Source organism: Eurosta solidaginis, chromosome 2, assembly GCF_040869045.1.
Source record: "Eurosta solidaginis isolate ZX-2024a chromosome 2, ASM4086904v1, whole genome shotgun sequence".
NCBI lineage: Eukaryota > Metazoa > Arthropoda > Insecta > Diptera > Tephritidae > Eurosta > Eurosta solidaginis.
In genome coordinates, this window is record NC_090320.1 from 275,399,174 (window position 1) to 275,471,262 (window position 72,089).

Sequence of the window (72,089 nt, forward strand, 5' to 3'; positions counted from 1 at the left end):
GCTGGCGTGATGTGGTGGTAGCGTGCTGATCTACCATACCGGAGGACCTGGGTGAAAATTTCCAGGAGAAGCAACATCAAAATACTTTAGAAAGTACTCTTCTTAGCCTGGTCGCCCCTCGCCAGTGGTTTGGTAAACCCTCCGAGTAAATTTCGGCAATGAAAAGTTTCTCAGCGAATATTCAAATGCCTAATAGATGTCGTTCAGAGTCGATATAAAACACGTAGTCCCGTCCGTCGATTTGTGTAAAAATTATAGAGGAACAGAATAAAACTTAGCCACGTTTCTTACTCTTGAAGAAAGACTCGAGTTGTCTGTATATCAAAAAGGCAAAGAGAATCAGTCATCACACCAAAGATTACGCACTCCCTGATTATTAGGGAGACGTGACATAAGGTCAGCAAAAAAAAAAACGTCAGTTGACCTTATGGCCACTCCAAAAGGCCACAAAGTCAAATAAAGTTATGCTAATATGAGATGGTCGCAAAGTCAAATTTCAAATGGTTACAATGTCAACGATATTGGCACTATGACCATCCTCGTCTTGCGAAGTGGTAATAAAATGAACTATTTTTCTCTCAGATGGCCTAGTTCTGGTTTTATTTTAGTGGAATATCGGATTCCTTCAAAATAAGAAAACCAAATTCAACTAAATCTCTAACCTATCCTACGGAAGTTTTTTCGCTTTTGTGCTGATCTGAAACTGCTTTATATTTATTGTCTTTTTTTCGAAATGATTACAAGGTCAAGCGGAAATTTCCTAAATGACCATAAAGGGAACTTCTTCATTAAAATTTACAGCGTATGCCAATCGCGTTTCTGTCACGAAGAAGGTCCAGTTTCTGCAAAAAATCATTACTTTGATGGGCATTACTCTCTGGGCATCTCACTTCTGGTAAACTTCCAGCGCGGGCAAGCACATACCTTATTTTGAGGGTAGCTTGAATACAAGCGTATGCCGATGTTAGTATAGCATCATTTAACTTAGAGCGAAAAAAATACATGACTACCTTCTTGAGTTTAAAATAGATCTGAAAGCAACCATAGATATATAGGGGTCGTACAAAAGTACGGAAGCGGCAGAAGATACGACACACACCAATGTTACAAAATCAACGGAAGCGTAGACCAATCAAACTCGTGGATAATGGAAAAAGTAACTAATTCATTACCCTAATAAGAAAAGGCTTGAGACTTCATCCTACCAGGAAATGGTCTTATGGTATCACGTACGTTTAACAGGTCAGGTCGCATATGTATTAAGCGGTTGAGCACGTTTTCTATTATTGTCTCGCTTTCGGAATCAACAGATTTTTGAGCAACATAATTGTCATAGCGGAGTGGGCAGGAACAGTGGCCCAGAGAAGGAAAAGAAGCGACACGCCACACGAAATCGTCAGTCTCCACTCCTTTGGATCGTGGAGCAAACGAACTAATCCAAGACCTGCGTAGTGGTGACCTTTGCGGACGACTTGGCAATACTTGTCTGAGGGAAAAACCAAGACACCTAGGGCGAAATTCTGCAGGGGTACCTGAAAACGGTGATCTGCATTCTTCGGCCATGCTGTTAAGCTCAATAGAATTGAGCTAGCTATATTTACTAGGAGGCACAAAGTCCCTGTACCACTCACCATTGGAGAAGTGTCCCTGATAGGGTTAAGAACCTTGGCGCTATATTTGACAGCAGGAAAGCCTTAGTCGCCCTGTACTGCTGCCATGGATCCATGGGAAAACGCTGGGGACTCTCTCCAAAGGTTGCTCACTGGCTTTACGACATAGTGCTAAAGAGGATCCTCTTTTATGGTGTGTTGGCCTGATGGAACGCCCTGAACAATGCATCCAAATTCACTATTCAGCTACAACAAGAGCGGTCGACTTTTTGAAAAAAAAAAAAAAAAAACTTAGAATCTTACATGCATCTATATCCGGGCTCAGTAGCTATTCGCCAGTAGCAATAATGCTCTCCAATTTCATTTGTATATCATAAAAAATAATTAAAAAAAATAATTTTTAAATTAAACGGTTTAATTGAAAACAATATTTACAAGAAATAATAATAATGCCAAAAGCTTTTATTTAATTTTCTGATCAACGCCCTAGATTGATGAGGAGTATGATGACTAGTATTTAGGACCTACCTAATTATTTTCTAGCATTTAGTATTATTATTACTTCATGTAAGTATTGTTTTCAATAAAACCGTTTAACTTAAAACATTTCTTTTTTTATTATTTTATTTTCAAGTTTTTAGTCTTTATTTAATTGCCTATTATTTCTTGTTGTTGTTGTTGTTGTAGCAATGCTCGCCCCACCTAATAGCCCCGACCGATCACAAATTGTCATCAATATCCTCTAACGGGAGTCCAAGGAAACTTGCCGTTTCAACAGGGGTGGACCATAAGGAAAGGGATGTTAGAGGCGTTGGTTCCACATTACAATTAAAGAGATGGTTGGTGTCATGTGGGGACACATTGCAAGCGGGGCATACATTTTGTATGTCGGGGTTGATTCCGGATAGGTAAGAGTTTAACCTGTTACAGTATCCAGAACGAAGTTGCACAAGAGTGACACGCGTTTCCCTGGGGAGTATGCGTTCCTCTTCCGCGAGTTTTGAATACTTTTCTTTAAGTACTGGATTCACCGGGCAATTCCCGGCATAAAGGTCCGATGCCTGTTTATGGAGTTCACCAAGGACCTGCTTGTGTTTTTGCGCTTCATACGGCTGGGTTCTCAGGTGCCGTATTTCCTCAAAATGCTTACGGAGATGACTCCTTAAGCCCCTAGGCGGTGCTGGTTCATCAATCAGATGTCCGTTGGGATGCCAAGGTTTCTGGGTATTCAACAGGAACTTTTTGGTCAGCATCTCATTTCTCTCCTTGATGGGGAGTATCCTCGCCTCGTTATGCAGATGGTGTTCTGGGGACGGCTGGCTAATTGCTTTGTATATAGTCATGAGCGTTTCTTTATCTTTTCCCCATGTACTGCCAGCGAGGGATTTGAGGATTTTCTTACGGCTTTGAATTCTCGGAACAATTGCGGCTGCGTGCTCACCAAAATGTAGATCCTGATCAAACTTCACACCCAAAATTTTGGGGTGTAGGACAGTCGGTAGCGTAGTGCCATCGACGTGGATGTTCAAAATGGTCGACATTTGGGACGTCCATTTTGTAAATAAGGTCGCGGAGGATTTAGTCGGTGATAATGCCAGGTTTCGCGAATCGAAAAAACTGGAGAGATCAGGGAGGTAGCCGTTTATTTTATTGCACAGCGCATCGATCTTTGGGCCTGGGCCTGTGGCCATTATTGTGCAGTCATCGGGGTAGGAAACGATTGTGACTCCTTCCGGTGGTGAAGGTAGTTTAGATATTATTTCTTATTCTACTTAGTTCATTTAGTGACTCATTATTACAAGGACTATTTCCTGACCATTTGTTATAATCTAAGTCCTCAATACATAATCCTTCCAAAAACTTTACTCGACTCTGCGCCACCTATGCTTGTCCCTCCTCGAACTTCAAAATATTTTGATGTCGCTTCTACCGCACTGTATGTATTATGTGTTCCAAATATGGACCAAGTCGGACCACAAATACGATTTTTTTGAATATCTCGATCCTTGCGCCACCTAGCGGCGATTTTTTTCACTGGTCGCTTTCTATTCTTGTATGTATTATGTGTTCTAAATATTAGCCAAATCGGACCACAAATACGATTTCGTCATAAGTTGTGCTTATTTTTTCTTTCAGCGCGGCTTTGAAACAAAGCTGCGCATGCTCTTTGAGCCACTGCATAACTTTTCGGCGAAAAAATGTACTAACATTTCAAATTCCAACTTTTGTGTTTTACATGTAAAATACGTATAAAGTTCTGACGGCGCTGTAGGTACTCAGTCTTTCCAGTTTGCCGCATAGCAAGACCTCCTAGCGTTTCAAAAAAATAACCGTAGCCGTACACGTCATGTAAACGTCACAATATTTTTTTATGACGTTCTCGATCATTAAAATGACTTTTATTATAGTATTCCTGTAAACGCACACACACACACATACATGCACATTTACGCACACTTACACAAGTGCACGTGCGGGACGGATTTTGAACTTCAAGTGATTGCACGTTCCATACAAATTTGTGTAGGTAGGTGCACATCTGGTACTTGCAATAATTTTACCAGTTTTTTACAGCTACAAATTTTTAGGGACATGCGACACTGCTATAACCAGAGAAGCTATTGTGCATAACTGACATATGTTAAATTAATTTTTAGTCCCATTTTGTTTTTATGTCCATATTTATTCGTGTTTGAGCAATTCACGCAGTTGTACGACTTTAACGTTCCGAAGGCGTTTACATTTTTTATTACAATCTTTTATCTTTGACCATGGAATGCGTGCGTTCGTTCTTCTGGTTTAACGCGTTTAGGCTGTGCTTCTTAGGTAGGCTTATTTCAAGATCTCTTCAGCATAACGGTAGCGAAGTTTATACAGGAAATTGAATTGTATGGGATAATGCAATTAGCATCGATTAGACCCATTGCCATATAAAGCACTTCTAGGCCTCGCTATTCACCACGGCGTGCCCACTCCGTAACTCAACAACATTTTCCGTGCAGGGGCTTGTTCACTGGTGCTTGGGAACCGCCATTTTACTTCGCAAATCCAGTGACAATGACACACAAGCGTCGGCTTCTGACAACCCTTTTTAGCACGACCATTTAAAACGTTTGAAAGCCTACGACTTTAATGTCCGGGCCTTAATAGAGATGGTGCCGTTGTCTCGTTGGTTGGCGTCCTCGTCAAGGCGAAACCTTACATCACCGCCATCGAGAAGATGCGATTAATGAATAATAGAAAACACATCACTAAAAGATAATCCAGTACCACAACACTTTCTTCTGCGCCCATGCTTCGATGAAGGAGAAGAACTTATTCTAAAAGTACGAGTGGTGCCAGCGCTTGGGCATTTCAATACTGGTCATAGAAGGTGTGCCTGCTGGAAATTTCCGTCTTCACGTCAAAACCTCACCTAAAGGTTTTTGGATTTTCTGACTTATCCAGCACAAGGTTTAAGCATAAATTATACATAAAGGCTCTCCGAATGGAGCGTGGTTTTATTTGGCCTGACTTGTGTGATTCCAATCCATGATAAACTGATGAAGAGTCACTTGAGCGCAAACAATTCATTCTGGGTGCCTTCCTTAACATGGAAGTGGCTTCCAAAAATATGCTGACGACTTCTATCGAGATTATTTTAACAGGTTTGTAAGGCTAATCGTTTTTGATTCTATTCATCAACATCTTTTGGACAGCAGGATGGACGGACAGACACCGCCGGGGGTTATCTGTCTCCCCTCCTCTAGTTAGCGGTCGCTAACGAATAAATCCAAGACTTCAAATATAGTGGCTACCAAGACCTTGGCTGCCAAGTGGTAACTTTTGGAATCCTTGGCAGGGGAAATACCTGGACCTTCTGCAGGGAAACCTGATTACAGTGGCTAGCTGGTATGTGTTCTGCGGACTACTCCAATAAAAAGAGCTAGTTATAGTAACTAGGAGGTACAACCCTAGTGGTTTAGGGGGCTTAGAATATACTAGCGGAAGGTATGCCTGTCGTAAGAGGCGACTAAGATACTAAATTAGTTCAGGATTTGTGTAGCGCAACCCTTTCAAGGTATTGCCTGTGCAAAATATAACTTCTCCAACCCAACTGTCAACCTCACCTATCCGTAGGGAATCCTGTTACTTTAACAGCCGAGGCTCTGGCGACCCCAATATCTCCATGGATCTAGGGGGTGGGAGAGCTGGACGGCCTTCAAGGATTCATATGGTCTTACTAATGCTTCATCGAAGGTGCTATATTGGCTATATGATATGGTGACCAATCCGATTGCCTTCAAGGTATTTTTCTGGTGGAAGGACACTGCATCCAATTTGAAAAGGCTATACACCGTACGTAAAGCACAAAGCAGGATAACTAGACATCAAAAGGCAGAAATAGCTCTTAGATCTGCTCTCTGTAAGCACAAGTTAACACAACGGGTCACGTTGAGCTCGAACTCAACAAGATAAGACTGCGAACGCTACCGCAAAACGAAGATGCAAGTCAGGCGTGGTTTCGTAAATTAAATGATAGAGGCAGGGTAGAGTGGAGCCCACCAAAGCATTTGGCAGCTGACAAAAAGTTCCAAGCCCAAGGCAAACTCTTAAAAAAAACAAACGGTTTACTACGGCTACTAGTACAGAGCCTGCTTAGATTTTGCAGAGACGTAGCGATGATGCATCCGCGGCAGATGATTTTGGTTTCGCTGCAAAACACATCAGCTCAGTCCGAAATGTGGAGGACCACTCAAAGTCGTTCGAAACTAAACAAGGTTTCAGGCTTTGGATATGTGATCCCAAATAAGGTTAGAATATCGGAGAAATGCTCGCTTAGAAAACTGTAGAGTTAACTCATTTATTGCATGCAATGCTAGAAGAAAACAAGTAAGGAAGTCTAAGTTCGGGTGAAACCGAACACCACATACCCAGCTGTACAGTTGAAATGCTGCTGTTGTTTTTTTTTTGTGTGCTTAATAGTGTTACAAGGCTGCGCAATAATACATATATATAAGGTTATATTCTGAACTAATTTTTCTTCGAGTTATGGCTCCAGAAACATGGCAAATTGCTTAGTCATAAAAGGGGCGGTGCCACGCCCATTTTTAAAATTTGAAGTTTTTCCTATTTATTGTTATAAATCCACTTGGGAAATGAAATGCCATTGATATAAAGCTCTTTTTTTGCAAATATATAGCTTATTTTATTCATCTACGACCATTTTAAAAATCTTTTATATAAAAGTGGTCGTGCTTCTTAACCGATTTCGTTAATATTTCCTCAAAGCATTCCTTATAGTAAAGGCAAACTCTCTGCCGAATTTTGTTACGATAGGTTTAACGATTTTTGATTTATGATTAATAATATTTGTAAACTTGATTTTATCACAAGTGGCCGGTGCCACGCCCATTTAAAAAAATTTTTTCAAACTTTTATCAAGAGTCTGAATATCAGTCCACACGTCAAATTTCAACATCCTAGGTGTACTATTCACTAAATAATCCGGTTTTTTGTGTTTTCCAAAATGTTATATATATAAAAAGTGGGCTTGGTTATCATCCGATTTCGCTCATTTTCAATACCAATCTATTCTGGGTCCAGATAAGCTTGTGTACCAAATTTGGCGAAGATATCTCAATATTTATTCAAGTGATCGTGTTAGCGGACAGTTGGACCAACGGGCGGACTTGGCTCAATCAAATTTTTGTCGATACTGAAGATTTTGATATATGGAAGTCTATATATATATCGATTCCTTTATACCTGTACAACCAACCGTTATTCAGTCAAAGTTATAATAACCTGTGTACAAGTACAGCTGTGTATAAAGAAGGGCTTGTTTAAGTATGCAACATTTAACTTGACGCACATATGACATAGGAGCCACAGGATCTCATTTAGAAAGTCATAAAAGTACCATACTAGTAGAGTTTGGGGGCGATAAATTTCAAGGGAAACTGATTTGTTTTCAAAGTAACTTCGTCTTTAGCGTTAATTGTTTTTGGATTTTTTTTACAATTTGCCTAAATGTTAAATAGCGAATTTTACGACTTTTAGAAAATCGCGAAAAAGTACAAATGTTGCACAGTAATCCATTTTTCCTACGCTTACATATCCAACCAGACGCATTTTTCGATACCAGACTGGGCTCAGTATAATATATCGTGTTGTGCATCTGTGCTTTCATAACAGTGATTTGACACACCCATAATAGCTGTAAAACAATGAATTTACGAGCAGTTTACAATGTTTTTCAAGTACTCGCATTGATATTGTATTTGTGGACAGTGGCGTAGTTATGTTTTGACTAAGTTTGAAGGCGAAGCAAAGAGGGACACTTTGATTGAATTTAATTTTCCCTTTATGTTAGTTGATCCGAAATCTAAATATTACGAAATTCTCACTTACTTTGGGTTTGGGTTGGAACGATTTTCCATCATCCGTTGTCAAAATTGGTTTGGAGACAAACCGGTTTCGGCGATGCGCCATCATCAGTTTAATTTTTCGTTCTTGAACTCGAAAAATGATACTGATGATGGCACAATTCCGAAACCGGGTTGCCCCCAAAACCGAATTTGACAAGGGATGACGGAAAATCGTTCCAATATGCATCAGTTATCTACTCTGTCGGAAAATCAACATGACAAAACGAATTGGGTCACTAGGTTACCAAAACATATAAATGAAAAGCTTTGTAGAAGCTATGGAATATTTAAAAATACTTTTTTTGTAATGATCAGTGCCATTTCATTAAAAGTGCACTAGGTCCCACATACATATTTAAGAAGGAAGTGAAAGAGTGGCAATTAGTCCCGCACAACTCCATTAAACCCCGATGCTAGAAGTTGTTGTTACTTTAGCAAAAAAATACTCCCGAAAACATTGAACGAAGTTTCCTAAGTAACAGCTTTTTGCGGGATTTTAGGCTCTCTGATATGATTTCATTTGTCCTTGTCAAATATTCTAGGCTGCCTAACTTCTTATGTGAAGAAAAAGTAGAAGATTGATAATGAGATGTAAAGACGTTATATCCGTAGGTCAGTCATTGAGTTTCACGCTTATAAATTTTGCGATTCTCTTCACATTAATAAGCTGCTCTTTTGAAGTCATAAGAAGAGCTAACAAAAGTTTGGCGGTTGGCTTAACTTTCGTAGTCCTTCCTATGCTCGTCCTAATTTGCCACTGCAGGTCCTTTTTTCGCTCTTATTTGGAATCCAAATATATAAAAAAAGTTTTGGTTCTAAAGATGGAGATTCGTGCTATTAGCGAGATTTGGGCATTATTGGTTGTAGTGGTTTTGCTAAGTTTTTTGTTTACCCATATTTTATTAAAATAATTTGTTAGAAATAAACGATTGTGAGCACACAAAGAAATCTATTTGTTCTGTGGCACTATTGTGAATATTTGATTAGAACTAAAACTGCATTACCGGCAGTTGGTAGCATTAGCCAGATGGTAGTGCAAGCGCATGTAAGTTTTTATTGATAGATTATTATTTGATAGAACAGCTGATTTCTATTTGATATGAGACTTTTGTATTTTGTTGCGCACGATGCGCACGGGTCCGGCTGGTATTCTTATATTCTCTATGGACCTTACCTTCGCTAAATCTGGAAGTTAAGGTGTCATTTAGTTTTCCAGTGACATCTATTGAGTGCAGTGCTCCTTCTCAGAAACTTCTTAACTTTTTAGTAAACATCGACCTTTCCATAAAATGGCCCTTCTTCAAACTTCAATTTACATATATCCAATGTTGTAGTTGAAGCCAATATCTACATACTCAACTATCATTTATGAGAACTGCAAGTATATAAACGGCCACAACTACTTACAGGACGCCCCCTCTTCCAACGTCTTAGTTGGAATAATGGGTAGAACTCCCTCCGAATCCATTGATAGTCCGATTTAAAGCCGGCTGTTATAGACCGCATTAATTCTCGCGGGGTGCTAGTCAGAAAAGGGTGGCCCCAAAGAACATTGTTCCCCGGGTGCAACCAAATATCTTTTAAGCTAATACTGTTACTTGAAGTTCAGCTTAAGATAAAAGATGAACCTAAAGCACCGCACAAAACTCTAGCCGAATACCCATTCCATTTCCAGGTTCATATTATAATGATTTTTAGAGCGCAACGGCCAGTCGCAATGCTTACTACAATAAAACTTACCCCAAATAGCTCCCAACAGAGTTGCTGGACTGAATGAAATTCTCTACCATAGAATCATTTGATCTTATAACACTACCATCCACGAGATCCTTCCTGGAAATAGGTGTCAAATATACTTACTATACTACTTCGATTTTACACCTCAATAATAATGAATGCATAGGAGTGTTTCTGATTGCAGGAGGGTTTGCAGTTGTTCAAAGTATGTACTTGGATTAAAAATGATTGAGCTGAGGTAAGTACATGCTGTCGTCAGCCCAACCTCTAGATGCACCAATGCACTCGGGACAAAATAACGTTTGACCAACGCCAAAGACTCGCTCACCTTAGTCCCAAATGTGAATGTGAGTGGACACGCCGTCATCTTAGTAAGGTGGAAAGCCTTTCTAAAACCGCTTTCCGTCTATGCGACTTCACACTCGAGTTTAACATAACTTTCGCATTTGGGTATGAAGCAAAGCGACCACGATGCTCCTAGAAGGTCTTTACATAAATGAGCAGAAACGGAGCAAGCTCCGTGAGCTTATTAGCTTCCATTTATACTTTCACAATTGAAGCTTCTCCCAGTTGAATATCTACGTACTCCGCACCCGCAGCCCAGAAAAATGAAAATATATATAAAAAGAAAGAAATGAGATAGGCCTAAGACTCCCACACACCCTAACCACTTTGACCACCAATTGCCATCCTCAGTTTTTTCTACATGTTAAAACATCCAAAGCATAGTTATTTAATTACTCGACTGACTGACTAGTGGATACATCAAACCCATTTACCCCAGTAATTATTCCAAAGCTACTTACTTCAGTCCCTCACGTCCGAGTATCCCGGACATATGCCCAAAACAGGTAACCTATCTACACACAGCGGTGAATGGGGCAGCAACGGCATACTCAAACATCCTACTATCCTGCACAAAATAGCTCTCTGTATCACCATTAGGTCAAAAAGGGGTTCGCCCGTCAAAACTTGCATCGCATCTGTGGAAACAGTGCAACATAACAGTAAACATGCCAACAACAAACATCTCTGTATAATATGAACAGTCGTTCGTTTAGTTCGATGCAATATGGTGGCTCCATATGTAGATTCCACGATATATTGTATATGTACCTGGAATATCCGAACTCTTTCAGGAGAGCGTATAAATATCAGGCTGTTTTGGTTTGTTTATGTCATCGTGAAAGGAAAGTCAGACATCAGCGATATGCAGAAAGCACGGTGGACTAGGAAAGGTAGAAGGACCATAGAGCCTTGCGACGTTTACTTCAGAGGCCAACTGGACAAGGCGCATTTCGGAGCTAAAGTGTTGGTTTTCTTTGTGGGAAAGAAATTTCGCCGTCTTCTGTAGTTCCAGCATAAATATATATATCAAGTTACTTCGCTGCCTCCTGACCGAATAATTAAATCGATCACGTTGTGTGGGGAGGGACGTGGTTGTTGTTGTAGCTATGCTTCTTCCTATCCAATAAGTGCGACCGATCACAAATTGTCATCAATGACCTCTAACGGGAGTCCAAGGAAACTTGCAGTTTAAACTGGGGTGGACCATAGTTAGATGATGGTGAGATGGTTGGTGTCATGTGGGGACACATTGCAAGCACCACATACATTATGTATGTCGGGGTTGATTAACCTATTACAGTACAAAGATCGAAGTTGAGCAAGAGTAACGCGCGTTTCCCTAGGCAGAGTTCGCTCCTCTTCTGCGAGTTCTGGGTATTTTTCTTCGAGAACTGTATTCGCCGGACAATTCCTGACATCGATATCCGATGCTTGTTTGTGAATATCACTGAGGACCTGCTTGTTCTTTTTTGCTTCATACGGCTGTGTTCTCAGGTGCCGTATTTGCTCATAATGCTTACGGATATGACCCCTTAAGCACGTGGGAGGTGTGGCCTTATTATCAGATGTCTGTTGGGATGCTCAGGTTTCCGGGTATTCAACAGAAACTGTTTGTTCAGCATTTAATTTCTCTTTCTAATGAGCTTCTCGTGGTAGCTTTCTCTTATAAAAGGTGGAGCTCCTCTTGAGTTTCATTTAAGCACATGGCCCTCTTGCTCTCCTTTCCGTATACGACCATGAATGCGAGCAAAATTACATTTGTCTATGGTTTGCGATCAAACTCAATATTGCCATTGAATGAAAAACCCAATGGACAGATTTTAAGATTTATAGCTTAGCTGCCAAAATTAGATGGTCGCTATTTTTATTTGAAAATTTTCAATACAATCACATTACATACGAACTGAAATTGTGTGAAATTTGATCGGCTTATGACGACAATAGAAACATGTAAGACTAACAAAAACAACGATATGAGAAAAGTGACGAAAGTAGTGGCAATAAAATCGAAATGTGATACTGAAATTTTCTTTTCGCTTTGTTTAGCAAAAATCACTGATCACCACAATCTAAACTTAACACCTTTTTTCCCAGCTACCTAACCCAACACAAATGCGATTACATATTCGCTCGAACTCATCTAAAGGCTTTTCTGAAGCACCGAAATGTTGCAACTTTAAATTGCGCAAATGTATGTGTGTGCGTGGTAGGCATTAAATATGAAATGTATTTGTTATTTACAATTGTTTGTAAAATTCATTTGTTTTACATTCGAGTACTTTTATTAGATATCTACAATAATGAAGCCCTCTCGACTCTTTCTCGAGCCTCACAACCCTCATCTTACAACAAAGGCCCTGCCTGCTTGTATTTAAGGCAGCTGGCTGCTTTGATTCGCGCATTCGTATTGGTCTCTTCAATTGAATGATTTTGCGTCAAAGCATTGATAATGGCAATGCCGTGAGCGTTGTACAAAAACGTTTCTACATATTTATTGCATCAGCGCGTAATTCAAGCATCGACCGTCGTTCGATTGACCATCAAAGCTACTTGCTGACTAACAAAGTCATCAAATGACCATAGGGGTTGGCGCACAGGCATTCGGAAATCCGGGAAATGCGTTGGTCATTGTTGATTTTTTGATTTTATATATCACCGAAATGCATGTTGCATGCCGCTTTATGTTGCACGTTGCACACTTCAATGCGCTGCTGGACGTTCAATCAAAATTAGCGTGGTTTCCTTTTCATAAATGTTGGTTATATATACTAACGCCTTTTACGTATATCACTAGATTGTACGTAAGTATGTAATGTAGTAATGCATAAATGTACACACTTATTTGATTGTGGTCTTAATCTGCCTTTGTGTCAATTTGTAATTTGCGTATTTTAATCCAATCCATCTGGGGTTACTTTATTTGACATCATATATACGTTCATACAACCCCTGTATCTAAAGATCAACCGCTTCTTCATATTTTTTTTAACAAAACCGTAAATTCATGTATTAGTGAAGTTTTGTTTTGAACTGTATAAGTACGAGATTTGTATGGACCACTATGCTCCAAAGCCAAATTTTCTAGCGGATACCTAAGGACATGACGAAGCCGAACAATCATCAAAAATTAAAAGCGACTGGTCCTCCAGATTGTTGCGTGTTCCTGCGTGGACCTAACGGATTTCAGAAATTTAAAGATAAATTTTCCGCTGCGCTCGCAACTCAAACAGATTTTCGAAAGAGCGATTGGGAGCTATAAAACTAAGTCGCCTCTTCTTCGGCTCGCTTTCGAATATCGAAAAGGGAAAGAAGCCAGAAAGTGATAACAGGTGTCCTATACATTCGAAACGACCGTCAGGGCCCACATCGTTGAAATCAAAAGACTTGTAAGATAATAAGACATAAACCAAATGGGAAAAGCACCTAAGGAACCGACGCTGCATTGTTAGCGTGGCAAGTTATGGTCAGCTCTGAAGCATATGGCCAAGCCGACTAAACTTAATAACAAGTTGAATTTTATAGTTCTCATTACTTTCTCATCCTCCATCTTATAAGACCAGAAAATTAACAAAAGTTGTGAGATCAGGGCAATGATTATAAACTCAGAAGCAAAGGGAAACGTCAAGAAAGCCAAAGTCTTTAAATATATATAGAACTTTAGCGCAGTACAATGTTGGTGGTAAACACATTGCTTAAGCTAATAATCTCTATCCAAATTTGATAGTCGCTAAATATGCGAAATGGTCTCACCACTAAAACCAGGAAAACTAACTGACAACGGAAACCATAAGCACAGATATTTCTGCTTGTACCAGACCTCCCGCGAAACAATGGCCAGTCACACTCTAGCATGGATTCCGTAAAATGTAGGCAGCGCTATACGTCATGCATGGATCACCGTACACTGAAAAAAATGGTGCTATTAAATCAGCAAATCGGTTCTGTTGTTCTTGACTTAAAGGAGATTTGGTGAAATTGATCGAATTACGGTTAATTCGACCCAGTTCTTTGTCAAGCGAAAAAATTAGTTTAGTCATTTCAACAGAAGAGAAATTGTCGCTTTTAAGTTAACAAAATTCTGTAAAATTGTCAGATTCCTAATCAATCTAACTGAGTTTTCTATTAACGCAACTGATCTCACTGTTTATTTCAACAGCGATAAACAGTCAATACATGAGCAAATTTCAAAGAAAACTTAACCCTTACTGCGCTCTCTAATTTGACCTTATGATGATGGTGCCACTTTTAAAAAAAAACACCAAAATAAGAAAACCACCAAATCTAAAAAACACACAAAATCGGAAAACAACAAAAAACATTTACTGGCATATTGCGACGGTATCATTTCGAAAATCGCCACAAATTCATCGTTAGGCAATTTCGTAATGTTATCAAAGGTTTCACCGAGACTCGAACCGCGAATCACACGGTGACACTGCAGTTGCCTTAACCACTAGGCTATCCTGCTTGTATTTGTCTCTTTGCTTAATTCAGTTTATCTTATTTCCACATTAACAACACAACTGATACATTCTGCCTCTATTAATTTTGTGTGTATGTAGATTTGTTTTTGTAAAGTTTCTTTTTCGTTGCGAATGAGAAGCTTTGTAAACTCGGGCTCAGTTTTACATATTTATGTTTGTTTGTTTTAATGGTGTGTTCAATGTATACTTATTATTACGAACTCATGAGCTTAACACCGGCTTATAATAATTGGATATCCAATTATTATGTTTTTCTAAGAGAAACTGAAAAGAAAGGAAGAAACATTTACTGGCATATTGCGATGGTACCATTTCCAAAATCGGCACAAATTCATCGTCAGGCAATTTCGTAATGTTATCAAAGCTTCCACAGAGATTGGAACTGCGAAAGCAACAAATTTTTTGTTCATTTGACTATTAAAACGGCCAATTACGAATCAACGATTTGTGCGCAGTTGATTCAACATTTTTTACGATGGATTAAAATTGACAGAAATTTCGGTTGAACTGACCCGTATTTCGGTTGATTTTACCAGTAATTTTCTTTCAGTGTATTGACAAGAAACCCTGAAGAGAAACTATTTTATATTGGCACTTGAAATATTAAAGACATTTGAAAGGACAACAATTTCTGGCTTGGACCCAAACAAAAGATTTGCCCGTTTCTGTTATTGCTGTACTAAAAGTACTGCACCCAGCTTACTCAACATATTGTAACGAATCTTAAAGATTATCGACAATTCTGCGTCTTCTGTTAACGTTCAAATTCCTGAACTGTCTAACAAATGAACGCAAATGTTCTTAAAATTAAATGCTCTTTATTAAATGTACTACAATGGGAGTAGATCCTCACAATTTAATATATTCGCGTACTACACTTATAGCGTGTTAAAATCGAGCTGATAAATTTTTTTTAGCTTTCACTGCTTTTATTCTTATAGTTGGCTCGATCGCTTCATTCTCTCAGGGTCTAGACTTTTAGGGAACAACTTCTCGATTAGTTGCTTATTTCCTTCTCTCACTTTTTACTTTTATGTATATGTATGTACATGGCTGAGTAATAACCGCTCTTTCTTGCTGTGCACATGGATGTGCAACTGTTTTCCAATTCAACTGCTTTGCTGTTGTTGTTTTTTAGCATTTATTACTAGCGTTAATTGGTCGGGTAAAACCTCCCTCTAGGCTGGAGCGTATTCATCGATTCATATAACATGACTTTATAGCGAAGCCAATGAACTTTGGTGTTGTTGTTTTTGTAACGATAAAGACACCTTCTGAAGATTTTGGGGAGTTTTATCGGTGTTGATGGTCATGTGCCGGATATAGATCCGGTACGTTCCGGTAATAATTACCATTAATATATGCTGCCAACCATATTGGTAGCGATTTAATATGACCGCACTGAACCTTCTTTGCCATCCCGTTTCCCACCCCTATCTCCATGAGGAACTTGGAGTCGATAGAGCCCCCGCCTGCTAAAGAATCAGGGTTTGTGACGGGTAGGTGAGTTTGAAAATTGGATTGGAGAAGCTATAAACTGCACTAGTATCTCCTTGAGAGGGTTGGGCTACACAACCCCTTGAAGCAATTGGGTGTTTTAGTGGCCTCTTACGACGGGCATATTCATGCGGGTATTTTCTAAGCCACCTAAAACGCTCGTCGCAATGAGTTGTGATTGACATTGTTAGAAATGTTCATCAAATTATAAAAATGAACTCAAAATACTTCTACATAATCAGCCTCCACAATATCCTCTACATTAAAAAAGGAAAGTAAAGAAGAAATTAAGGATTATTGCATTGAAAGCAAACAGAAAAAGATGTCACCCTTATATGACAAAAAAAAAAAAGAAAAAACAAAACTCTGATGTGCCGCACATATGAATTTATATATTGCAATACTTACAACATTAATTTCGAATCTGCCACCAAATCACTATGTAGCCAGATGTGGCCCAACATTCACCAAAGGGTGGAAAAAAGTAATAAAAAAGGACATGCGGCACACAGCATGTTGCAGCGATCGCAGCGTTGATTAGTTACAACAAAAGTAACAAAAATAAACAGTACTGAAGCTGTGAAAACAAAACGCGAGTGACATAAAGTTATAGAGAAAAATATATGCATTGAACAAATTTCAGTTTAACATAACAAAAACAAAACACAACGTTGCAATTGAAATTGGCGTAAAATTTTGGGGGCAACAAAAAGAGTCGACATTTTTTAAACTAGCGGAAACTCCACAAGCCGAGCAATACAGTCAGTGCGTCCGGCTACCACCGACGTAGCACAAATCCCCCACACACCCTCTTCCGCACACACAACCCATGTTATGAATTTTTGTTGCGTGTTGCCAAATAACAATCATTAGTTCTTGCAACATTTCGCCGCTAAACTTCTAAATACAAAACGCAAAAATGCAAACAATAATTGAAAAAGCTAAAAAAAAAAACACAAACAAAGCGGTGAGCGCAAATAAATGTTTTCAGCATAATTGCGCTCGCATGCGGCTTGTGTGGCACGTGACGCACGTTGAAAAATGATGCGGCTGTTGTATGGCCGCTCTGCATTAAAGTGAATGAATGACACGAAGAAAGTAGAGTTTTGTTGCGCGGAAAATATAAAGCCAAAGAGGCTGCACGCTTCCTCAACCTCATCGGTATGCATACATGCACACACACACACACTCTCTATCCACCAACTTGCTCGAGCGAATGCACGAAAAATCGCAAATTAATGTGATGATTTTATCACTTTCGTAAATATAGCGGTGGAAGAAGGAGGGCGACGACTTATTATGTTGACCTCGACGGGGTAGCCATGTAATACAAGTAGATATAAATAGGTATGTGTAGTTGTATATGCCACTGTGCAGCCACCCTGCAAACTCTTGACGCACTCAAATTACAAAATGTTGCATGAATTGGTAGACGCGTTTCAATCGCTTTAGTTAGCATGTTGCACTCTCAACAAGCGTTCTAATGATTTCAACGCTATTGCTGAAGTTACCGCGTTCCACCTACATCAAGTCAAATTAGGATGGGTCAATTTGTTTAACCAGGAAAAAAATTGGCCTTTGTCTTAATGCCTAGCGATTTTTTTTCTCGATTGGGAGACGCTTGTTAATTTGAAATAAAAAAGACGGCCGGTTCTTTAGATAGTGATAGAGGTGGTGGATAAAGTTTCTACTAGGAAGGTATCCTGAGAAAAAGAGAAGAATGAGCGCAGTGAGAGAAGAAGAGGTAGAAATTCTGGGAGGTTCTGGTGCATAAGGCAGACCAACAAGTACAGAAATTAGAAGCAAAAGAAAAAAATGGATGCTGTGATATAAAAGTGTAGAAAAAGCGGATTTTGGAGAATTAAAGGTTGGGATTGGTTTGAGAAGGCGTTTGCATAGGAGCCTCCGCCACTTCTATTTGGAGACGTTTTGACCCTTGTGGATGCCTTCTATGTGTGGGTCCGTCACTTCCTAATAACAGTTCACTAAAGCACTTGTTTCCCATATCGCCATTGTCTAAACAACTATGCAATGGTATGATGGTGCCTCTGTAACTATTCCAAGTACAGATTTGTTTAGTTTGAAAAGAAATCTTGTTCCTTTCCCTTCTAAACTTCAATCAATCCATTCAGCTCTATGCCATTAAATTGGATGTCCATAGTGTCTACATTATGAATAAGCTGACAGTGGATTTGATCGGTTAAAACTCCATATTATGCTAGCTGAATATGAAAAGAAGTATTAATTCCAAAGTGCTCCTTCCATTTTTTTCGTCGAAGATAGAGACTGTTGTCCAGCATATTCTTCTATGCATACTGCAAAAAGTGGAGCCTCAATGGCTGGAGGTGCCCTTTGGAGCGGAAGCAAATGGGAGTTTGGAGTGATTTGCTCAACAGTATTGCCGCTAGTAATAACGGCTTTGCTACAAAAATCTCGTATATTTTTGAACAATGGAACTGGCAGAGGTGCGCAAAGGCGCGCACCGCAGGACGATCAAGGGACTGGTTAGCATAATGCCACAAACTATGTACAGATACATAATCCCATAGGTATCTCTTGGGTCTACGATAGGATTTTTTAAGGAGCACAACTTTCAGCGAGGACACCCTGCAATTCTAATTTCCTACAGATATGTCCTTTCTTTCTTTTTTTATTTCTTTTCTTATACAGGCTTTGGCTGTTCATCACGTCACATGGAATCGGTCATATTTAGCTATCGGTAATAATTTAATTTCAAAATTTTTTCATGAGCTTACCCCCAGAGATTATCATATTTTCGTATCGCTATTTTTTGTGACCCAGTTGATCGAAGCTTTCATGTATTCTGGTAATGCTATCGTGGAAGGAAAATCCGCAACGCAAAGCATTCGACTCTGTCCCACCCTAATGCACATGATTATACCTTAATTTTTATACTCAGCTGAGCAAAGCCGTATAAACTAATCGAGATAAATATAGACTTTAATAAAACAATTTAATCAGGATGAAAAAAATATATATTTAGCCCTGTCCGTCCGCCACTCTGTGAGTATGATAACTTAGTAGATTTAAAGATATCTTGTTGATCAAACATTATCAAAAAGGGGCGTGGCGCCGCCCACTTCCGACAAAAAAAAAATTCAAGTATCCTTAGTCATAAATCAAAACCGGTTTAACTTGTCATCACAAAATTTGGTAAACTAGTTAGACTTACTATATGAAATGAGTCTGGAATAATTAACGTAGTTGGTGAAGGGTCACGCCCACTTTTATATAAAAGATTATACAAACAAGTAAGGAAGGCTAAGTTCGGGTGTAACCGAACATAACATACTCAGTTGAGAGCTATGGAGACAAAATAAGGAAAATCAATCTGGGGTAACCCTGGAATGTGGTTGTATAACATGTGTATCAAATGAAAGGTATTAAAGAGTATTTTAAGAGAGAGTAGGCCATAGTTCTATGGATGATCGCCATTTAGGGATATCGCCATAAAAGTGGACCAGGGCTGACTCTAGAATTTGTTTGTACGATATGGGTATCAAATGAAAGGTGTTACTGAGCATTTTAAGAGGGAGTGGGCCTTAGGTCTATCGGTGGACGCCTTTTCGAGATGTCCCCATTAAGGTGGACCAGGGGTGATTCTATAATGTGTTTGTACGATATGGGTATCAAATGAAAGGTGGTAATGAGTATTTTAAAAGGGAATGGGCTTTAGTTCTATAGGTGAACGCCTTTTCGAGAAATCGCCATAAAGGTGGACCAGGGGTGACTCTAGAATATGTTTGTACGATATGGGTATCAAATGAAAGCTGTTAATGAGTATTATGAAAAGGAGTGATCCTTAGTTCCATAGGTGGACGCCGTTTCGAGATATCGCCATAAAAGTGGACCAGGGGTGTCTCTAGAATGTGTTTGTACGATATGGGAATCAAATGAAAGGTGTTACTGAGCATTTTAAGAGGGAGTGGGCATTAGGTCTATAGGTGGACGCCTTTTCGAGATATCGCCATTAGGGTGGGCCAGGGGTGACTCTAGAATATTTGTACGATATGGGTATCAAACGAAAGGTGTTACTGAGCATTTTAAGAGGGAGTGGGCATGAGGTCTATAGGTGGACGCCTTTTCGAGATATCGTCATTAGGGTGGGCCAGGGGTGACTCTAGAATGTGTTTGTACGATATGTGCATCAAACGAAAGGTGTTACTGAGCATTTTAAGAGGGAGTGGGCATTAGGTCTATAGGTGGACGCCCTTTCGAGATATCGCCATTAGGGTGGGCCAGGGGTGACTCTAGAATGTTTGTACGATATGGGTATCAAACGAAAGGTGTTACTGAGCATTTTAAGAGGGAGTGGGCATTAGGTCTATAGGTGGACGCCTTTTCGAGATATCGCCATTAGGGTGGGCCAGGGGTGACTCTAGAATGTGTTTGTACGATATGGGTATCAAATGAAAGGTGGTAAGGAGTATTTTAAAAGGGAGTAATCCTTAGTTCTATAGGTGGACGCCTTTTCGAGATATCGCCATAAAGGTGGACCAAGGGTGACTCTAGAATGTTTGTACGATATGGGTATCAAACGAAAGGTGTTACTGAGCATTTTAAGAGGGAGTGGGAATTAGGTCTATAGGTGGACGCCTTTTCGAGATATCGCCATTAGGGTGGGCCAGGGTGACTCTAGAATGTGTTTGTACGATATGGGTATCAAATGAAAGGTGGTAATGAGTATTTTAAAAGGGAGTAATCCTTAGTTCTATAGGTGGACGCCTTTTCGAGATATCGCCATAAAGGTGGACCAAGGGTGACTCTAGAATGTTTGTACGGTATGGGTATCAAACGAAAGGTGTTACTGAGCATTTTAAGAGGGAGTGGGCATTAGGTCTATAGGTGGACGCCTTTTCGAGATATCGCCATTAGGGTGGGCCAGGGTGACTCTAGAATGTGTTTGTACGATATGGGTATCAAATGAAAGGTGGTAATGAGTATTTTAAAAGGGAGTAATCCTTAGTTCTATAGGTGGACGCCTTTTCGAGATATCGCCATTAGGGTGGGCCAGGTGTGACTCTAGAATGTTTGAACGATATGGGTATCAAACGAAAGGTGTTACTGAGCATTTTAAGAGGGAGTGGACATTAGGTCTATAGGTGGACGCCTTTTCGAGATATCGCCATTAGGGTGGGCCAGGGGTGACTCTAGAATGTTTGTACGATATGGGTATCAAACGAAGTTGTTACTGAGCATTTTAAGAGGGAGTGGACATTAGGTCTATAGGTGGACGCCTTTTCGAGATATCGCCATTAGGGTGGGCCAGGGTGACTCTAGAATGTGTTTGTACGATATGGGTATCAAATGAAAGGTGGTAATGAGTATTTTAAAAGGGAGTAATCCCTAGTTCTATAGGTGGACGCCTTTTCGAAATATCGCCATTAGGGTGGGCCAGGTGTGACTCTAGAATGTTTGTACGATATGGGTATCAAACGAAAGGTGTTACTGAGCATTTTAAGAGGGAGTGGGCATTAGGTCTATAGGTGGACGCCTTTTCGAGATATCGCCATTAGGATGGGCCAGGGGTGACTCTAGAATGTTTGTACGATATGGGTATCAAACGAAAGGTGTTACTGAGCATTTTAAGAGGGAGTGGACACTAGGTCTATAGGTGGACGCCTTTTCGAGATATCGCCATTAGGGTGGGCCAGGGGTGACTCTAGAATGTTTGTACGATATGGGTATCAAACGAAAGGTGTTACTGAGCATTTTAAGAGGGAGTGGGCATTAGGTCTATAGGTGGACGCCTTTTCGAGATATCGCCATTAGGGTGGGACAGGGGTGACTCTGGTATGTTTTTGTACGATATGGATATCAAATTAAAGGTATTAATGAGGGTTTTAAAAGCGAGTGGCCCTTAGATGTATATGTGAAGGCGTTCTCGCGATATCGACCAAAATGTGGACCAGGTGATCCAGAAAAACATCTATCGGGTACTGCTAATTTATTTATATATGCAATACCACTAACAGTATTCCTGCCAAGATTCCAAGGGCTGTTGATTTCGCCTTGTAGAACTTTTTCATTTTCTTCTACTTAATATGGTAGGTGTCACACCCATTTTACAAAGTTTTTTCCAAAGTTATATTTTGCGTCAATAAACCAATCCAGTTACCAAGTTTCATCCCTTTTTTCGTATTTGGTATAGAATTATAGCATTTTTTTCATTTTTCGTAATTTTCGATATCGATAAAGTGGGCGTGGTTATGGTCAGATTTCGCCCATTTTTTATACCAAGAAAAAGTGAGTTCAGGTAAGTACGTGGGCTAAGTTTAGTAAAGATATATCGGATTTTGCTCAAGTTATTGTGTTAACGGCCGAGCGGATGGACAGACGGTGGACTGTGTATAAAAACTGGGCGTGGCTTCCACCGATTTCGCCCATTTTCACAGAGAACAGTTACCGTCATAGAATCTATGCTCCTACCAAATTTGAGAAGGATTGGTAAATGTTTGTTCGACTTATGGCAATAAAAGTATTCTAGACAAACTAAATGAAAATGGGCGGAGCCACGCCCATTTTGAAATTTTCTTTTATTTTTGTATTTTGTTGCATCATATCATTACTGGAGTTGAATTTTGACTTAATTTACTTATATACAGTAAAGATATTAAATTTTTTGTTAAAATTTGAATTTTAAAAAATTTTTTTTTAAAAAGTGGGCGTGTTCTTCATCCAATTTTGCTAATTTTTATTTAGCGCATATAGAGTAATAGTAGTAACGTTCCTGCCAAATTTCATCATGATATCTTCAACGACTGCCAAATTACAGCTTCCAAAACTTTTAAATTACCTTCTTGTAAAAGTGGGCGTTGCCACGCCCATTGTCCAAAATCTTACTAATTTTCTATTCTGCGTCATAACGTCAACCCATCTACCAAGTTTTGTCGCTTTATCTGTCTTTTGTAATGAATTATCGCACTTTTTCGGTTTTTCGAAATTTTCGATATCGAAAAAGTGGGCGTGGTTATAGTCCGATATCGTTCATTTTAAATAGCGATCTGAGATGAGTGCTCAGGAACCTACATACCAAATTTCATCAAGATACCTCAAAATTTACTCAAGTTATCGTGTTAACGGACGGACGGACGGACGGACGGACGGACGGACGGACGGACGGACGGACGGACATGGCTCAATCAAATTTTTTTTCGATCCTGATTATTTTGATATATGGAAGTCTATATCTATCTCGATTCCTTTATATATGTACAACCAACCGTTATCCAATCAAACTTAATATACTCTGTGAGCTCTGCTCAACTGAGTATAAAAATATTAGGCCGATGTAGTAGGCAATATCTTTACGAAAAAAATTTTTATATCAATTCTATTTTACTTCTAAAGTGTATTTATGTCAATAACATGGAAATGGGTGTGGCACCGCCCCTTTTTGAGCAACCTCTGCTCTACGTATCGGAAGCCATAGGTGGAAAAATAATTTACCTCTAGTGATAAAGAGAAAATTTCTAATAAAAGTGTGCAAAATCGACAAAAACCACCAATACTTTGTGTCAAAAAACTGAAGCTAAATGAGCCAGCTTTCAGCTGAGTATTTAAAGTTCGGTTACACGAGAGCTCAGACACCCTTACTTGCGTGATTTTTGTTTTTGTTGCAGCATGCAACTTTGCGCGTGTGAAGTGTCATTTGACAATTTGCTTTAAGATAACTAGTTAATCAATTTTTAGCAATAGATCAAATTTAGAGGGTGGGGTGCGCTAAAGACACGAGATTAAAAACTCAATTTTGTATTGAACTTCATTTGTAAACTGATATCCTCACATGCTACATATGTATGTAGTTACATGCTTGTATATAGATTGTAAATATTAATCACACACTTCAAGGATATGTCACTTTGGTGTCGAAAATCAAACAAAGTTTCTAGTATCTATTGTAATACAGAAAATTGCTATTCTTTTATTTCAAATAAGGATTACAATAAGAATGAAATAGCATAGTGGAGCTTAACGGTTAATACATTAGTGAGGTTAGAAGGAGCTTAAGAATATGACTTCGCTTTAAAAGACCGCATTAAACGTCGTAGCGAAATGGTCCCGTGCAAGCCGTCTCAAGGTGGGTCCTGCACAGACTAAAATGGTTCTTTTCACCAGACGCCACAAACTACCACCATTTATACTGAAAACAAACGTGGTAACCTCTCACCAGAGGTTAAATACCTCGGAGGTGTTTTAGACAATAAATTGAACTGGAATAAGCACGCTGAGGACAGATGCAGAAAAGTAGTAACTGTCCTCTACACGAGTAAAGCAATTTTGGCAAAACGTGAGATTTAAGGCCTCACATTATTCATTAGTTGTGCAGTAGAGTTAAGCAGTCAGCCGTAATGCTTATATCAGGGGCATTAAAAGCTACAAAGTCTCTAGAGGATATGCACAGCCTCCTGTAGGTGCGTTTTATTGCGGCCAGACCCAATATATACTTGCCCTGGAGCGACGTCAAATTTGAACATACCACTATTCTGGAAACCATTACGAAAAGCTTTGGTCAACTAGACTCTACTACTCCGATCATTCCTCTAGACAACAAACAATATACCCCCGGCAGGTACCCTGCCGTAAGAGGCGACTAAAATACCTAAATGATTCAAGGGGTTGCCAGCGAAATTAATAGCTTCTCCACCCCATTTGTCAACCTCACCTACTCGCGGTGAATCCTGTTTCTTTAGCAGCTTGGACTCTGGCGATCCTATGTTCCTTATGAAACTAGGCGTGGGGCCAGGATGGCGGAGCAGGTTTAATGGGGTCAGGTTAAGTAATTCTCGAGATGCTCGGGCTGTACCTTAATATTGCTTCTTGCCGAAACATACCGAATCTATATCCGTAAAAGACCAACAAAATCGATAACACTACCCAAATTTTCGGGGAGTGTCTTTTTCGCTACAAAAAGAACAACAGGTTGCGCATTGGCTACTAAGAATACCACATCCGTTTCAATTTACTCTAGCAGTCAAACAGCGACAAAGCTCTTCAAAGCATACAGTAGCCTCTAGGTGAACCGCAATGGTGACATGGGTGCTGGGTCACAGTGGTATAGCTGTAAGCTGAGTTGGTTATAAGCTAGCGAGGAACCCCACTAAACAGATCGAGGTTATTCAGCTAAGGCACATCGCTCCTTCTGCCAATGTCAATTGGCCCCTGGAACCCATCTGTGAGGTGTCTCGACAAAACTGACCTCTCATATATGAGATCCGAACTATCAATCTCAATTGCCTTTGGTAAAGTCCATTAATCGGGATATTAAAGGGACACTGTCCAATGGGAGTACACTTCGTATGCATGGGAATTCCAACGAGATATAAAGTGTTGAAAATTTCCTCTGTAGATGCCCGGCTCTAGCCATAACATACATTGAATGTCTGAAGAAGCACTTCATCGGCTGGTTAACGGAGCTTGGCTCAGCTGAAATTGAGAACATCCTGTGCTTTATTAGACGTACAAATTGGTTCAACTTTTTACATACATATATAGAGGGTATTACAGTCTTATCAAAATGGGTCAGCTGGTCTTAGTCGTAAGCCTCTTCGAGAAAGAGTTCACTTAATGCGACATGGATTTAAGAGCATGCATTTCAACTAAAAACTGACTTTAAGTCAATAAAACAAAGCTTCAAAATTTAATAACTTTAGTTCCATATAAAATCAAAAGCATTCCAAATTGATCTTCAATAATGTCAATCGAAATTATAAAATTCCAAACCGCAAACTTCGACCAGCCAAAAAGACTCTTTCGATCTCCTATAAACGCTTATGAATTTTTTATATTCGTTAAAATGTCACTAGAAATTATAATTATGCAAACTATGGTACCGACCGTCGTTTAAACTTTCTTACAACTTCCATCATTGGCTCGCCTCATTTTACATTCGCACAACAGAAACTTTATTCCTTTCATAGCGATATTTTCCGCCAAGGTTATTTATTTATTTGCATGAATGTTACATTTCTGTTAGTGCGCGGCAAATACGAAAAGAGGATTATCGAGCGAAATGGCAGTGTGGAGTTGTGGAGCGTGTGAATTGTTAGTGTAGTGCTGCAATTGCATCTAAATCTAAGCATCTAAGTGTCGCACTAAGCTCTCTCCCAACTTCATTGCCAGTTTCCAGACGGTGCCGTACATATTTCAACTCACGCGTTTTTCGGCTTACTCTGCTGGTTCGCTTCTCTTCATGACGCTTTGCCTCTTAAGCGGAAACTCCATTGCTTTTAGCTTTTCCATATCCTTCTACTATACGTTAAATCGTCATCTATCTCATCATTTTCGTGTTATCACACTTGCAACGTGCAACATTAATGCCGTGCAATGCACATTTTGTGCTAAGTGTTCCGAAAGCTTAGTCAGGCATCAACGAAGCGTTGATGGGCCGATTTGAAGGATTTTGTTTGCCATGTTAGAAATGGATAAATGTTGGTAGTAATTACAGGACCGTTTTAATGTGAGATATGGGTGTTGGGGTACTTGGGGTAATTTTGGAAAAACAGGAAGAAACCGTGATTAATCACACTGACACGCGGTATAAGTGCAGCACTTGCCTGCCTACAAAGAGCATCTCTTGATATCCGGGCTAAGTAAGTGTTTCTCAATGCGCTGAAGGAGATAGGCACGAACTTGTAAATAAATAGAAAACAAGCGATGTGACCAGCAGCACGACACAAGAGAACTACAGACCGTAGAGTATAAAGTAGTGAAGTGACTGGTAAAGTAGCACGTCTTTGTCTAGGACTTCACAGCATAGGCGGAGGAGTGCATGTAAACGATATCGTTGTCATAAAGAATTTGAGGAGTTTGCAGGCTTTTTTCGAGCAATATAGTCCTTAGTCGTCTTAGAAACGATTGGTGAGAACATTCTCAGGCTTACCAAAGTTTTGTAGATGCTACCGACTGTCAATTCATGACTTTTATACTCAGCTGAGCAGAACTCACAGAGTATATTAATTTTGTTCGCATAACGGTACCCCGTAATGGCATAAACTAATGCAGATAGATAAAGACTTCTATATATCAAAATGATCTGGGCGAAAATAAATTAATTTAGCTTTGTCCGTCCGTCTGTCCGTAAACACGATAACTTGAGTAAATTTTGAGGTATCCTTATAGAATTTGGTACGTGAGTTCCTGGGCATTCAACTCAAATCGCTATTTAAAACGAACGAAATCGGACTATAACCACGCCCACTTTTTCGATATCGAAAATTTCGAAAAACCGAAAAAGTGCGATAATTCATTAGCAAAGACGGATAAAGCGATGAAACTTGGTAGGTGGGTTGACCTTGTGACGCAGAATAGAAAATTAGTAAAATTTTGGACAATGGGCGTGGCACCGCCCTCTTTTGAAAGAAGGTAATCTGAAAGTTTTGCAAGCTGTAGTTTGGCAGTTGAGTATGTAATGTTCGGTTACACCCGAGCTTAGCCTTCCTTACTTGGTTCTTTTTTTAAATAGATACAAGTCATGTCAAAATTTATCACGATACCTTCAACTGCTCTCGAGATATCCTCACCTTTTCGATGCAAAGTTTCTTTCAAAGGTATGAGCGGCCTTAGTAAGCATAGCCATTCCCACTTTTCAAATTTGTTAAGTATGTATTTTGAGGCGTAATATAAGCGGCTATCACGGTCGTGGTGGTAGTGTGCTTCGCTGGGTTCAACTTCCAGGCAAAGTAATATGTAAAATTTGGAAAACAGTTTTTCTAAGCGGAGTAGCCCCTCAACAGTTGGCAAACACTCCGAGTGTATTTTTGTCATGAAAGGCTTCTCAGTGCCTTGCAGATTCTGTTCGCAGTCAGTATAAAACATGCAGGTCCCGTCCCGGCAGTTTGTAGGGAAAATTAAAAGGAGTACGACGAAGATTGGAAGAGAACCTCGGCTTAACCCTCCTCGGAGGTTAATCGCGCCAAAATTCGTTTTTAATTGTTCTTACGAAAATATTGTTCTAATATTTTAGTGTTCTAGTTTTATAAGATAGAGATATTTCACTTTATACAAGGGATAACCATTTAGTTGAATAATTGAGCCGTTTATTTTGAAAGTGGCATAAGTCAATTACAACTCATGGTCTTAAATGCATTGTTATGTTTGAACGAATGCATATATAGATGGTTCTACAATTATAAAATAATAATAAGAATATCATCTTTTGGATATTGTACTCTAACAAACTGGAGGCGAGGAGAGATACAGAAAAATTATCACTGAACCTAAACGACATGAAATGGCTTATGCCACTTTCAAAATAAACGGCTCAATTATTGATGCCACTTCACACGTATTATTACTCTTTTTCGTCTTTAGTTGTCGCTGAACAAGCAGAGTAGCAACAACTAAACCACCACCAATAAGATGATTTTAGTTTTACTCACACAGCCACAGTTTCAATTTTGGTTATCCCTGCTTTATACATACATAGGTGTCTATAATACGCGGGATTATATTTTTAAATGAAGGGTGGGCGTGCTTAGCTACCGAGTTTTAAATTTTTTCTGAAGTAGTACTGCTGTAGTGGCTTAATTTAAAAACGCTGATGTTTCTTTCCAAGGGCGGACCGTACGTTGGCAGTATTGCCTGCCTCGAGCCTATTCTCTTGTATAGTGTTCTCATCAAGTGTATAACACAAGATACTTCTTCCACGATCAAAAGGTTGGAAGCGGTGAAGCCTTTGGCGCTGATTGGGGAAGGATCTTTGCAAAATTCCTACAAATGCAATGACGAATCTATAACCGTTCCATATCGTGAGCAGAAGCCTTTTAGACTCTTAATATAAGCTTGTCAATCTTGAGCACTATAGTATTTCGATCGGCTTCGATCTCATCCTCCTATCCCTTCATAAGAGAAATAAATTGTGTTTTTAGGTTGTTTACGGATGGATCCAAGCTAAGTGGCACAGGCAAACGTCGACTGCCCACATTAAGGATGCGGTCGTCTATAGTTTCAAAATATGTCTGTTCATGTTTTAAACCTTTTCCATTTTTTTGAAATTTTTACAGAGTAACCGTATCCTGTTAATATGTGAGTCAACTAGAAACCGATCTCGAAGTATGGTAGCTTAAACCATGGGTTCAGTTCGTAAATTATTCTTCTAGTTCACATTCCTTCATTTCTTCTTCACACTAGTTACTAGCGTTGATCAGATTCTTTTTGTGTTTTAATGTCTCTATTCGGTTCTACTACGATGTTGATTATTCATTATCTTTTCTGAGTAGAAAGATATATCGATATGGTTCCGGCAACAATCAACAGTCAACAGATACGCAGCATCTGATGAGAGCAGTTTGCCATACATGACGTTGGACCCCCTATATTATACTTGAAAGCCGTTTAGCGTGCTCCACAAATGTGCAAGGAAACACCTCCACCCCTCTATTAATGTTGTGTATTTTTGTTAGGATAGCGGTCAGTCAGCGATGACGACTGTCGTAAGGTACATTTCAGAAATCAGAGCCTGTCATACATCTTACCAACTCCTCCCTTTGACCGTGAGTAGATTCGTAAGTTAGTAACTGGGTTTTCAGGTAGGCCCTTACGATTTCGGTCAGATATTGCGAGTGCTGTTCCTGTTCTTCACTTGCTGGTATGCTGCCCTGATTTTCTTGACTGTGTCTGTCTCTGCTGATGTGTCATCTATCAAGGAGTGCCCTCTCCGGAAGGCTCTTTGGGACACATAGTTTAATTGTAAATCTCTATCGATCATGAACTCCACTATTTTTTTTCGCGCCTTTTTCGGTTATTTCTAAAACAGCCCTGTATAAAGGTATGCAGTTTAAAATCACGTTTTAAGATTTGTGCCATACTTAGCGCCAAATGAGGCCATACCACTCTCAAGATTAATCTGCAAATATTCGACGGCTTAGTGAGTGCCGGTAGGTCAACACATTGACAAGTAAACTTTAACCCCCCAACCACTTGTACTTAGTTGGTTGAGAAGAAGCAGCGGCAAATAAACGAAAGAATGAAACGAAAGCTGACAACCAAGCGGCTTCTTTAAAATGCCATCCTTAACGTGGGAGATTTAAATGAGCTTCCTTTTAGCCATTGATGGCACTAATTGGAAAATCCATTGATGTATATCAATCACGCGCTTGTTATGAGCCGCCCGTCAATCACGGAATGTTGCTCGAAGTTCAACTCAATTTAAATGCGCACATGGAATGGGTTGTGTGTGTGTGTGGGTTATGTTTCTGTTTGGCTGGCAAAGTTCTAGCACATCAACCAAGTGGCCAGCTCGGCATTTACTCATAGTTTTGCTTTTGTTTCATCATTTGTAACGTTGTTATCAGGGATTGTGCGCTGCTAAAGTTGATACTGCGTTACTTTTACCTTTGCAAATGATCGCCATCGCTCATTTAATTTTCTCTTGTATTGCTAGTCATTTTGTTCACTGGTGGGGACGATTAAGCGATTTCTGTTCTAACATTCAATTATGGACATTCATAAAATCAATGTTTTAGAATTCGATTTGTAATTATGCGCTTTGTTATTGATTTATGCCATAACTGCATATACCTCATTACTGTGTAACTCTCTTATCACGGCACAGTGGGTTATTTTGATATTAAATTTTTTTTTTTTTAATTTGTACTGCCAAATAGTTTGAATAATAAGCTCCTGGAATAAAATACCAAGCAAGGTATCATCGAAAATTTCGAAAAAAAAAATTTTGCAAGTTTTTCTGAGCTTGGTCGCCGTTCAGAGTCAGCATAAAACATGTTCGACTCAAATTGGAAGAGATGCGCTGCCTAAATCTGCTCGGAAACGAACTTTCGTTTCGACCCAGAGAGGAATCCTACTGTATTTGCACTATATTAAACGATGGCAACATTTCATTTGAAAATTGCTTTCGCCAGGAAGACATAGATGATAGAGAATACCATTGTTAGACGAAACCGTTTGGAGGCGAATCCTTCGTCTGAGCTATCTTTCGCAATACGGAATGAAGCCCTTAACATTTAGACCTAAAGTAAAAACTTAAACATTTTTTGAAACGAGAGTGACACACTCTTTCTAGAGTACTTTATAGACCCGCTAACATTTTTCTGTGCAACGTTTTTTGTTTATCAGAAAATCAATATCACGGAATAAAGCAAGATTTAGGTTGTGAAGAATTTTTTTTATCTCGTTTGGCGTTGCGCCATCTTTAGTTTTATTAACATTAAGACATCACTTTCTTTATGCTTTAAATACCTTGTGTTTGTTATATGCACAATTAATTAATTTCAATATACATTTCTTGACAATACCTCACTGTGCGTAACTTACATTGTTCTCTCACTAGACGGGATGCATACTTTCTAGCGCTCAGCTGCCGCTAGCCATGCCTACAGCGTGCTTTACCATCTACTTCATTGCATTTAAAATGCTGTCACTTAATCATAATCGATCATAACGTAACTTTGGTGCAGTGATCTAGAGCCTCTGCATGTATGTGTGTGTGTGGTGAATTGAGTATTTTCTTTTGTTTGATTTCTCATGCATTGACAATGTGTTTTGGTGGAATTGTATTGTATACCACAAACAATTTTAATTGATTTTCCAAAAAGAATTATAATGATTTTACTCACATACATATGCACGCTTTACCGTTATGTCTTTTTATTTTGTAGTTGCCTTAGTATTCAGCATTGTCGTATTCAGAGTACTTGGTTTCCGTAATACTAAACGTTATGGATTTTGATATCAATTATTCGTAAATTGTCAGCAAATGGAATTCAGTTTTTTTAAATAATCCGCGATAAGACCGGATTGATTTTGGAGATAGTGATTTTGGCTTTTTCTAGGCTGCTATTTTTATACTCAGTTGAGCAACTACAGTACCCGGCAGCCTTTGATTTGCCCGATAATTTGTTTTTCCTACATTTCAAGAGTGAGCCTCGTTTCCACTCTTCGCTTGCTATCCCATTCTCTTCTACGTACTTTATCTTAAATTTTAATACTCAGCTTGGTTTTCACACAGAGTATATAAACATCGGTAACATAACGGTTGATCGTAAAGGCATAAACAAATTGAGATAAATATAGACTGTCATACATCAAAATACTCAGGATGAAAATAGGAATAGATTCAGCAATGTCCGTTTGTCCGTCCGTCTATCTGTGATCACGATAACTAGAGTAAATATTGAGATATCTTATTGAAATTTGGCACTCATCTATCGCTATTTAAAATGATGATAACCCGCCTACTTTTTTATATATATAACATTTTGAAAACACAAAAAACTGATTATTTAGTAAATAAAACATCTTGAGTATTGAAATTTGATATGTGACCTGATATGGAAATTTTTTAAATATTATTAATCATAAACCAAAACCAGTTAAACCTATCAAAACAAACTTTGGCAAAAAGACTGCCACTACTATAAATAATGCTTCGAAGAAAAATTAACGAAACCGGTTACGGACCACGACCACTTTTATATAAGCTATATCTTTGGAAAAAAAAGCTTAATATCAATGGTATTTCTTTTCTCAAGTGGAGTTATAACAAGAAAAAGGAAAAAATTTCAATTTTTGAAAATGGGCGTGGCACCGCCCCTTTTATGACAAAGCAATTTTCTATGTTTCGGGAGCCATTACTCTAAGAAAAATTAACGGATCGTTATAATATTAGGTGCATATATTTTCCTTACATCTGCAAATATTTCTAGAAAAAACGGCTAAGGACTACGCCAACATTTATATAAAAGTCTTCTAAAAGGGTCGTTGACCAATATTATAAGCTATACCTTTGCGAAAAAGAGTTAGATATCAATGGTGATTTACTTTCTAAATGAATTTATGACAAGAAGTTAGAAAATATAAAAAATTTTGAAAATGGGCATGGCACTGTCTCTCTTAACTTTCTATATTTTGGGAGCCATAATTCGAAGAAAAATTAACATATCGAATGAAATTGTGAATACCTACATACTTTCTTTATAGCAGGAAATGTTTCTAGTAAAAATGGACGGGAACGGTTAAGGACAACACCCACTTTTATATAAAAGATGTTTTAAAGGGTCGTAGACTATGATAATAAGCTATATATAAGCGAAAAATTGTTTCGTATCAATGATATTTCACTTACCAAGTTTTATTGTAAGAGGAAATTGGGAGCATTTTTTGTAATGCGTGGTACCACGACCCTATTTTGATTAAGCTTTGAAACATTTCTATAGCCTCAAAAAAAATTAATCCCTCGTGCCAAAATTCGAAAAAGTAATTTATCTGAAATGGACTGTGCAGTTTAAACTCATGCTGAGTATATGTTTGTTTGTACCCGAACTCAGACCCCCTTACTCGTGCTATATAGTTCCGATATAGAAAAAAATGTTCCATTGGTTGGTACTGTTTTGTGAATTCCGAACCTGACTGATATTCTACATGTTGCTCTCGTAATATTTTATGCCCTTCTTCGATAGTTCTTAACCACTCCAGAAATATCTGCATTGAAAATATCTACTCCCTTTTTAAAAAAGTTCTGATCCAGGCGAAGTTGAAATATTTTAGCTGGTACCTTTTTCCAGTGGTTATATAACAAAATCCATTTTGAGTTTCAGTGCCACAAAAGATTTCAATTTAGGCTGAATACCTACTGAATGAGCGCGAGAAGCTAAGAAGTATATTTCTTAAGGCCCAAATACATTCGAATCTTGCGTCGTTTTGGCGCTCACGTTTCGTTAACAGCTGACTTTGAATATACGCGCCTCCAAGTTATCGCAAAACCAATTCAAAAACTCACATTTTCTGGCGTTATCAATTATTCCTTGAAAATTCTTACTATTCGTGACACATCATTGAAGTGTTTTATTTTTCATCAAGACAAAAAATTAAAATGTGCCTTTTTTATGTGTTCATTGTAGCAGGAGATTTTCGTTACGCTTTATTTCAAAGGGACAATAGCGTCAAAACGACGCAAAATTCGAATGCGTTTGGGCCTTTATGGAAAAATGAAAACATGTATTAAAATTGTAAATAATAAATGTCGTGCTGAAAGTGTTCTAATTTCTAAAAAATTCGGTCAATACAATATCAAGACTGCCTAGGCAAAACTTAAAAACTTGTTTATTGTAAATGAACGAACGATGACCCAAAATTTTGATTTTTGAACTATATAAAGTCTAGTTACTACCGAATTAGTACCCTGCAGTCAAACCAACTAGTTGCATACTAGAAGAATTCTAGTTTTCCAAAAATCCTAACTAGTATGAGTTCTGTCTTTTTTCCATATTAGCAACTGGTATTTTTAACACGGCGATGTCCTACGAAATATCAATTGCCAGCCTCTGCATCAGCATCATACCAATTGACAAACAGCATACCCATCAGGGTGTCAGCCTTTGCGCCAGCATTATACCAGATGGCATACTAGTTATTATATACACCAATTGACATACTAGTCAGTGTATTCAACATCAACATACCAGTTGGAATACTACTCAGTCTATGCATCATTGTAATAACAGTTGACATACTAGTCGATATTTTCATCAGCATCCTACTATTTAATATACTAGTCTCAGTTGGGTTGAAAAATTACTTGGAAATCGATAAATTAGCTCAAATTTATGTTATTCATTATATTTCATATATATAAAAGGTATGTATATATATATGTATATAACTTTAAAATTTATCACTTCAATACATTATACTTTGGAATAAATTTTAATAAAAACACGTACATATATATGAAAACTAAAAAGCAACGGAATAACACATGAATGTGACGCAATCTCAAGACGCAAGGCTAAGTTTATAGGTTCAGCATGGCCAGAACATTCCCACATTAAATCTCTCAAGCCAAGAGAACTGCTAGGGTTCATCATGGAAGTCGGATGGGATGAGATGCTGACCAATGGTGGCAGTGCAATCCTCAATAAATTATCTATCTATCTAACGGAGAAGGAACGAACCAGTAGTGGTTGACTGTGTCAAAACAGGCCAAGCTGCACTACCGCTGTCCTGTTATGAGTGTTAATGGAGTTCAGAATGGTGGTAGTAATATGCACTTTACGGAAGTCATGCTTATGGCTGGATAACCCAACAATTTCATTTAATTGAGGGAATCATAACGGCTTTAAATGTTTTCGTTACCGACTAAAGGGAAATGAGTTATTTAAATACTAAATAGTATTAATAACACCACAATGTCAATGAACCGTTCCAAAACTGACCAGTATGATGAACGCCACAAAATTCTAGTCAATTAACTACTCATACACTAACTAGTATGAATAACACCACAAAATTACAGTCAATGAACTATTCAAAAGCTGACTAATATGAATAAACCCACAAAATTCTAGTCAATGAACTAGAATGTTTGCTGACTACTTTGGCTTTTGACTGCAGGGTACTTATTTAGCACTTTAGGTCTAGTTCTTAACCAGAAAGGTTCATCACTAATGGCTGGCTTCCCTGCAGGGTTCATCAATTAAATATACCGTTAAGTGGCCACTACTTTTCTTCAGCGCTTATTTGTATATACATAAGTACTCAGAATAACTTTTACACCCAGCACCTGCATGTGGCATGCAATTTCAAATACAAATGGATCTGTAGATGTTTTATGGGTAATTTAAAGTGCAGTCAACCAATAGAATAATATATAGAATAGTTTTACTGTGCTTTAATGTACTTCTTTGACGTTATTACTTTATTTACCTTAAAATGAGTGTGAGTGTGAGTGAGCTTTGTGATTGCTAGGTGTTATTTGCTTTTGTTTTTGTTTAGAAAGCGCCACTCTGGTGACTTTTATGATGAGATTTTATTAGATTTTTCGAATTAATTTTTATTTAATTTAACATTACAAAAAGGGAATGGAAATCTTATCGCCACAGGGTTGCTTAATAAAACAAACACCAAATACAGTTAAGAGTTAGAGTAATGCCAAGAGACAATTTGACGTTGCGTAAACAAACATGAAACCAGTGCACTTATCTTTTTTATGAGCTTTAAATGCACCTCAAAGTACACATTTATTTATTAAAAGGGTACTATGTTCATATATACAAATATAGATATGTGAGTGTGTACTTAAACTAGAGATGAGCGTGAGATATCGCGACCAGTGAGCTCGTTGCTCTGTGCTAATTTAGAAATTGCCCGTATGACTGGTACTGAACGAAATTTAAACCTTTAACCAGTGGCGTAGTGAGGTTTTCTTGCGCCGGGGGAAATATATTTTAGTTTTAATTTGCTGAATGAACTTTCGCAGCTAGCAATTGATACTGAGATAGTCAAGAGTATTTGAAGTGTCACTCACAAGTATGGAAAAACATCTTCTCCATACGTGATTATAAAAGTAAGTAATTCTAACGCTGTTTTAAGTTCAATTTCTTTCCTATTGCAAAGTAATATTTTTTAGTCAAATATTTCGTTAAAAAGTTCTGTTCTCTAGAAGTCTGTATTATAAAATTCACCCAAGTTATTACAATTTCTATCTAAGTCTTTATTATCCTTGTTTAACAAATTTCCAACGTCTAAGAGAAATCCAAATTTAAAATTAAGTTCACTTGTATAAATCTTGTACGAATTTCTTGTTGGAGACGATCGAGAATACTTTTCATAACGCGAGAAATTTCCCATTCTGCGGAAAGACCAGCATCTCTTGCCGATTCTCCGGGCATTTTGCGGCGCCTCCTTAAACGTTTTACTATATCAATATCTCATTTTTCACAAAGAGACTTCGCTTTTTCTATTGCTTCTTCACAGAGAGTGTCTCGAATTTCGGATAGTTCAGTCACTAATGATTTAAGATCATGATACGCTTCTCTAAAATTCATCCCCTGGGTTTGTAATTTGAACTGCACACGATCAATCCTCCTTAAGATTTCATACCAGAAATGAACTAATGTTATGAAACTAAAATTTATTATATTTTGCAACAGAACTTTAGCTTCGCTTCTGGTGTCACTTGTGGTGTTAGTGTCCTCTGCTAATTGTTCTACTACTTTATCTAGCCCATCGACGATAACGCTAACCGCTTCTATTCTGGCGCTCCATCGTGTTTCAAATTCACGTTTGACAGTCTTTGTTAAAGCATTTTTTAATAATTCCCATGGTAACGTTGAACGTGAGAAAAAAAAATATATGCTTCCAATTATTCCACAACCTTTCGCAGGTTTTCCGAATATATGCGTGCATTTTTTACTATAGAAAATTTTTTCCAGAAATCAACATTTTCCAGAAATCCGTTATAATAAAAATACAAACTATCCAGGAAGTTCTGCTTTGCGGAACATTTGGTGCCCCTGTGAGTAGCGCCTGGTGCAAGATGCCTTCCATACTGTCTCCACCTGACTCCGCCACTGCTTTTAACCCTTTCGCGCCTACTGGGACAACATGTCCCCCCCTTCATTATATTATTTTGTAATTATTTTTCTCACATGTTAAAAATAGACTATTGTGAGAGCGGAAACAAACTCCTGACGCGAAAGTGTTAATTTCAGCATGAACGATATCGGGATTGGATATATGTCCCGCTCACATCACTAACTTAGATATATAATAAAAAGTATGTCTGTACTCATGTTTGTGTCAAAATAAATGTCTGCGGACACTTAAAATGCTTTGACCGCTTGCTGGCTTTTTATCAACATTTAATTTATGGCTAAACTTAAGTGTTGTTAAACAACAACAAAAAATAAATAATTAAATGCGGTAAGAAAACAAGAAAATCCAAAATATTTTTGTATAGGTATGTATGTATGTGCATTACTCTGCAAGTTTGTAAGAATATTTGTGATTTATTTAAATGAAAAAGAAAAACGCAGATGTGCCATGTTTTATAGTTTACATTAGAAGCTGCATGGAATCTTCAAATCCGCTATTGAGCGGTCTTTCCTACGACTGCTTCCATGGCGGGCTGGTGTTAGGTGCATTGTAACAACAATTATTGGTGTGTTAAGCAAAGGTTTTTGAGTCTAATTGTTGGGAAAACAAAAAAGTTTCTGGTGCCATAGAAGATCTCAACGCCTGGAGCAAATTTCTGAAACTTGGAGCTGATCTGAGCGTGGTCTGTGACCCTACACTGATATCTTGATGTGTCATGAACTGAAACAAGGTAGTTTGTCAAGCAACTAACTTGGTGTTGGCAAGACAAACGTACTTGTAAACTACTCTGGAGTTTATAACACAAAAAAAAAACTCCCATCTATCGTCACAGGAGGTGATGTGCGTTCGCTGGCACGCTTTTGACGAGCCGCCTTTTGTTCCCTGCCTCATTCACTAGCCTATTGTTATCTTCTGGTTAGGCCTCGTTAAGACTTATATTGAAGTATGCCTCTTCATTTCGCTCAATGGCTAAAGCCGCTAGGTTCTCAGTGCCTAAACTATACAAATGTTTCTTTCATTTCAGCTTCGCTTAGAAAACATAAGAATTGAAATTCAATTAATATAAGCCGGTGTTAAGCTCATTAATTCTTAAATATTAGTATAAACTGAACACACCATTAAACAAACATACATAAATATGTACAACTGAGCCCGAGTTTACAAAGCTTCTCATTCGCAACGAAGAAGAACTTTACAAAAACAAATCTACATTGCACACAAATCAATATAGAGACAAAGTGTCTCAATTGTGTTGTTAGTGTAGAAATGAGAAAACTTGATAACATTACAAAATTGCCTGATGATGATTACGTTGGCGGTTTTCGAAATGGGTCCATCGCAATATGCCAGTAAATGTTTCTTTCTTTTCAGTTTCTCTTAGAAAACATAATAATTGAAATTCAATTATTATAAGCCGGTGTTAAGCTCATGAATTCTTAAATATAAGTATAATCTGAACACACCATTAAACAAACATACATAAATATGTACAACTGAGCCCGAGTTTACAAAGCTTCTCATTCGCAACGAAGAAGAACTTTACAAAAACAAATCTACATTGCGCACAAATCAATATAGAGACAAAATGTCTCAATTGTGTTGTTAGTGTAGAAATGAGAAAAACTGAATTAAGCATGAAATCAAAATACCAGCAGGATGGCCTAGTGGTTAAAGGCTACTGCAGTTTCACCATGTGATTCACGGTTCGAATCCCGGTGAAACCTTTGATAACATTACAAAATTGCCTGATGATGATTACGTTGGCGGTTTTCGAAATGGGTCCATCGCAATATGCCAGTAAATGTTTCTTTCTTTTCAGTTTCTCTTAGAAAACATAATAATTGAAATTCAATTATTATAAGCCGGTGTTAAGCTCATGAATTCTTAAATATAAGTATAAACTGAACACACCATTAAACAAACATACAATTTCACATTTCTCGAACTAAACGCCGAACACGAGCGCGCTTAGCTCATAAATCTGTCCTCTAGATTAGCACCACATGGTTCAAATAGTACGAAGAAGTTAAAAGTTTATTTTTCAGGTCCGCAGCATCATTGAGCCATGACAGCACTTGTCGTCAAGTCTTCTTCTTTTTCTTGCCCCTCTTGATTTCAGTTCCCCATGTTCTTTTCGCCCGCTTCTAGGTTTTCAGGACTATTTTCCGAAGGACTTCTCTTCCTCAAACGCTGATACGTTAATATTGTCCATTCGCCTTGGCTCGATTAGCCTCCAGAGAGATCTAGAGCGAGTTGCTTTTGCAATTTAATTTTTCGGGATAGAACCTTCATATTGCTTACTATGCTACATGCGTCGCTACCTTGGCTATTGGGCTAGTGAGGAGTGCTTCACCGCCACCTCAATAAGTTCTTTTTTTCTTGTTCACTCTAGCCATTTCAAGGACTCAATAAGCGATTGCTATAACATTAACTTCATTTGATCATACATACTCGATTCTGCGGGGTACTCGTTTCGTTCCCAAACATGTTGATTATGATACTAAGAAACTTCCTTACTACAGATAATGAACGTTCGCTTCACATTCATCCGCCTAAAGGCGTTGCTACGATAAATTATCGCCAAGCCAGAGCTACACCCTAATTATTGGTAGTATAATTGTCTTGTGAGCCTTTTAAAAGCAGTTTTGTCGAGGGCTCGTCACATCAGTTCCAATGTCGAGGTTTACTTGCAGCAAAGTTCTTCCCAGCGAACTGCCATGGACCTGATCCGTTTATTCCTCTGGCTATAAATCATTCCATAGGAGCGGTCCACATTACACCCTAAATGAGGTCAAATGCGCAGGATTGGTTTTTCAGTTAGGAAAGAGATTAAGGCAAAAACGATATAAAGAAAGAGAGAGAGGCAATAATATTCAGAGGAACGAAGCGCGAAATAATTAAAATATGGTACTTCAATCGAGGAGAAATAGGATGAGCTGGAGAGAGAGACAGAGAAAGGAAGATGTATAGGTGAAAAGATAGGGATTGGTATGCAAAAGAAGAAATATGTAGAGTGAAGGTGATAGTGCGAGGAGAGAGGAAGCTATAGCGATAAATAGAATGTAAAAAAAGATGCTGAAGTAAATACTGTTCAAAGTAAAAGATAGGTCCCCTCAAGTAAAATTTATGTAATTTTGGGATAAGTGAATTTGGTATGCTCAGTAAGCCGCATGGCGCATTTTTTTTGTGATGTTGATACTATGTCATCTCAATGAGTTAGCACTATAGCACCTAGCGAATTTTTGACGGTGGCGTTAGATGCGCCATGGAGTCAAATAATGTTTGCTTGTCAGGCACGAATTTGGAGTTATTGGCACAAGTGGAAAAACTAAGTTGACGATGGTAGTGCTGGCAGTTCAGCATGTGAACAAAAAAGTAGGTGAAATCAATTATAACAAAAGTATAATTTCACATCCTTTGACCAAATAGAACTGGTAGCAAATTAAATGGCTGTTCGTACAACAGCTGTCAAGAGATGACGCTTCTAAAGCTTTTAGTAGTCAAGGGTGAAGATAGTTGAACTGTTGCCAACTCTTAAAGTGTCTGTACTAGTCTGGTGATATTGGTACCATATTGCCCCACGGTGTCACGGAATAGTGTGTGAGCCCCAGTAACTTCACCCTCGGTGTCAACTCGACAACTCAACACCGCAGAGAGTTACACAGCCTTAATGCTCAGCTGGAACAACGGCGGAAACTCTGCATGGAATTTATGATTCATATTTCACACAAGTTACTTTCTCTTAAAAAACATTTTTTTAAATTTAACTAAAAAACTCAATCACTTTACATTTGGGTGGTCACTCCATGTGTGGCTTTGAAATAATATTTTTCTGCTCCATATTCAAAGTACTTTTTCTATTTCTTTTCACCATTAGCTTACAAAGCATATTTTGTATTTATTCACAAATATAGAACAGTAATTATACGTAGATCAATTTAACTGTACTTTTGCTCCCTTCACATTTAATTTCCATATTCTTTGTTTAATTGTTCTTCATTTGGGTGGGCGGTCGGTCTCGTTCATATAGAATAGTTTATGCTTACAACAACGTCAATGCGGTCAATACACAATTGTCAATTATGTCTGTGACATCGACAATATTTCATTTATTTATTCAATGAAACACATTCTTACAAACATATGTACATATGTATACATTCATATGATTAAGCATTTATTCGACCACACACACCCACAAGAATGCCTTGGTACAAGTTTGGCTAAGAAGTTGTTGTTCCACATACCTACATACATACATCATGATGTATGTGTCATAAATATTACAAGCTTCTTCCTTTCGATTATGAAATTATTGTACAATGTTAATGTGTCCGATCTTTTACTTACATACATATTTATTTGTTAAATTCATTATTTTACTTATTGTGCAACTCAACAACGATTGACTTTGTTGTTAATTTCTTTGTTATCATTATAATGCAATCTACATGTACATACATATAATTGTTTCTATTTGTTTATGTTTAAATGTGCATTTGTATGTGATTCATAAATCATTTGTTACAAAACCTATGAAAGGAAAAATAATATAAATGTCTCGACGAATGCATTAAGCAATACACAATTATTCTATTTCTATATCTGACAGTAGTTTATTAGTTAAGTCTGGTCATCATAAAGAAAAATTATTAATTCTTTTAATATGCAAATACACTTTTGCATATACATAACTGTATCTTTATGTTGCAGAATTCACACAGTGCCAGTTATGTAAGGCTCATCTGTCAGTTTGCTAATTTTTTAGGACGCACGCACGTATGCACTCTGTGAGAACACCACATACGTTTTCATAGATTGTGAGAGGTTACGCTCTAGTATTTCGTACTCGATGATTTTCAGAAAGCCCTGAATGCTATATCGATGGTTTTCCAGATATTAAAAGTCTTAAGTTGTTTATACTACGCGCAGCATTGTTGCGAACGAATTCAATTTCAGTGCTGCCGGGAAAAGATGTGTAATGTTGTGAGTAGTAAATCAACTGCCTTTTGGTTATTCAGGTTGGTCGTGTGTGTTGTTTACCTTCAATATAATTTCACTATATATTGAGCGCCTTTTAGCTGTACAAGTTTACCCAAATAGCAAAGTGAAAAAGAAAGGGCGATTTTGAATACCCCAAAACATTATAAAAACATCTACCAAGTTACAAAGGTTTCTGATATTAATGACGTTTTTGGCAAAGAAAAACATTTCAAATTTCTCAAAAGAAATTCGAATATTTTACTTTGTTAACTTTTTGAACTTCCTCTGTTTAAGGATTGATTTTTAAATATTTTATTGCGCAAAAATTTCAAAAAAAAGTCATGGCCGTCCATAAAAAGAACGGTTATACCTTTTAAGTGTTTTATTATGCCCCAAAAAATGCATAGAGGAATTTTTTAAACGTCAAACATGTCGAAAACATTGAAGTGAACTAGGTTTCGGGTTGAACCGTGGTCATGAGCTTTTTATTTGTTTTGATTTCCTTTCGTTAAATTTTCCATAACAAATCGATAAAACGCCATTAACGAACTGGTGACATTCAAATAACAAATCGTGAATTTTGTGATAACAAACCGATTACTCGTCGATAAAAAATCGATATCTTATTGATAAGCTTTGCTATCGATATCTAATTTATAATAATTCTATAACTCGCTTATAGGTCGTTGATAACACACCTATTACAAACTCTTTTCTTCTTGTTTTCTTTCTTTTCTTTCTTTGTCTTGCCTTGCCTTGACTTGCTCTTGCTTTGCCTGGCCTTACCTTGCTTTGCCTTGCCTTGCTGTGCCGTACCCAAGGCGAATCTATAACAGGAGGTGGCGAAGCGAATTCAACCAATTCGCCGTGCAGAAGGATGTCAAGTCAAAAGAAAATTTTTCATTGATTTCGATTAACTGACACATTATTGTACAAGGCGTTGTATGGAAAATTATCAAGAAGAAGCAATCAGATGTTGGGATAACAATACCTGGTACTGAATTTCTCGTGACTTGAACCCATGACCTTAGGTGTGGTAGGCGGAGCACACTTCACCACCCCATGGCGGTTACCATCGTGTAAGGAATATGGTTTAATGAATAAAGGCCCAAAGGCTTGTCTGGATAGGAGTTAAGCGGTTGAAGGAAAACTGGACCGTGGCTAAGGAAGAATTTTTATCTGAATCCGTATTTAGAAAGAGGTGAAAGATGGGGTGCTCCCAATTAGATTCAGGTGCCGCGAAAGGGCAACATCTGGAATGAGTTGTGTACCATAGACCAAAACCGCCGAGGCAGCTAAGCGTTAATTAAAGATATTGCCATTTAATCAGCAGATCTACCGGTTCGTTACTTCCATACCCGGAGAAGTTAAGTCAAAATAAAGTAGTAGGTTTCATTGTTTTAAGCAAAAAGATTTCATTAAAAATCACTTAAGCAATAAACTACTAAAATCCTGCAAAATATAGCGAAAACAAGAAGGGAGGGTACAATTTAGAGAGTGAGTATTTCATTTTAACAAAACACACACGCACATACTTGCATTCAGAAACTTCAATTTATAAAATAACATACCTGCACTCCTTCAATTTTTGCAAAAACATGTCGGAAACTACTTAATGTCAGTACAATATGAAGCCACTCAACGGTAAATTAACGATAAAGAAAGATTCGAAAGGTTGGCATAATTAAAAGGGATGCCGACATGTGCCAGCTTATTTAGACGAATATAAAGTCAAAAAGAGCCACAATTCACAAATGAAGTTTAGTGCATTGCAAAAGGGTGTAGGTAAATATTTCTTGCTTAGCAAGGGAGAGCTATTTGAAATGGGGGAGTTAAACTGCCAAATGTGCTCTGCTGCGTGCAAAAGTCAAGAGCGATTGAAATTAAACGAAGTCACTGTGGATGAGGAGATTTCAATGAAGCTAGAGGCGTTGCTATTGCCGGATAGAAAAGGAAGTATGTGAACATTTAATATAAAGCAGGGATTGCATATAACTGTCAAAGTTTAAGACAAACACGTTAGGAAGTGACTGAAAAATAATTTGTTGAAATTTCAAATATGTATTTCTTTTCTAGAAAATCGGTTGTATGGGAGATATATGCTATAGTGGCCTGATCCGTTTCCGAAAAATTATTAATCGTACATCCAAACATATGGGTTCACACCCCGGACAAAGCAACATCAAAATTTTAAGCTGGGTCGCCCCTCGGCAGTGTTTGGCAAGCGCTCCGGTGGTATTTCTGCCATGAAAGTCTCTCAGTGAAAACCCATCTGCCTTGCAAATGCCGTTTGGAGTCGGCATAAAATATGTAGGTCCTGTCCCGCCAATTTGTAGGGAAAATCAAGAGGAGAACGACGCAAATTGGAAGAGAAGGTCGGCCTTAGATCTCTTCGGAAGTTAGCGCGCCTTACATTTATTTTTTTATTTATGTCAAAAATTGAGAGGCTAGTTTGCAGACGTATAAACGGTTAAGTGCCAATTAAGTATATGAATTAAGTTTGCAGACAGATGGTCCGGCGAACAGACGTATTAGTGCACTCAGATCATCATCCTGCTCATTTCGGGTTCTTTATTGGTGCGTTTACCTCTTCCTTCAAAGACTAAGAATTTTGAGAATGGAACTAAACTTTTTATGTAGCCTTTAATCATGCTCAAAGAGTCACGCTCCCTACGTTCCTTATTACACAAATTATCGAAAATAATCATAGTAATTTGAAGTATATAATAAATTTTTTAGAAAAAGAAAAAAAAATCGTAAAATAGCTATTATTCTTTGAGCGAAATAAGAAACTCAAAATTTAACTGTTTTTTCCAAGCGAAATAGAAAAACTCAAAAAAAAACTTTTATTTTCAGGATGAAATAAAATACTCAAAAAGGTACTGTTATTTTCCGAAAGCAATTTAATACTGAAAAACTAACTGTTGTTTCCCGAGCAAAATAATAAGCTTAAAGAATAATTTTAGGTATTCAAGAGAAATTAAAGCCTTGAAAAATAACTGTGATTGTTCGAAAGAAATATAGATCTCAAGAAATAAGCTTAATCCGAGTGAAATAAAGGCCTCGAAAAATAACTGTTATTTTCCGACTGAAATAAGAAATACAAAATATTTATAATTTTTTTAGCAAAAAAAAAACTCCGGATATAACTATTGTTTTCCGATCGATATGAAATGTATAACTGTTACGATCTCTGACTTCAAGTATTAATGAATGGATTTGCGAAAAAGGTGAGGAGTTGTGTATGAAATCGAAAGTAGGAAGGATTCGATTGAGGCATGAAACCAGCAAAAAAATTTAGCTAGGACGAAAAATGCACGTATTTCTAAGGAATCACCACGCGAAAGCAAATACACGCTGAAACTCTTACTAGTGATAAAAGAGACTGTTGTAAAAGTACTTGAGGCAGTTTGTTGCATACTGTAAGGCGTTTAAGGCAAGTAAAGAAACCACCCTCACAGTAATAATGTAAGCACTATGCTATGTTTATACTTCTAGTTGCATGCATGTGGCATGTGGCATGTAGAAATATGAAGTCTCTGTTTATTTTATGCAAGTCTGGCGCAATTAAAATTTGTGAGGATGTCGGAAAATTACTTGCGATAGTATGAAAGGAAAAGGCAAGCTTACATGAAATTGAAAGTAAGTGCAGTTTGTTTTTGTTTTTCTCCTTCTTCCTTTCGCGCTGGCAGGTATTGTAAGCAAGCGTTAGGCGGAAGGTTGACTATTAACTACCGAGGGTTGCAGTTTATTTCATCTGCTTGCTATGTGCTTGGCTAACACTGCATTGACAGAATAGTGATGTAGGATTTCAGGTGTTTGAAAACTCGTTTTATTGAAACCGGCTTCATGAAGAACCAGATATTTATCAATTTACAATCCTGCAGGATGCCTTACTGCAAGTTATTACTTTGTCGTCCAATTATATATTTTATAAACTCCACAAGTATAACATGCTTGATTTACTGAAAATTCTGGAAAAAAAGGCTTTTAGAGAAACTTCATTCTGCCACGAAAGTGCTTTGGACAGGTGCTCCATTTTATCCTCCGCCTCTAGAAGATTTCAGCTGCGATATTATGTATTGAGCTGCAATCTCATCAATGTCTCATGAACCAGAATTGTACTGTCTCTGTGACGACGGCAATTAATCTGACAATATCCCTTCTCAGCTCCAAAATAAGATGGGACATCAGATCTTCTTCTTTGAGCGATTAAACACTCTTCGAAGGTTTTGGGGTCCATAGCCGGATATAGACCCAGTTCGTTTCGGTAACAAGCACCATTAAGGTACTAGCTTGGTTATCTTGGAAAAGATATAATATGACCACATTGAACCTTCTAGGCCATCCCCCCACACCTCTAGTTTCATGAGTAACTTGGAATCGCCAATATTTACGTATACTTTATACGTTGAAAACTGGGTTGAGAAAGCTGTAAAACTATATAGCTTTGTATTGCACTTAAGAACATTTTGAAACTCTTTCGACCCCAGATGGCTTACAGTGGTGCAAGTAAGTCTCTCATCCTGAGATATTGCCATTCCGACAGAGAGATTTATGGCGCAATGCTTACGAGACTTACAAAACCTGATGTTGTCGTCGCTGACGCAATACATCGAAGAGCTGCCAATATATCGGATAAGATGGCCATTCGGTAGTATTTTGTACCAAGTAATGCTTTACCTATCTCCTGGATTGAGAAACTGTCGAATTGAAACATACTCACAATTACAGGATACGCATAGATATGAATGTTGTAAAGCATATAGCTCCAGAGCTTCTGCGTGAGCTTCCCACCTTTGAAAACCTTCCTTGTTTGTATCAATAAATGCCAGGGTCTTCAGTACCTGGTACGATTTGGCCCTTCTTTAATAGAAGGACCAGGTTGAAAACGATTTAAATTCCCTTGATGTGACCAATTGGCGCCAGTTGGCAGAAGGAAGAAGTGACTGGCGCGCCTTGTTGGACGGCCATAATCGTTTATATGGTTAAGTGCCAATTAAAAAAAAAAGTTGGGGCCCTTGATGAGGGTATATGGTGAAAAAGTATTAATTACCCATTCATTCATATTCGGCGTAATTAGTTAATTAAAATCCGGAGCGGGTCTAATACAACCAAGGTTCTGTTAAGTTTTTTTCTGTTGGATACGGTGTTCGCTTTCTTCGGAAACTGTCTTCATTTTTCTCCAAATCCCTATAATTTGCTGTTTTAATGCTGTTCCTGATTTCCAAATCGTTACTTATACCTCTTGGAATCATTTTCGATTCATCATATTATTGAACTGGATATTGTTAAACTGAAATTCAGTTGATTTTTTAAAATCGGTTCATTTGCCTTCAGCAGCCAGTTTATTTTATTAGCCCTGGTTTCATTTCTGTTTCAACTAAAAAAGTTGGGTTTTAAGGCATCTGGTATCTACAATCCGGTTTTGTTCTTTTTTGATCATTCACACGAGTAACCCTCGGACCAATAATTACGCTAATGATAAAGATAGCAAAATGTCTTGTTCAAGAAAAATGTCTATAAAATAATGTTTTTAAGTTTACTATTTCAATGCAAAATGGGCATAGGGACTGAAGCCAATATATTTAATGGGCACGCAGAGCAGAAGGAATAAAGTTTTATAAACAGTGGATGGAATTGAAGTAAAAAGTGATGAAATTTACAGTTACAGTAACAGGATTTATATTAATAGGAGTTACATAAACTGAAGTTACTATAAGATGAGTTACGGTAACAAGCCTTACGGTAACAGGAGTTATGATAAAAGGAGTAACGATAACAAGATTTGCGATAAAAGGAGTTACGGTATATTTCCTACAATATATCCGTTTTTGGTTACATTTTATTACGACAAGCAGTTTCGATAACAATACGGTAGTAGGCACAGTAACAATAGTTACGTTTATAGTGGTTACGGTAACAGTATATAACTTAACAGTAGTAACGGTAACAGTATATACATTAACAGTAGTTAAGGTCAAAGTAGTTACGGTTACAGGAGTAACAGTAACATTAGTTACGGTAACAGGAGTTACGGTAACAGTAGTTATGGTTGGCGGCCACCGTGGTGTGATGGTAGCGTGCTCCGCCTACCACACCGTATGCCCTGGGTTCACATCCCGGGCAAAGCAACATCAAAATTTTAGAAATGGGGGTTTTCAATTAGAAGAAAATTTTTCTAAGTGGGGTCGCCCCTCGGCAGTGTTTGGCAAGCGCTCCGAGTATATTTCTGCCATGAAAAGCTCTCAGTGAAAACTCATGTGCCTTGCAGATGCCCTTCGGAGTCGGCATAAAACATCTAGTCCCGTCCGTCCAATTTGTAGGGAAAATCAAGAGGAGCACGACGCAAATTGGAAGTGAAGCTCGGCCTTAGATCTCTTCGGAGGTTATCGCGCCTTACATTTATTTACGGTAACAGTAGTTACGGTAACAATGGTTACGGCACCAAGTTACTGTAGCAGCAATTATAGCAATAATGGTTACGATTTCAGTAGCCACGGCCACAGAAGTTACGGTAGCAATGCCCCTAAGCCCAATATTGTTTCTCAACTACACAACACGTTTTGCCTAGATATCCAAAGCTCACTACTGTACATTTATTTAAGTAAAACAAAAGTAAAAAGTTCTGCGTGAGTTTCCTTTAATACTCGTATGTTCCAATGTACTTACGCATTACGTAGCAGAGAGAGAACAACAAAAAGGCCGAACCACAAAAAATGTAATGGCTATAGTGCAATATGGTCTTCAAACATGAATAGAAAGTACGAGTATATACCCACCACTTCAGGTTTTAAAGATTTAATAAATGTTATAATAAAACTCTTTGCCGCTAGGGTTTTTTCACTAAACAAAAGCGCTGATTTGTGTTCTTTTAAAAAAAATCTCACACACAAACATTTGACTAGGCATATGTGTAGGCACGTCTTAAAAATACTGTAGGTATTCAATCAAACAAATAAGCTGACGATGTTATATGACCGACTGCCAGCCGCTTGCCTCATACCACCACTTCATGGCGCTTTTGTTGTGACAACAATAAAATATAAAAGCAAACACAAAATCTAAACAAAAAAAAATCTTAAGAAAACTACCAAATGCTCCTGTGTAACATAAGTCAGATACGTGAGCAAAGGTAGAGAGAAAGGAGACAAAGGGCATGTTGCCCGAACATAGACTCAATTAATGTTTTCAATGAACTTCGCTTTAAGCTGGAGACATTGGGGCTTTATCGGTAACCGTATCGGTAAGCTTTTAGCAGCTGATTCGACCAACCTCATGAAAATCAATGCAATCGATTATTGGTGCCGCTAAGGTCGTAACCGTATCGTAGCTAACCAATTGGTTTTTGGTTTACCGTCGTAACGATAAACAGCTGATTACGTTAGGGGATACGAATACAGCGATACGACATACGACACCAATGACTTCCGCTTTAATTGGTATCGTCTCTCCCACTGCGCAGTCATTAACAGATGTGAGGACCGAGTTTAGCATTCGAATGGCGGAAAAATACAAGTTGGCAGCACTGTGGCATACATAAATAAAAACGTCGTGTACTTTGTTTTTGTAAATCAACTAACACTCAACTAACATATCAAAATTTACTACGGCGGAAGTTGAATTGTCAAATCATATTAAAAAAGTGCCAATCAGCTGATTTCCAGCGGTCACCTGTTCTTGATTCCTGCGTGCGCAATCGTCAGCCGTTTTTTACCTGAGCAGCATCTTGATGAAATCATTCCTTGCATCAAGAAAGTCTTGACAATTTTTTATGCTGGAAATTGGCATTACAGAGCGGCATATTCTATGCACCGGTCGCCAATTATGACTTTGTTGTTATGACGAGGCAGAGATCGATAACATAAAAGAGATATAAAACATAAAAGTTGTATTTATTCACCACGAACGCTTCCCCTTTCGGCGAGCATAAGAAATTGGCTTTGCTAACGAACGCCATTTGGATCGTTATCGCATTCTTGAACTCTTCTTTGATGTTTCAGCTCCTTCTTGTTGTTGTTGTTGTTGAAGCGATAAGGTTTCTCCCGAAGGCTTTGGGAGTGTTATCGATTGATGGTCCTTTGCCGGTTACAGATCCGGTACGCTCCGGAACACAGCACCATTAAGGTGCTAGCCCGACCATCTCGGGAAAGATTTATATGGCCACATTAAACCTTCAGGCATCCTCCCTCCTCCCCACCCCCAAGTTCCATGAGGAGCTTGGGGTTGCCAGTGCCTCGTCTGTTAGTGAAACAGGATTCGCCGCTGATAGGTGGGGTTGACAATTGGGTTTGGAGAAGCTGTATATTGCGCTGGCAACCTGAAAGGGTTCCACAACACAGCCCCTTGAATCTGGTATTTTAGTCGCCTCTTAGAACAGGCATACCTACCGCGGGTATATTCTGACGACCTAACCCGCTGGGGGTTTTCAGCACCTTCCTTGTCGTTTATTAATTTACTAACGCTGTCTATCCGAACCAGAACAATAAAGTTTGCTAAATATGTCATACACATTGATCAGGGGCCAAGCTATTTTGGATTTTTAGTTCATCGAAATTTTATGTTTTATTTATTTTTTTTTTTTAAGCGGACGGAAAGGCGTGTGTCGATGATTTATGTCTCTTCAATGACACTATTTTTTAAGTCTATACCCTCCTTTGATCGAAACCAGTCTACGACCCTGATCAACCAGCTTTCTGTGTTGCCTGCTGTTGCTGTTCCTTGTGCTCTTTCGAGGAGTTCGGTGGGATAATAACAAATAATGAATGAATCCTGCCAATCGAATACGTAAAATAATAACAACAGCAACAGCAATCATATTAAAGGAATATAAAAAATTCCTGCTTTTAAAAGGTAGATTGTTGTGCCACTTGTAAAATTTGTTAGCCTAATCGTGAAATCAAAAAAACAAAAAATCAGGAATAATGATATGTGTAGCGTACGTAAGGACACAAACGTGCTACAACAACAAGCAGCAAGCAAACCTCTAAAATCCTTCCGCTGTTTTTCTTCCTAGCTAATTTTACTTGATTAAGCGCTGCCACTCAACCACTTTTAGGACGTGGCATACAATGCTTAATATTGCTTTCAAACGTTTTCATTTTTTTATTCAAATTTCTTTTGTTTTTTTTTTTTCTTTTGCCAAGGAAGCAGGAGTAGGAAGAATTTTTTGAATAAGCGATTGAGTTGCGCTTACTACGTGAGTAATTTATTAGATTATTGGCAAATATTTTTTAGAATTTTTTTTTTTTTGAGAGTACAAATTTGCAACTGCTTGTTTTTGCGCTTTTACTTATAGATGTCGACGCTGAATAAACGCGAAACGAAGCAAAAAAAAAACAAAAAGCCCTCACGCCATGCGGATGCGCTCCTGAAGTTGTTATAATAACGATAAAGACACTCCCCGAAGGTTTTGTGGAGCGTTATCGATGTTGATGTCCGATCATCTAGGTAACGATTTGATATGACCACATTGAAACTTCTAGGCCATCCCGCCTCATACCACCTAGTTCCATGAGGAACTTGGGGTCGCCAGAGCGTAGGCTGCAAAAAAACAGGATTGGTCACGGGTCGGACAAGATGTAAATTGCGCTAGCAGACCCTTGAATATTTTGGGTATTTTAGTCACCTCTTATGAGAGGTATACCTGCAGATCGGAAGCGCTGCTCGTTCCCGTTGCTAGGGGATATTGTGGCTAGTCCGTTGGCTTTGTTATTATTAAGGCATATACGATAGCCATTCTCGGATGTTTAAATATACAGTCCTCCATCTATCTGTGGAGAAGACAGAGAAGATACAAATATTCTGTCTAGAAAATTATAAAGCGTCAGGTTCATAGATGGAATGGAAGAGATTGCTAAGACCATGCTGAGCTCTGCCTAATCCACAAAAAAAAGGCGATTACGCAAACCACCGGCATAATATCGCATAGAGGATTCAAGCCAACGTATTAAAAGAAAGCTCAAACTCGACTAAACGATTTTCACGAAATTCATAGAGAAGTCCCTTTATAGCAACTTCTACATGCACCATCTGGGTTTCGAATCCAAAAAAGCTGTATACCGCACAAAAATGAGCTGCTTTATCTGATTTTAATTACCCTACGAAAGCTTACTTGGTTTAGCCGAAGCACGTCTAGCTGCACTATCAAATATTTAAGGATGAAGGAAGAGGATTCGATGAAAAAATTCTGTAGAAGATTTACGGTGTGTTCCGTGATAACAAGGGCGTTTATAGATTGAAGTTTAAAGTATGAAATTCAAGCAGATATGAACTTAGTCCTAGCAATAAAAAGCCCTCTGTGGGAAGACAGAGTTGGTAAAAAACTACAAAGTTTACAAATGGCTATGGTTACTAGGACATGTTTCTGAATATCGCTTCTTCATCAGTTAGCTTCTCGGGGATATCAATATTATTATCTGTATTTTTATTAGCGAGACATGTTCATATTGCTATATTCAATTGTTTTTGTTCTTGATATAATAGTGAACAGCGGAAGTACTGCTTATAAAAGCTTTGCTATAAATCCAATGTTACTTAGCTTTTGAAAGCGCGCCTATAAGTATTCCACGTAATAAGGATTAAAAACATTTAGAATTAGAATGTAACTAATAGTGTATAAAGGAACAGCAACACAAAATGGCAACACTTAGAGACCAATTGCAAAGCGAGCAGCGGGTCATTCATATGGGTGAGTGGATGAAGCATCTGCATTTACACCAGTATAAAGTATGAATGTTGAAGATTTCGAGTTCATTACTCAGCTCCCGAGAAGTTAGCTTATGAAGAAGTTTAATTCAGAAACATGTCCTAGTAACCATCGCCGTTTGTAAAATTTGTAATTTTTCTCTAATATCAATAACAAAAACAATTCTATAAAGCAATATGTCTCGCTAAATAAATACAGTTGGTAAATAAAACAATTTACAAAAAAAATTTTAAGTTAAACTGTTTTATTGAAAACAATACTTACATAAAGTAATAATAATATTAAAAGCTAGAAAATAATTAGGTAGGTCCAAGGTACTAGTCATCACACTCCTCATTGATCTAGGGCGTTGATCAGACAATTAAATAAATGCTTTGGGCGTGTGAAATTTCTAAAAATGTGAGGCGTGGCATAATCTTATTAAGGTTCAGTTGATCTTACTTATGACTATCAATAGAAATTTGACACGTCCAAAGCATTTATTTAATTGTCTGATCAACGCCCTAGATCAATGAGGAGTGTGATGACTAGTACCTTGGACCCTCCTAATTATTTTCTATCTTTTAGTATTATTATTACTTCATGTAGGTATTGTTTTCAATAAAACCGTTTAACTTAAAAATTTTTTTTAATTATTTTATTTTCAAGTGTTTAGTCTTTATTTAATTGCCTATTATTTCTCGTGCTATTTAGTTCATTTAGTGACTCATTATTACAAGGACCCTTTCTTGATAATTTGTTGCAATCTAAGTCCTCAATACCCTCCTCGAACTCCAAAATATTTTGATGTCACTTGTATCGGACTATATGTAACATTTGTTCCAAATATGAGCCAAATCCGACATCATGGTCGCTTTCTATTCATGTGTGTATTATGTGTTCCAAATATGAGACAAATCGGATCACATATACGATTTTTTTGAATATCTCGCTCCTTGCGCCACCTAGCGGCAATTTTTTATAGGTCGCTTTCTATTCTTGTATGTATTATGTGTTCCAAATATGAACCAAATCGGATCACAAATACGATTTTTTGAAATATTTGGATCCATGCGCCACTTATCGGAGTTTTTTTCTTATTACTGCATTGTCATCGGGTTCTGAACTATATTCCAAATTTCAAGCTTGTAGCTTATCGGAAAGTTACCTAAATTTCAATTACAAAAAGGTGCGGTCCAACCAGCCTATCAAGTCAACCTAAATAAAACCGTTTAAAAATTTGATCTACCTTGGCGGCTCCATCTGGCGTCGCATATCGATATTTAGGAATGAAGCATCTACCATTATATTCTAGGCTATTCAGATACAATTTGTAATGAGAATGATATGAGAAAAATAGCTCTTTAATAAGAAACCCTGATTTCTTTAATGAGAATTTGAGTTACTTACTTTAACCGCATTCCTTCAACGAGGACAAGTTTCCACTTAGTTTAAGTTTTAGCGCGCAACATATATATTTTTACAGATAACCTTCTCCATTGTATTTAGAAATATTATTAATTAAGTATTTTGATTGTAATTGAATATGAACCAAGTCGCCTTAAAATAATTTATTTCAAAAGCACCACCACATCAAGAAAGAAAAGTTTTTATTTTTATGAGACCAAATTTCTAATAAAACCGAAAACTTCGACGTTAGCCTTTTCGCCCATCAATTAGTAGTTGCATTTAATACTTTTACAATGAATTAAAATTGGCGTGTGTTCCAATTATAATTGTGTGTGTAACCAAAGCACGCACTCTTAAATGACCACAATCAAAAATGTTGATGTGCTGCAGCCATTGATCAACTGCAGCCATCATGAATTGTCACACTTACTCTGCCTTTGTATGTCTTTCGACACTTTTGTTAAACGAAAAGGGCAAGCACTTAATTCTAACAAATTCCCACGAAGAATATGAATAAAATCCAATGGTTTGATATGACTCGCACTTAAACATTTTTTTTCATATTGAATTTTATATTCATGCATATATTTTGTAGTGAAGAAGTCTCAGTACTATCACTGTGGGTGTAGTACATAACACTGTGCTACAAAAATTATTAGAGTTTGCATTCTCCTTCCACGTTAAATTCTTCACTTTCGCCTGCAAATTTGTAGGTGGTGTTGGTTGTTGTTGTTATTGTTGTAGCGATAACGACACTCCCCGAAGGTCTCGGGGGGTCTCTCACCCCCTAGATCCGTGAGGAATTCGGGGTCGCCAGAGCCTCGGTTGTTAATGAGACAGGATTCGCCACGGATAGGTGAGGTTGACAATTGGGTGGGAGAAGCTATATATTGAGCTGGCAACCCCTTGAATCCATTTGGTATTTTAGTCGCCTCTTACGACAGCCATATCTACCGCGGGTATATTCTAACCCCCTAACCCGCTGGGGGGTCCACTATTCCTTCACAGTATTCTTCCCTTGCATTCAGCTAGTAAGACAAGCAATTCCTCCGGCTAATATACGTGACTTCCGACAAAGTAAAGGCCGTACTATTGTAAATACTCATTACATTAAAAAGGGCGTTATAAAATGCTGAACTATGATAAACTAGACATCGTAGCAAACGCTTATTTACGCAGCTCCGCCTGTTAGGGAGAGAAGCGGACAGCTTTGTAAGACATATGATATTATTTAGCAACACATGTTCACGCCCATTGAAATCCATTACAGGAGGCAATAACCAATTACTTTCAGAGCTTTACTCCTCAAGAGGACGCATATAGTTCTGTGTCAACTTCGAACTGTATGGTCAACAGGTTAAACTTGTATTAGTGTCATGCATGGGATATATTATCAACTGCGAATGCTTTATTTTAATAGCAATTTATTTATATTCCAACCCCATAAAAGTTTCTTTGGGCACCCGGTAAATGATTCTGTTGACAATGTTGAGTGGTAATAACTGAAAATAGCACTGAAAAAATTCGGATAAAGGTGAGTTTCAAGACCAGGGAGGATTCCTGTACAAATAGCGAACCGTATATCTGGTTGTAGTTTTACCAGTCCTAAAGATGCAATGTTAAGGTCCAATCAATTCGAGCATTTTGGGCGTCGGACTTTCGCACATACAAAACAATATACGCGATATCAACCAGGTTGACTACGCGGGATCGCTTTACTCGGGGACGGGCAGAGCCCTCTCATTATATCTAGCAATGAGCATAAGTGGCCTTCCTCCATAAATTAACCACTTTTTGTACGTCATCTTGGAGAAGACTAACGATCAGAGAATATCCACCCCAGAGGAGGAGAGAGGAGGACGAAGAGACTAGTACCAGTAAAAAATTAAGAGAGAAAGGTGAAGGAAAATGAAACTAAATGAGTGGAAAAGTAGGAAGACAAGAAAAAGAATGGTAGATAAGAAGTGCATAAGCGCTCTTGATCTTTTCGAAAACAGCACTGCTGTTTGCTCAAATGATAGACTTCGGGTTCGTCGCCAATCGGCCAATGCAAAGCTGGCATACTTTCATTCCTTAAATTTGTGTGCTCATACGGGATAGATGATGACCAGCGGGTAATTCGATGCCATCATTTGCTAGAGAACGCTAACGGGAGCTGACACCCTTCAGGCATAAGATCGTACTGCCCTATGACTACACAACTTCTTCACCTCACTTCACCACCCGAAGGTCTAAGGAGATCCAGCTGGTACAACTTCGTCTTCTGTCCTATCTTTTTTATATCTGGTGTGCAGCTATGACCGCCGATTGTTTGAAATTTAATCAAACGTTTAAAAGTTTCAAGTATTCTCTGCCCACGCAAAGAGCGACGTCGGACGATTCGCCAACTACCAGGAAGGCATTGTTTTTTTTTCTTCGCCTTTTTTGTTCAACCGCGAGTTCGTCTACAAAAATTTCATGCGCGTAAAAGGGCATTTCAATAAGCCTTCGCTTATAATCTCTAATCCACCTTCGCATAAATTAAGAAACACCCATCCGTCATGAAATTCGCTTTCGATTTTCATGACAGAAACTGGATTTAGGAAACATATTGCTTTTTTGGCGATCGGTTGGCCAGAGGGCATCAATTTTAGTGCTGCACAGTGTTAGAATGTAAAATGGGAAAGACTAAATGCAGCTCCATTGCTCATATCGATGCGCTGACTTAAACGTTTATCGTTCGTTTGGTGTCAGCTTGTCACGCACATTTCACAGTTGATTTTCCAGTCAACAAAATGTGACAGCGTCAAAGCTATAAGAGCCAATGTCATCTCACCAGTGCTGCCAATGCTGTCGTAGTTTGCTCAATTTGTTATGCAGCAGCATTGTTCATAAGAAGTGAGGGCGTTGCCGGAGCAAAGTGTGCCACTTTCAGTTAAAATTGAAGTGAACGCGCCCTGATATGCACAGCATGTCATAACCCATATTTTGTTACAATAAATTCAGAAGTGAGAACATTTTCAGCAGCGTGGTGAAAGTGTGACAGCGCAGAAAAATCTTTCCGCTCAACCTCAAGTTTGTTGGTCGGTTGCTTTCGCTGTCTGCTTACATATATAGGATAGGATAGGATAGGTTAGGTGGTAGCTTCCCTGATAAGGATAGCTCACTTGGACAACACGAAGGTCCGTTGTGATACCACATACACCAAAAATAACGGTAACCTAGATCCAGCTACTTAGAGAATCGTTGGGTAGCAACGATAAAGCTCCGAATGATACCGATCTCAACTTTGGATATATCCTCGGGAGATCCAAGTGAGTCGCGACCGAAGTACTTTCGCCTAATTCTGGCAAAAGCTGGACAATCAAGCATAAAGTGATTTGGTGATTCCACCTCATCATCCTCCATACAGCTGCAGCAGGATGGAGTTTCCAGTATATTGAGACGTACCGCATGGATACCCATGGGACAGTGCCCTGTCAAAACCCCAATGACCATTGATAGGTGAGCCTTAGTGAACCCAATTATTTCAGCAGACCTCCTGCCATCCACTTTCGGCCAGAAAGATCTTGCTACCCTGCAAGACGTGGTATCCGCCCAACGTTTGCTGAGCTGATTCGAGGCCCAGCTACGGAGGAGCAATCCACAGGTGGCCAGCGGGATCCCGAAGTCCCTACAGCCATCTTCATCCGGTTCAGTTGTACCGATGCGGGCTAAGAGATCCGCTTGACAGTTACCCGGGATATCACTATGGCCCGGGACCCAGATAATCTTAATTGTAAAATAATTCGATGCAATCGCAAGCGAGGTCAGGCACTCCCAGACCACCCTCGATCGCACTGTAGTTGAGCTCAAGGCCTTGATAGCCGATTGGCTATCAGAGTAGATGTTAAATTCCCTAACCGTGGTAGCACTGGATAGCATTCCATCCACCGCATCCTTAATCGCAGCAATTTCCGCTTGGAATACACTGCAGTGATCAGCCAACTTAAACTTGCGGCTTAAATTTAGCTCTTGACAAAAGACCCCCCCACCAACCTTTCCATCCAGCTTTGACCCATCCGTGAACAAGTTAACCGGTCCCATGCCCCAGATAATTCCTCTTCCCCAATCCTCTCTCTCTGGAATAACTGGGGTGAAGGTTGTATAGGGAGCTGTTATCGGCATACAGTAGTCCGTTCTGTCCGGGATGAAGTCGAAACTGGTAAGAAGGCTAGAGTGTCCGCGGTCAGAAAGTCTATATCCCATATCACGAAGCCTGACCAACGACCTTGCCGCGGCCGCCTTTCCCGCAATATCTACTGGGTATATGTTCAGCATGACGTTCAGCGCCACTGATACCGATCAGCGCCGTCCGTTGCACTGACACTAACATTTTGGAGGTGCTCGCCGTGTCCAGTGCTTTCCACCAGACCAGCACCCCATATAGCAGAATCGGTTTGACCACCATATCATAAAGCCAGTGTACTATTCTTGGCAGTACAAGGCAATGGCGGCCTTCCTGGCCCGATCTTCCGCATTGGGTCTCCAGGACAGTTTCTTGTCCAAAACAATCCCCAAATATTTAACCCTATCAGAAAGTACCAACGGTACCCCTGCAATCGAGGGAGTTCTGAAATCGGGCACCTTATATCTTCTTGTGAAAAGGACCAATTCCGTTTTTCCCGGGTTGACCGCCAATCCACATGATTCAGCCCACCTAGCCACAGTATCCAGGTAGCCCTGAAGAACATCGCGCAGGGCGCCCAGAAATTTGCCTCTGACTAGGATAGCGAGGTCATCTGCATAGGCAACCACCCGACAACCATTGGCTTCCAGCTCCACAAGAAGCTCGTTGACTACCACAACCCAGAGGAGAGGAGATAGGACACCCCCCTGTGGCGTGCCCCTGCACACCTTCCTCTTAATTATGGCCCCTCCCCACTCCGCTGCGACAATTCTGCCGCATAGAAGTTTGCTAATAAATTCAACCAGAGCCGCCTCGACTCCTAAACCCACCAGAGCTCTTTCGATTGACCCCGGTAAGACATTGTTAAAAGCTCCCTCGATGTCTAGAAAGGCACCCAGAGCATACTCTTTGTGTTCTAGGGACCGCTCTATTTGCTTTACAATCGAATGGAGAGCCGTTTCCGTCGATCTGCCCTTGCAGTACGCATGTTGTGAAGCCGACAGTAACCCCCGAGGTATCCTTTCCCGTAGGTACAGGTCAATCAACCGCTCAAACGTCTTAAGAAGAAACGACGAGAGACTGATTGGCCTGAAATCCTTAGGTGATACATGAGAGCTTCTGCCGGCCTTCGGAATGAAAATAACCCTAACCGTGTGCCAAGACTTCGGGATATAGTTAAGCCTGAGGCAGTTAGTATATATGATGGCCAACCAGCGGCAGGAAATCCCCAAAGACCTTTGAAGCTGCGCAGGAATGATTCCATCCGGGCCCGGAGACTTATAGGGCTTGAACGACCCTATAGCCCAGGTTATCTGACTTACATATATGCTCATTCGGGTATTCAATGCATAACTGTTTTTCTTTGCTAAAGTCTCAATAAAATTTCTTAATTTTTTTGTTGATTTCATTTTTTTCCTAGCGTTGAACGGAAATGAACACATTGCAACAGCGGCGGCAGCGACGCCACAACCAATCAAATTTTCAGGGTGGCGTGTGTTTAAGCACTACAAACATACAGCAGCGAACAAAAAAATAACAGTGGCAATTTTTATCAAATTTCGTCAACTAAATCATTCTTTTTCGTTTTCGAAAGTTTAGGAAAAAACTTCTATGAATTTTGTTACTGGAGCTATGCAAACCAAACTTCAAATATGAATTCGAAATTTCCGCAAAACTTTCCCGAAATTTCAAATTTTTTTCGAAAACGTTTTCGAGATCAGTTTGCATAGTTGCAGTTACGAAATTTATTAAACTTTTCTTAAATTGTCGAAGAATTTATTTGAAGAAAATTTTTTTAATCCGAAACAACCTTCGAAAAAAAAATTTTGGATAATCCAATGCGAATTTCGTCGTGCTCTAAAACTAAATACGCAAAGAAATTCATAGAGCTCAAAGTAAAAATTTCGAAATTTTAGTAAAACTTTGGTCATTGGGATTATGACTGTGTACTGTCGCATGGATATCCATACGGTACGTCTCAATATACTGGAAACTTCATCCTGCTGCAGCTGTATTGAGGATGATGAGGTGGAAACATCAAAGCTTGAATGCCTAACTTTTGCCAGAACTAGGCCAAAGTACTTCGGTCGCGACTCACTTGGATCTCCCGAGGATTTATCCAAGGTTGAGATCGTTATCATTCAGAACTTAATCGTTGCTACCCAACTATTCTCTAAGTAGCTATATCTACGTAACCGTTATTTTACTGTATGTGGTATCACAACGGACCTTCATATTGTCCAAGTGAGCTTCCCCTAACCTAACCTAGTAAAACTTTCTTCATTTTTAAAATTTTTCCGAAAACGTTTTTAAGATTGGCTTGCATAATTTCTGCTACAAAATTCTTACAAGGTTTTTCCCAAAATATCGAAAAAAATTGTATTTATAAAATTTCATAAACATAGTTACTCCTATTCTTCTGTTCGCAGCTGTACTTTCAGCAAGCTCAATTGCTTGATTGCGTTGGTGTATGGCACAGATTATTTTTTTTTTTTGGTGTACCAGTTAACGCCTCAATGCTGTGCTTCTAGTCGCCAGCTGTGCCAGCAAAGTCAATAAATTTCCCGTCGCACCACCACCAAACACTCCTTCGGCGCATCTTTGGTCTACCACCGTCTTCACATAGCACAAATGTTGCAAGGACGCAGCTACTGTGAATACAAAAAATATAAATGTTGCATGAATCAAGAAGCTGCATGCTCCACATTTAATATTCCTACATATATATGAATGTATATTATTTAAGAAAGTCGGAAGTGCTGAGTGAAATCGTTTTGGCGTGAAATCAATCATCGCGTTCACATTCGTTAAGCATCTCGAAAATTTCATTAGTGTCCTTAATGTGATTTGTGTCAATTGTCGTGATTACTTTATTTTTGCTCGCTACATACATACACAGCTGCGCTTAGAAATTTCCTGTGTATGATGTTCAACTTATTTGGCAACATGTGCAAAAAAAATTGCTCAAGACTATATATTGATTGGAATGAATAATGATGGGGAATACAGTTGATAGTAAATACAAAGAACGCCGTTGGCTGTGCTAGAAAAGTTTTGGCTTTTGATTTAATTCATCATCAGCGTCTAGATGAACTTGGCCATAAGCAAGTCACGCCAGTCAATCCCAGTTTCGTAACACCTAGCGCCAATTGGTAGTACCAAGAAATATTTCACCCTTCTCCCTACTCCTCCTTCTTCTGCTGCAAAATTCGCGTATACTTTCTAGGTTCTGCTCATTTAAAGTTGACAAAAGAGGTGGTAAATTGTCTTCTCGTAAATATTCTCCAGAATTTGGCGTTACGGTAAAATACATATTCCGAGAGAAGTATTAAAAGGAAAGAAGTGTATCGTTTAAACTGCCTGATGGTACCAACTCCATATGAAGAAATAGCGCATTCGCTGCTTTACAGCCCGCTGCAAGGCCATATCTTCAGATACATACGATATTGGCGGTAACTCGGGTTGTAAAAGCGACACGCAAATACTGTAGCTTCGCACACAAACTTTTCAGCGAAGGCGTGATTAGATGAGCAAAACGGACATTGGAACGTTAAAAATCTCAGGGCGTGGATGCCATTTATTAAGTCTTTCTGCAGCTCCCAACAGAGAACATGCAAAATAGCATTAGCCAATATCCCGAAGGCGTGGAAAATAATAAAAGTTATCTTGATATCAAGATGGCAAAAAAGGACCGTAGACATTGTCTTATATAAGCTGACTACTCTTTATCCTCTCATGTGGTACACCGACGGCTCGAAGACACTTCGGCCCAGAACCAACATATCCATAACACTGAAAAAACTACCAAGCTCTTTCCAAGCCAAAGGTATAGCCATAAACCCATGTGCAGTGATTAACCCGCAAATATTCTAATCGAATGATACAATATTTATAATGAACAAAAACGAAAGAAATATACGAACTGGCCAGAAAGGCAACAGTCAATAGGCCCATCGTGTCCGAGCGCTATTTAAAGCTTCTCCAACGACATTGTCAGTGCTAGCAACGTGGCGAATCCTGTTTATTCAGCAAGTGACGCTCTGGTGACCACAAGTTCCTTCTGGAAGGTAGGGGTTCAGTGGCCTTGAAGATTTCCAAACATACCGGGCCAATATCCGGAAAACAGCCATCAACATCGATAAAACTCCCAAAACCCCCGGGTAATCTCTAGAAGAAGAAAAACTGAGGCTACAAAAGCCTACAACAATGGTGGCACAGGAATACGGCAGGCAAAAACTCTGTTAGGTGACGGAAACTATGTCTCATCGTTAGTCAACTTAGTATGGAATGAGAACTTCTCTCAATTTCCAGAAGCCAGAAGAAATGTTCCCTACTCAAATTTCCATTTGTGCAAGAATTTTCTCAGGTCTTTAAATCTTACACAATCAAATCAAGGTATTTTCCAATAGAACTTTTGTCATTATTCCCTTGCGTCTGAATATGTAGATCCTCTCACCAATGGCGATCGGCTTTACTTTTCTTTCTCCTTAGCGGGTTAAGCGGCTAACAAAATCCACAGCCCCAAACGATTGACTCGTTTTCTTATAGATTTTAAAAATTGATTGTACAAGGCAAAAAAATCTCCACCCTACTTAAAACCCAACAACATTCATCAAGTGTGCAATTGCAAATTGAATTGGGAATAATACTAGAAAATATACGAGAGCTGTATTATGTCGCGAGTTCCCCCAAAAATAGGAAAAACACATAGAAATAGAAGTCACAGAACGAATATTAGAAAACTATTCGTGGTAAAAAACTCGATCAAAACCACCATGTCGAAATTGACTGCAATAATGGCAAATGGCAAAAAATGGATAAGCAAATAAAATAGAGCCGGAGTAAAGCAAAAAGAAGCGCAGCAACAATTGTATCTAATATGTTATAGCAACAACAATAAAAACAACCACATATAGATTGTGCAGCAACAACAAATGCAATAACAATTTCAGCACATAATCAAATAAGCATGCAAACAGGATATGAAAGTCAAGTGGGTGTGCCAGGAAAATGGAGTACGTGAGGAAGCTGATAATTACGATGATGTTCACGATGATGAAGTTAAATATGAAGAAGTGAAACTTCAAGCAGGGAAGCTGTAACTGTTTATTTTTTTTTTTCTGGAGAGCATGAAGTGTTTGGGGATATTTTAGAAATTTGTTTGCAATACCAGCCACCTTCAACTAATAGCATTAAAATGTAAATCAATGCTGTTGAATTTCGATTGCTAGCAATTTCTAGCGTTTACATATTTACACATACTTCTTTGTATACACATTAAAAAATCTACGCTAGTCAGCATTTGTATTGCGCAAAAGTACTAGGGAGGTCTTCGGTAAGTTTCATATACCTTTTTGGCTTAGTGACTGTTACTGTTACTGTTATTGTTACTTTTACTGTTCCTATTAATATTACTGTTACAGTTACTGTTACTTTTACTGTTACTGTTACTCCTCAGCCTTTGTTACAATAATCATCATCTCAATAGTAAGGACTGTGCATGCTTTTGCAATGCCCTACTTCTTGCATTAAACCGCAGTGATTTGCACCACTGAGTTGCTCCCCAGCTGAGGAATATTTTGCAGCTCTCAAAGTTGCTTATCCTTGCTTTTTTATTTCTTCGGCAATTTTTTTTTTGTTGTTTCACATGCAATTACAATTGATTGAAATGAAATCTAGTTCACTGTTGCTGTTGTTTGCAAATACCGTATAAAATAAACTTTGATTTTCTTTTGGCTGGTAGCAATTTAATTTTTGATGAACACACTCATGAAGTTGTTAGAAACGCAACGGCAATGATTTTCCACCTCTTTGTTTTAAACCACAATTTATTTATTTTTTTATATATTTTCTTGTTGTGTGTGAAATGATCAGCCATATCCTGAATGCGGTATTACTGTTGTAATTGAAAGTTCACCAAAACTAACGGGTTAGGGTCTGCCTGCATGTAGCGATAGGCATGCCTGTCATAAGAGCGGAATATACTCCGCACACCTGAAGGTTCGAGGGGTGAAAAAATTCGTTTCCGAGACAGTCGGGCTGGTGACAAAATGTTCATTGCTCATTGACGGCACCCACACAGAAGCTTTAAGTCCTGTAAACAATAAAATACATTAGAAAAAATTGTACTAATGGAAAAAATTCGTGAGTACCAAGTACAGGTGAGCGTCAAGGAAACTAACGTTTTTAAATTAATTAGAGCTCGCCCAGTGGTTAAACTTAAACCGCAAGAAGTTTTCGCAGTTATTAAAACGTCTTCTTATGGATTTGTGTAGGGTCTTTTCAAAATGTCGCCTGGACTCTTAACTTCAATGTGCCCAACGTAACTTTATGCTCACGAGAGAAAGAGGCCCTGTCTGATTTGTTTGGGACATATTCGAGTTACGGGATCAGTTAATAAACTTTCTTGAAATATTTTCGATAACAAACTATAACTTGTCGATAACACATCAACAACACTTTGATAACAAACCGATAACTCGTCGATAAAAAAATGTTAACAAACACAAAATAAAAGTATAATAAAGGTGCGACAAACTTCCGAAGAGAGTTCACGCAGAGCTTCTCTTCCGATTTGCGTCGTGCTCCTTTTTAATTCCAACATGTTTTACGCCGACTTCGAGCGGGATCTGCAGGCAGATAAATTTTCACTGAAAAACTTTTCATGCCAGAAACACACTTCCAAGGAGCGCGAACCTGCTTAGAAAAATTTTTTCTGATTGAAAAAAAATTGTTTCTTAATTTTTGCTGTTGCTTTGCCGGGACTTGAAACCAGCATCTTGTGTGGTAGGCCAAGCACGCTACCACCACTCCACAATGGCCGCTAACAAACTTAACACTCGCCGATAAAAGTCGGTAACACTCCAATAATAAATCGATAACTTTTCGACAAAAACCGGATAACTTGCCGATAATATATCAGCAACCTGTTGATAAAAAACCGATAACTCATCAAGGACTTTTATTATCGATAACAAATTTATAACAACTCAATTATAAATTGATAGCTCGTCCATATCTCGTCGATAGCACGCCAACGACAAACCGATAAATTGTAGAAAAGGAATTGTTAAACCTCACATAACTCGTGTTCTCTTTTTCCTCTTGTAAGATATTAACCCGTCGATAACAAGTTTTGCGATAACACACCGTTAACACAAGTTCCTATTCCTTCTTTTCTCTCCACTCGTTTTTTTCTAGCCTTTCCTTCCCTCCTACCACTTCTACATTTACCGTGCATTTACATTCTGGACTCTTTCATACAGAATATCACTTCCACACATTACGTTTACAATCAGCATTTACTTACCCTACACTTGTAAGCCCACTGTACAACTTTCAAAAACTACTTACATTTACACTTAACTTGCGCTTACATTTTGCATTCCTACATACCGTGAGCAAAGAGGTTTACGAATCAATAGATATTTTTCATCCGGGTACAGCCGGCATAATACATGTATGTCCTGCTTGGCCAGATTGGTGGAAAAATCAAAAAATAGTAAGACGCAAATTTGAAGAGGAGCTCATCTTAAACGCCCTCGGATATATTTCGCGAAAAGTATTTATGTTTATTTTATTTAATGATCGTCAAATCAAAAGACATCGATTGGCATGCTAAGCAGCTTGTGGGAACGTGCTAGCACAACAAGCTGCAGTCTACTTTTGTAATTTTGGAAATTGTTCTAATATAATATCTATGTAAGATCAGTCGCGCAACAATAGGGTGGCACGGCTGGCAAAATGCCACCGGCCCCCGAACCAAGAGGGCCCGGGCCAAGAGGCCCGAGCTCAAAAATATTTTTATACATTGTATCTGAGTATTTTATTTTATTTAAAAAGTATAATTTTATAAGTTCTGCTAAAAATACAAAGTGAGACAACTACGGACCATAAACAATTTCAAGTTAATCTTTAAGCATTCAACCAAACTAAACAAAAAGAGAGAGGTTATTGATATGCAAAATTTTTTTGAAATATTTCAACAAATGTATAATTTTTTTTGAGCATAGAGCAGAAAGACGGAATATTTTATCAAGTTTTATATCTAATAAAGAAAGTGAGTCTTCAACTTCAATAACATTAAAAACATTGATGTCGTTTTTGCTTTAAAAGTTCGGTTTGTTGAAGTCCAACAAGCGTTAATGAAAACATTCCGTTAAATTAAAAATCTAAAGATCAATTTTGTGCAGAAAAATTGTTCATCACCCCAGAATTTTCTAAAACTCGCCAGAGGATGGTAAAACGCCAATTTGATGAGTTTTGCGAAGACGATCCAAGATCCTGACAGTTTGTTCAAAGTGAACATATTTTATCGCGTAATGAATGAAATTGTTTCAAATCCCATTGTTTTGCAGCCTTCCACTTTAAATGACATTGATCTTTTAAAAAAGCTCTAGAATTTGTCGAGATATATAAAACAAGACATATCTTAATCATTTGCCAGGGAAATTCTCAGTTTTTGACCCACTTTCAGAGACAAAATGAAAAAAAACGTCGTGTATTAGAGGCCTTGCTGATTTATTAATAATAAAAAATAATTTTTCTTACAGTTTTCCTGAAGTATGCACTGCATTACTTATTAGTTATTTCTTACAATTCCTGTGACTACAGCGAGTGCTGAACGAATATTTTCAAAATTTTTAAAAACTCTATGAGACACGACAGGTTATGTAACTTTGCTATTCTATCTATTGAAAATTCTATAGCTCGATCGATCTTTTAACTTTGTTGATGTTATAGAAGAGAAATCTCGAAAATTCTCCCTTGCCTAAGAGAGGAGGCCTATGGCCCTTAGTGGGACGTATACAACGTGTAATTGAAAAATTTATTAAAATTTAACTGAGTACAACGTTTATTGATAGGGGCCCATCAAAAGAATTTGTCACGGGCACAGATGGTATAGTTACGCCACTGTGTAAGATATTAAAAATTGAAGTCAAAAGTATTTTTAGTGATAGAATTGATTATAAATTTATCATTTAAGGAGTATAAACTTAGTCGTACATTTGGTTTGCCTAACTCTTGAAAGAGATATACTTCGCGAACAAAACTTCGATAATATCGTTGCAATGAAAAGCCTCCTAATAGCCCGACTGCCACGGGTACGTCGGACATGCCTTACTACATATAGTTAACCCTGGTTTAACTTTATAGTTTCAAGCTCAATTTTCAGTTCGAGTATAAGCTAGAGCTAAAGTATTCAGCGTAGAATTGTTCCAAACCTTTCGATAGATTATCTAATAGTAAACACTTATTTTGTCTAAAACCCAAAACAATACGTAACCCTATTAACTCTAAACTCTATCAAGTTTTTTGCACATCAATTCATCAAAATCAGTTAGCAACTTCATAGCATTTTTCGCTTCTATTCCAAGCGATCAATCTATTGTTTTTCATTTTCCATTATTCATGAAATGAAAATATTGAGCATTTATTCTAACATTGGTATGAGCATAAAATAAATATTATATATTTCATAGAAAATTCACTTTCAATCAAACTAATATTTTCTTCACACCATTTTGTATTGTTTTTTGTGCCATTCGCTAACAAAAGCCAAAATGTAAAAAGGGTTAATTGCCTAAATGGTGGGCAGAGTTTGTGCACCTGCAACGGCGGTAACTAAAATCAACTTTTACAATAGATGATGGCACATTTACATCTATGTACTTAGATTATGGCATACCCAGCAATGAATTGACACGAGAGAGAGTGTTGAAAAGTGTGTTCAACATCTGCTTTATATAAAGTAGTTGGAGGGATGACATAAGCACAACGGTCATAACTTCAGTTGATCTTATGACTATTAAAAGGGGTTATAAGGTCTACTAAAGTTATGGCCGTAAGAAATATAACAATATCAACAATGACATTTTGGTTTTCTGAAATGGTCATACTATATATGTTCATAAGTGGCCATAAGGTGAATTTTTTATTAGACCTTCCACGTTTTAAAATGTTAACAACCGATGAGTTTTTGTTCTTTTTTTATTATTTGCGCTATTAAAGTTTTCAAACAGAGCAATTCAGAATTAATAGAGTTCGATTTCAGTGGGGCAATTCTCATTGAACGAAATGATAAAATACTAGCCGGACCCGTGCGCATCTTGCGCAACAAATATAAAAGTCTCATATCAAGTATCAACAGAAATCAGCTGTTCTATCAATTAATCATCTATCAATAAAAACTTACATGCGCTTGGGCTGCCATCTGGCGAATGTTGGCAACTGCCGGTAATGCAGTGTTAGTTCTAAACAAATATTCACAATAGTGCCATCTAAATAAATATATTTCTTTGTGTGCTCACAATCGTTTATTTTTAGCAAATTATTTTAATAAAATATAGCTAAACAAAACTTCGGCTAATAATGACCAAAGCTCGCTAATAGCACGAATCTTCATCTTTACAACCAAAATCTTATTTATATATTTGGATTCCAAATAAGAGCGAAAAAGGGACCTGCCCATAAAAACAGCAATTAGAAATAATATATAAGTTAGAAATGCGACGCACCTTTACATCAACTGGTGAAAAATCAAATTAAAAACCGGTCCGTCGAGGATTCCTTTGAAATAAGAACAACTTCCTCAATTCACAGTGTAGGGAAGAAGGTTGGGGTGGCCAGTCAACAAACACCTTACATACAGCTTACGGAATAATTGGACCAAAAATTAATTTCCTAAATCGCCATAAGATAAAGTTTAAATGGTCAAAGGTCAGAATAAATTTATCTTATTCCCATTTTAAGTGGCTAATTGGCCTAACGCCCACTTCAAATGAATAGAGAGTCGAATAACATTTGGCCGTCGACGTCTATTCTGAACTATACGAATAGCACTTTAATCAAAGCTCACATAGCACATGCAGGAGGTAAAAAATAAAAGTAAAAGCGAAACTCTGAAAACATATCTGCAAAAGTGTGATATAGGAAAATAAGGACAGTAAAAACGGAACTTATGGTTTTTCCTATTCACAGAATGATAAATCGATTCATACAATAAAATAACGACTCACTGTTTTTTCCACAAGAAAAGGACTTACCAAAACACTCCCTTAAAGATAGTCACTTCATGATATACAGTAAATGAGGGATGCTTTTGCATATCAACTGAGAGCCACTTCGTCCCTGCATAATGTATTGACACATTTGGATGAAATTTTTAAAAAGATGGAATTTTGTCATATATTTTCGTACTATTTCGGGACTGTCTACTGAAATTTTCGAGATTACTGCAGGAACCTTTCAGAAATTTTTTAAGGATTATTTCGAAACTATCTCTATCAAGTTTTGAGGCAATTTTAGGATCACTTCTGAGATACTTTTGGAATGATATCAAACAATATATATTTTTTACTAGATTCTTTGGAAACGAAGTGTGACAAGAAAGAATATCTTTCGTAGAAATAATAGCTACATATTTTACTAACCCTTAAATAAGTTCGGGATGGGATACGCCCGAAATAATCCCAAAAAACAATCCCAAAGTGACCCTAAAACTGTCCCGAAATTATTTTTTAGTATCCCCAAAATGATACCAAAAATAGTCTCAAATGTGATCTTGTGACAAACTCGTAATGATTCCAAAAAGTCTTAAGGTAAATCCGAAATGATTTTAAAATTGTCCCGAAACATTCTCGTAATGTACCTGAATTTATCCCTAAGATAATTCGCAGTGATCCTGAATCCGTTCCGTAGTAATTCCTAAAATAGGGTCAGAGTGATCATGAGATCGTTCCGAAATCGATCTGAAAAAGCTTCGATTCTGAAAATTGATATTTAAGTCCGCAATCTCTATTTCAAATTCATAAAACTCCCGTACATATTCAGAAAATTACAACTCAGTTTCATTATTTCCCATTTAAATTCGGAAACTTGCTACTCTTATTAAAAAGTTACAATCAAAATTCAGAAAAGTACAGTTCAAGTTCAGTGTTTCCAATATAATCTCGCAAAATTGCAATTTGTATTCAGAAAACAACAAAAAAAATAAGTTTCGAAAATTGCAATTCATTTTCAGAAAATGATATTTCAAGGCCAGAAAATTACAATTCATGTTCACAGCTTGAGAATTCAGAAAATTTCAATTTATATTCCGAAAATGGCAACTTAAATTTAAATAACTACTTTTTAAATTCAGAAAATTACCTTTATAGCTATAAGGTTCTAATTGAGGTTCAGAAATTGCAACTCGAAATCAAAATAAATTCATAAAATTACAATTTGAGTGCAGAAAATTACGATTCAAGTTCAAAAAACTTTATTTGAAGTTCCAAAATTGTCTTGCAGAAGAATTTTAACATTCTGAACTTATATTAGGAATTCGGAATTAAGGCTTAACAAGAACTTTGCAACTCTTCCAAACTCACTAGGATTGGTAAAAATGTAAAATTTACTTATTTTAAATTTTCTTGAAATAAAGTTTGTGGGCTAGCATGTCCCTAAAGAGAGTAGTTAAACTTAGTTTTAACAAGTAAGGAAGGCTAAGTTCGGGTGTAACCGAACATTATATACTCAGCTGCCAAATTACAACTTACAAAATTTCTAAATTACCTTCTTTTAAAAGTGGGCGGTGACACGCCCATTGTCCAAAATTTTACGAATTTTCTATGCTGCGTCATAAGGTCAAACCACCTACCAAGTTTCATCGGTCTATCCGTCTTTGGTAGTGAATTATCGCACTTTTTCGGTTTTTCGAAATTTTCGATATCGAAAAAGTGGGCGTGGTTATAGTCCGATTTCGTGCATTATACCCGCTGTACTTGTACACAGGGCATTATAACTTTAATTGGATAACGGTTAGTTGTACAGGTATAAAGGAATCGAGATAGATATAGACTTCCATATATTAAAATCATCAGTATCGAAAAAAATTTGATTGAGCCATGTCCGTCCGTCCTTCCGTCCGTCCGTCTGTCCGTTAACACGATAACTTGAGTAAATATTGAGATATCTTCACCAAATTTGGTACACGAGCTTATCTGGATCTAGAACAGGTTTGTATTGAAAATGAGTGAAATCGGACGATAACCACGCCCACTTTTTATATATATAACATTCTGGAAAACACAAAAAACCTGATTATTTAGTAAATAATACATCTAGAATGTTGAAATTTGACGTGTTGACTGATATTGAGACTGTTGATAAAAATTTTAAAAATTTGTTTAAAATGGGCGTGGCACCGCCCACTTGTGATAAAATCAATTTTACAAAGATTATTAATCATAAACCAAAAATCGTTAAATTTATCGTAACAAAATTCGGCAGAGAACAAAGAATGCTTGAAGAAAAATTAACGAAATCGGTTAAGGACCACGCCTAATTTTATTTAAAAGATTTTTAAAAGGGGCGTGGACGAATAAAATAAGCCATATCTTTGCATAAAAGGGCTTTATATCAATGATATTTCATTTCCCA